This window comes from Alligator sinensis, unplaced genomic scaffold (assembly GCF_000455745.1).
Source record: "Alligator sinensis unplaced genomic scaffold, ASM45574v1 scaffold360_3, whole genome shotgun sequence".
NCBI lineage: Eukaryota > Metazoa > Chordata > Crocodylia > Alligatoridae > Alligator > Alligator sinensis.
Window position 1 is genome coordinate 2,800,045 of NW_005841977.1, and position 72,089 is coordinate 2,872,133.

The following is a 72,089-nucleotide window of genomic DNA, read 5'->3' on the forward strand; positions in this document are numbered from 1 at the left end:
GTGTTTAAAATACAATTTCAAATGACCAAGTTAAAAATTGCAACAACATCCTTTAAGAAAAGTAAGTGTGAAGGAGGTTGCTTTCAGGCCATGGCCATCAAATGGCACATGATGTTGGAACAAGCTTCCTTATATAGGCCTATGCAGTCAGCTTAAAAGAAGAGCCATGCAGGTTTGAGGTAGTCTGAATTGTTGCAAGTTATGCAGAACAGGTCAAGATAACACTTGAAGGAAATGTACCAGACCTATAGGCATCTAGTACCTGACACAACATTGGGTATGTGCAGGCTCCAGGTTGGACTCTTTTTATACTGTATTTAAAGACTCCATATAAGGGACTGAAGGTATGGGTATCAAAGAGCCTTGGACCCTTGTCAGATCTCCCAGCAGAAGGGGAGGCTTCTTGCCTAACACCTAGGCCTCTTACTACTGAGCACCTAGCCTAGGAGTTAGCCAAGTCCAGGAATGCATTGCTGGCTATGTACAAATGGGGCCTGCTACCTCTTCCAGGTGAGGCCAAGTTTGTGGGATCCCCATCAATCAGGGCCTCTCTGCACATCCCCACCTATTGCATCTGCCATGCCTTGCTGTTCCCCCAGTGGTCATGTAGCTGCGAGGTGCGGTGCCTCCACTGGCCAGGCTCTGAGGGGCTATTTGCATATGCAGTCTCCTGCCATCCCATCGCCTCTGATCTGTCATGGGGCCCCCTAGGCCCTGGCCCTCTCCCAGGCTCGCTCAGTCCTAGCTGGGTTACTTTGAGCACAGGCTTTTCCTTAGGACTGCTCACAGTCCTGTGCCCTTTTGTCTCCCTCCACACTCCAGATTGTCTTCACTGCCCTTCTCTCTCCTCTGCTGTCTCCTCCTTTCATATCCCTGCCAGAACGGGGCCTCTCCCATCTCAGCTGTCCCTCTTAAATGGGTCCTTCCCCTTTTCCCTTTCTGCTTCATACTGAGGGAATGGGGAGCACTATTACACATTCAATCAAAGGTTGGATATGAGCTCTGTCCTTCATAATGTTTTATTCAAGATGCTAAAAGTCATGTTGATGATAATGTGTCACTGGTGCTGCCTAGGCTGAACCATCTTGTCATCTAGCTGGGTTTTGCAGAGTTATAAAGAATCACTCCCATGCAGAATCAAGAGAGAGAAACGATGCATTTAGTACTAGGCAAAATCAGGCTCTTCATGTATCTAGTGCTCTGCTTTTATTGATTAGGTTGTTTATATGTCCATGGCTTACAATATTTACCTCAAATAAAATATTAATAGTTCTGAATCTTATGAGGGACATACAGAGAGAGAGTTACTGAACTATGGAATGTGTTTTAGACATAGAACTGCACAGCTGCCAGAAGACTTTAGGTTAGATTCAAGGCAGTGGTTAGTCTACAAGGTCCTAAATGGCTTGGAGCTCTTAAATCCCAGGGTTTAGCATCCTTTTCCTTCCTTCTGTACAACGGCACACATCACTGGAACACTTAGGCCAACTGTCTCAATGGTGTGGTTCAAAGGAGCCCAGGACATGGGGGCAGGTCATTCAAAGGTGACAGCTCTCCTTTTTGGCATTTTCTTCCACTGGAAATTGCATAATCCTGAGTCAGGTCATTACAGTTCCAAACCCTTGTCCATGTTTTTTATTAATGGTCAGCTCTGTTTCTCCCATTAGAAAAGTATTTCTTCTCTGTCTTCTTAAACTGTTAGTGCTAAAAGTGTTTGTGATGCACCCTTCCTGCACATGGAAATGTTTTTGTATTAATTTATGCACAATAAATAATTTTAAATTATGCACAATAAATCTAGACACTATATTGGTGGGCCATGTCCAGACGTGCACGGCTGTGTGGCATGTGGTGCTGCAAACACATCTGCAGCGCCACATACCACACATTTAGATGTTCTCCATGCTGCAAGGGTGGACTGCCTGTGCATGCTCTGCTCCATTTTTTTCCCCACAAGTTTTTTAAGCCCTGGATATCCAGGGGTCAAAAAAAATTGAATCAGTGCATACACAGGCAGCACGCATCACTCAAAAGCGGAGCCAGGCCACCTGGAGCCGTGCTGCGGCTGCTGCACTGCAGAATTGCTGTTGCTACAGTCCTGGGATGTCCCCAGTACCCCAAGGAAGGTGTGCCACTGCTACTTGTCCCTGGGAAGCCAAATGTCCACACTGATCTGGACACACCAATAGATGTCATCTATATGAATGCAAAAGTAAAAAAACAATTATGTGTGTTAATTAATAACTAGTAAAGAGTACCTTAGGTTCTTGTGAAAATATTTAAGTGAGTTTAGAGAGAACTCAAAAAATGTTCATAACCTGGAAAAAAGTTCTCAATATCTAATCATTAAAATTCCTTTGTAATACATTGGAATCATGGAAATTCTGTGGCTTGAACCCAAATTTGTGCAATGATTCATCCTCATGAAATCCTGTTTCATTCTCATTTTTCCTAATTTTCACTGTCCTACTCCTAATTTTCCCAATATAATCCCAATCCTAATTTTCACTGCCACAGTCTGTGTGGATAAGTATCAGTCATAGATGGCACACCATTCTGTTAATTTATAAGACAAATTTCATGTAAGACAAAGCAATATGCAAGCAGAAGAAATCATTCCCATTGTGTTCCTCAGCTTAGACTAAAGTTGTATGTCCCAAATCCCACATTATTGTAGAATTTCCACACACCTTCACCTGTATATTTAACAGCTACTCTGCTTATGTTAAGAATTAAGATAAAGCCCAATGGCATTCACATGAATAGGTTTGACAGAAAAAGAAGGTATTTTTATCTTTGACCTGATTTTTTCTACAGAAATAAAAATTACTCAGTGATTATTTTACAGCCCTTCATTAGAAAAAAAGTATTTAGAGAAAGTAGCAAATTCTATGAATAGTAGCATTCATGTCACAAAACAGCCACATATATTATAAAGGGAAAATATAAAATAAACCCTGACATCAGTTGCATTATTTTCTTTGAATCTCTTATAGACCTAATTCTGAGATTCTTCTAAGAGAATATAGATTAGTTCCTGGAGAAGGAGGACTGTTTGACTCTGCCAATGGCTTACAGGGTGCATGCAATTAAGGAAAAGCAATAAACTCCGGCACAGTTTGCACCTGGGACTTCAGCACTTTGAGCCTGGATGGAGCAGCCCTGGGCTGGCAGGTAGTCTAGTGGGGTCAGACTCAGGCTCCGGGTGGCAGCATCGGGTGGCAGAAGGGCTGGCTGGGGAACAAGTGCAGGGTCAGGCAGCAGGCAGACCCTGCACTTTAGCATCCTCATGAACCAGCCAGCCCCTCCATCTACACATGTGTTTCAGTGCACATAAGTACTCCACCATAAGATAGTACTGTCCCTACTATGTGTCCCTGCCCATTCACGCTCATCTGGACACATCCGCTGTGTACCAGGGGCAGATCCAGGGTGGATGGGGTGGTGCAGTTGCACTCCCTTCACTGCTGAGAGCTCCAGTCTTGGCCACATGCACACACATACTTTGAGTTCACTGTGTGTGTGCAGTAGCTTTCTACCAGCAATATACCTCCCCTTTTTGTCATGCTGTATACTTTAGCAAGTGACTTAATCTATCTATCTACCTATTTATCCAATATATGTATGCAAGAGATTCTTATTATAACTGAAAACAATTTCAGCATATCACTTCTTAAAACAATTTCAATATCTGAATCACAACCTGAGTCTTTAGAAGGAAATTATACCAAGGTGAGTGAGTGAAATAGTATATGAGGATCTGTAACTGTTCAAAAAGTTAGAGAGGCAATGAGTATGTGTTAAACCACTGGCTCTACAGTTTTCAGTAAATTGTAGAATTTGTTGCCATCCCCGAATGAAGAAAAGTAATGCTTTATTTTGTCTGACTTATTTTTCTGGCTAGGGCTAAATGCTAATTTTGAAGTTAGACAAAAGATTGAACATAGTGGTTCTGCAGATTTGAAGGAATTTTAGTATTATTTTTGTTGCTGTTGTCATGTTTCCCAAAGACTCATCTCTGCTGTAAGTCATCCGTACAATACAAAGAAGCCTGCTGCATTCTGCTGATTCTTATTCCTTACTGTTTCCTAATAAGTCATCTTATTACATTGACTGACAGTGCATACAGCATTGCAAATGGGTTCTCTCTCACCTGTCACTTGACAGTGCCAGGATAATTTTCTCTGCCTTGCATCTGACACATTCATTTACGCATCCCACGTTTTGGGTGTGTTTCATGTTAAACACTGAGCCAATAGGTTTAGAGTTTAATCCTTTGACCTTGATGGGAGCCTTCTGTCACCTTGGTTTTTGGCCTGTGCCTCATTATTTCCTTAATTTTCTCAGCGCTGAATTGCACAACCTCTTTATTGGCTTGTGATCCTGATCCAAGTCATTTTGCCATGTATCATTACCCTTTTCCACTTACTGACAATTTCTTAGTAGTGTTGATTGCACAGCACATGGAAACATATATATCATATGATTCTCTTCATATCATATAGAAGAGAAACACATTTCAAACTCCTCCAGATTTCCTACCTAGACCAGAGAACCAAATACAAACAAACAAACAAACAAAAAACCCTGTTAATTCTCTGAGATTAGGGATCTGCATTAATTTAACACAATTGGAGTCAGTTTCTGATTCTTACAGGGATTTTCACCAAGGCAAAACTTTTAGGGCATCTATCCACTTGTTCCGGGGTGGGGGATAGGGGCGCTTTAATTAGAGTGGCTCTGAGAGCTGTTCTAATTAAATTGCTCACAGTGTCATGTGTATTCAGCATCCCATGCTTCAAAATGGCAGCAAAGGTGCTTTAACTAAAGCTTGTTCAACGAGCTTTCTTGAAAGTGCCCCTGCCACCATTCTGAAATGCAGGGACACTGAATATACGTGATGTGGAGGCTTCTGGAGCATGCTAATTAGCACACTCCAGCAGCCCTTCAGCAGACTCAATTAATCGAGTCTGCTCCAACGCGTGCTAATTAGCACGCATCAAAGCAGAGCTCCAACGCGTGCTAATTAGCACGCATCAAAGCAGAGCTCCAACATGTGTATAGGTGCCCTTAGTGGCCAGCATGTGAGCATGACAAATTACAACAGTAATGCGTCATCATGTCATCGGCGGTAATTACTTGTACACCAAAGATCTGATCTTTGAATATGATATGTGAACCTGATGATGCCTAGATGCACATGAGATGGTTTACATATAGTGCCTGGAAAGTAATGAGATGGCAGAAGCAGTAAGAACTAGTAAGGAAAACCACAAAGTCTATTTTTAAAGTTTACAGTATTGGCAGATCTAGATTTCAAACACCTCAATTTTACGATGGTTTGGTCCATTATAAGCAATAAACATCATTTGCAAAGTTCAGATATTAATTAAAAAATATATAGGATTAGCTATAGCAGAGCTGAGCAGTATTGTATCAGATCGGAAATAATAGTTTTCAATAGTTCCTATGAGCCAGACTGTTAAAGGTGTTTATGTGCCTAAAGATAAACCCTTACTTGATGAAACTGAGAGAACCAGTCAACCCTCAAATATTATCAATCCATACACATACTTACCAAAGATGAACAATCTGTCCTCTCTAAAGGCCTTAATTTCTGTCTGGACAAATACCCTAATAATATACTACAATGTGGAGAACTAGAAGAATTTTTCTGATGCCTCCATTTCAAGGATTATTTCCACAACTGAAATGAATCCACTTCTAACAACACTTCATCCTATGACAACATCAAAGAAAAGATAAACAACAACAAAAAATAACAAAACATCAGATTGGACAGCTTGCAGTAGATGAAATTCAAACCTTGACCACTATATTGACTGCTTCAGAGAAAGAATGACCAGTTAAATAATCAACAACAAATGCCAATATGTAAAATGTAGGTCAATATGTAGGTCAACAACAAACGCCACCATAACAACAACTCTCTCTCAGAAAAAAAGATCCATCGAGTCTCTAAGATCCAACCTCCAAATAGTAATAAGACCAGCAGATAAAGGACAGCCTATAGTTATTCTTGACAGTGAATACTACATAAAAGAAGCCAACAGACAACTCTCAGACACCACCTACTATGAAAAACTAAAGTAAGATCCTACTCCCTTATTCACTTTAAAACTCAAAACTACCATCAAATAATTTCCATATGAACTACAAGAAAAATTACATATGAATTTCATCCCCCCACTACCCAAATCAGGGTCTTTTTACATGCTCTCTAAAAGCCACAAACAAGGGAACCCAGGCAAACCTATAATATCCAACCATGGAACCCTAACTGAGAAAATACCAGGTTTCCTCAAATCCATCCTAAAACATCTTGTCACCCAAAGAGCGAGTTTTGTCTAAGAAACAACACATTTCTATGAAAACTTTAAAACATAGGCCACCTTCCCAGCAAAACCCTCCTAGCCCTATGGATGTTACCAGCTTACATACCAACCAGGATGTACATATCCCACACCAGGATAGCATCCAAGCCTGCCTTACATATCTACAAGAGCAAGACTACAACTCAGAATATGGACCTAAAGATATTACTGAACTTATACACTTCATCTTCACACATAGCAACTTCACTTTCAATAACCAACACTTCCTCCAGACCATGGTTTCAGCTATGGGCACCAAAATGGCCCCACAATATGCCAACTTTTTTATGGGCTACCTGGAAGAATTCCTCAAGAACTGCACCATCAAACCAATGCTATACTTAAGCTATATAGATGACATCTTCATCATTTGGCCCTAAAACCTGGAATTTTTTATTGATTTCCATCAAAAATATCATCACCCCTCCATCAGACTATCTCTGGCATGTTCCAGCATCAACATTTCCTTTTTAGATACTATGGTCAATATCCAGAATGGTGAAATACAAACCACCACATACAAGAAACCTACGGACCAACCTACATATCTACACAGAACCAGCAATCACCCTAAACACATCAAGAAAGCTGTATTATGCAGTCAAGCCCTCCAATACCACCAAATTTGCACGAGCAGAACACCCCTGATCATCAGCTCACAAATCTCACTAGGGTTTTTACTCAACAAGGACACTCCTCCATAGTGATAGATCACACTTATGAAAGAGCCACCCGGATACCACATGAAGAATTGCTCCAGTACAAAAGGAAAATCCCCCCAAATCATACACCATTAGTTATGACATACCATCATCCCTGAAACCTATATGGAAAATCCTCAAATTGAAACCCATACTAGAATAAGACCCAATTCTTAAAGAGATCTTTCCAGAACCATCCATCCTAAATTTTAAATGGGCACTGAACCTTGCCAACCTCATCACCAGAAGTAAACTTCCTATGGCCCAAAGCACACTGAACGGATCCAGACCATGACAGGACAAGACATGTAAAACCTGCCACCTTCATCACTCCCACAAAAGATACACCCCATAACAGAACCATCATCATTCCTGGATCTTATACCAGCTCCTCCAGAAATGTAATATATCTCATCCAGTACACTGAATGCTCTGACGGAAACTACGTAGGAGAAACCAACAACAACTGCGTACCAAAATGAACACACACCGGAAATCTATCAGACAAAAATACCCAATTGCCTCTGGGTACACATTTCTCACAAGACAACCACTCTTTCTCCAGTCTCTTGATTCTAATCCTCAAAGGGAATTTACAAAACACCTTTCGTAGACAAACCTACAAAGGTTACTTCATAAATCTACTGGATACAAAAAATCATGGACTAAATATAGACTTCGGATTTATGGCACATTATAACCTGCCTGTCATCCAAGAAACCCAGGTAACCACTCTACATTTTACCAGCTACATTTTAACACTGGTTGAAATCCCCTTCTTTTGTTTCCCCTCCCCTCCCCCCGTCTCACACACATTACCTCCTATCCCCTCTAATTTTCCCTGCCACACATTTACATTTTCACAGACCTGCATTTTACATATTGGCTTAAGCTTCTATTCAACCCTAGAGAGTAGACAAACACCAGCAGACTCTCTCTCTAAGCCTGAAGAAGTGTGCTTATGCCCAAAAGCTTGTAAATAAAAATTTTTCCAACTATTCAGTTGGTCTAATAAAAGATATCACATTTACCTACATAACCTTGTCTGCCTTAGTGGTGTTTACAAATACACCTAGGCAGTTATCACCCATCTCACATTCAGTGGAAAATGGCATCTAACTCACTTGTAAAATCTCACTGAACACCTACATGCATCATCTAAGCAAATTTTAAAAATCTGCTCCTTAAGTACTTTTGAAAAATTTAACCTGGGTCCAATATTCACATTCTGACAGTAACCGTTTCTCACTGCCGAACAATAAGGTAGAATAAAGCAAATAGTAAATAATCATAAAATAACTCACAAGGAGGGACTCTTTTTTCCTAAGAACCCTTTTAGTTGCAGGTTTATACTCTAAAGCATGGAGATTTGTATCCCTATCATCCTGTGTAATGTAACTGTGGTTCTTTTCATTAGCCATATAAATGGTTAATTTTTTTCTGAATCTTACTGAACTTTTGGCTACATATTTTAAGACAATGAATAATACTAGTATTCTGTGTGATTTAAAAAAAAAACACCTTATTTCCTTCTCTCAGCTTTTAATTTGTTGCATTTCAAAGTCATGTTAAAGTTACAAATGAAGAGTACTTATTTCATTAAAAAGATACACTAAGCAAAATGCTTGTTTTTAAGGAGAAGAACCTGACTACCACAGCTCTATGATATAGAACAAAAACCAAAGCCCAGGGTCAATTTTTTTGTAATTATGCTCTAAAATATTCAAATTATGAGACAGTTTAAAATTGCATAGAACGATGTCTTCACATTTTTCCCCCATTTAAATAGCCTATCAAGGTAATTCTGGGAGGTACTGAACTTTTTCCTCTGTCTGTGGAATATCATTTGTAGGGGAAAGGACTCACAACCATACAGGACTGGGTACAATTAAAAATATAAAAAAAGATTTTTTTTAAAGAGAATACATGGAAACTGAGCTGCAACTTTCTAAAGAAAGCTATCCTTGCACTTAACCTATATAACACTGATGCACTGTTCAGCTGCCAGGTTTTTAAATCTTCAAGCAAGATAACTGTTTCTCAATAAAACCAATACAGTAGTATTTTGGCAACCCTGTATCAGTCACAAAACTTTAGGTAATTTAAAGCAGTCATTGCACAGGAGATTAGAAGGTTCTTATTCATTTTAATCATAACATTCATTTAGGTCAGGGGTCCTCACTGGAACAGACTTGTTCTAATCAGAAGGCTCCAGCATGCTGCAGCATCTCATGTATTCAGTGTCCCCGCATTTCATGTAAAGTACATTGAACAAGTTAAAGCGCCCCCACCACCATTTTGAAACACAGGACACTGAATACATGAGACGCTGAGGTGTTTTAATTAGAGAGGTTCATGAGAGCTGCTCTAATTAAAACACCCCCTGCCCCACCCCGGAGTACATGTAAACACACCCATTGAACTGAGCTAGGACAGTGGCTTTCTATTTAGGAACCAAATGTTATGTAAAGCCAACAGTATTTTTAAAACTTTTATGAGCACACTGTCCCAAATGTGCTGCTTTTATAGGTGCAAAAGTAGCATTTGCCTTGGGGATATGGATGTATTCCATATATGAAGTAACACATTAGGTCATACAGCACTGCTGCTGTTAGTCCATCTCATTTGGTCTCTGATGTGTGCTCCTTGGTCTTTAGAAAACTGAACAGACTGTCAAGGGCCCCACAAATTAGTAGTAGTAGTAGTAGTAGTACTGAGTATATATAATTGTTATACAGTATATTCAAAATATTCATAATTATATGTATATATATGTATTTATATATATGTATATATGAATATGGATTAGTTCCTGGAGAAGTTCCACAGTCCTTCTTCTCCAGCAACTAATCAATACATATAAACAGATATTTTAGTAAAAACCAATAAAGGCCAAAATCACTGCTCAAAATTCAGCACTTTCCATAATTTTAGATACAATACTTTTTGTCCTGTTATAGAAAGAAGACTTATTCCTTTTCATACAGATTCTCTTTTTTCTTTAGTACTTGACTTTCCAATTTTTAACATTTTAAACATAATTTTGGGGGATGTAGTTATGTGCTATTTACCTCAGTAGCATGGTCATTGTTATTGAGGTACATAGACTGATACATTTCTTAAAAGACCTGGACACGAATTTGACTGATATCGTACCTGGAATGACACTACTGTAACCCTTCTGCCAGGCACCGGTGGGCAGTAGGGCCGGGCGAGGCTTCCAACAGAGCTTCGGATCCGGAGAAGCTTCGGACGCTTCGGGGTCGGAAGCAGCACGTCCGGGTGGAAGCGCTGCCTCGTGCGGCTTCCCGGAGCGGTTCGGAGCTTCCGAAGAGCCTCGGAGCCGCCTCGGCGATCCGGCCATAGGGTATAATGGGGAAACAATAACACATCTATAACTTTGTTATTTTTTGTCTGATTCAGATGAAATTTTAACGGATAGTAGATTCTGCAGAGAGAATGAATCCTGCCAAGTTTCAAGAAGATCAATGCAGGGGTTTGGGGGAAACAGCTCCCCAAATTCTTGAAAGCAAAACTCATGTTACACCTAGGCATTACAACATAGCGGGGTGAAAACTGCAGGGCTGGTAGCTCTTGCTGAGGCCACGAAGCCTGCCAAATTTCGAGAAGATCGGTGCAGGGGTTTGGGGGGGACTGCACCTCAAGCTGCTGACAAGCAAAACTCGTGCCATGGGTGCTTGTGGGACAGACTGTCTCTGGCTTGGGGTGGGGAGGGGAGACACTGCTGCAGGCCTGGCCGCTAAGCTGGTGTTACCAGTTACCAAACAATCAATCATGATTAACTCAGGGACCAGCTCAATACACAGGAGCTAGCTACTACATAACGACTTGACGAGCATCAATTAGTACCTACAAAACCAGGCTAAGGAGAGGAAAGAATCAATACAATCAACTGCTCTAAGACAAGAGATAGTCTTGGCATGAGTTTTGCTTGTCAGCAGCTAGAGATGCAGGGCCCCAGAACCCCCCTGCACCGATCTCCTCCACAGCTGGTAGGTGTCGTGGCCTCAGCAGAGGCCACCATCCCTGCAGCTGTCACCCCACTGTGCCTTAACACACGCAGTGTCACCCATGGCACGAGCTTTGCTTGTCTGCAGCTTGAGGTGCAGTTCCCCCCAAGCCCCTGCACCGATCTCCTTGAAACTTGGCAGGCTTTGTGGCCTCAGTAAGAGTTACCACCCCTGCAGTTTTCACCCCCCTGTGGTGTGACACACAGCCATGACATGAGTTTGGCTTTCATGAATTTGGAGTTCAGTTTCCCCCAAGCCCCTGCACCAATATTCTTAAAACTTGGCAGGTGTTATTCTCTCAGCATAGGCTACCATCCCTGAAAGTTTCATCCAAATTGGACCTGAAACAACAAAGTTATAGCTATTTCATTGATTCCCCATTATACCCTATGACCGGATCTCCGAGGGTGGCCATCATAGAGGACATTCTGGTTTCCTGCTACTCTGGCGTCTATTGATACAAAAGCCAGTGCCTTTATGTCCTCTATTTTTCTCTCGAAGAGAGAAATAGAGAGCATAAAGGCATCAGGTTTTGTATCATTAGAGGACAGAGAACAACCGGACTGTCTTCTATGATGGCCACCCTAATTATACCCGCACCCAGAAATCTGGGAATACTAAATTTGCTGGGGTGTCCCACATAAACATAAAACCTCCCTCCACACAAGCAGTGTAAACACAACCCCCCAAATTTATTACAGAGAATAAAACAAAACAAAAGAAAACATGAAATATAATTTTAAAACACTATTAACTACAAAGTAAAGTCTATAAGTGGCACTCTCTTCAGGCGGTTTCATCCCTTCCCAAGCAGTCTGGGACGTGGGGCTCCCAGAGTAGTTCTGGGGGCCTGCACCCCTTTACCTGCCCTTCAGCAATGGGCTGGAGAGAGGAGCTTACACCGGAGTCCTAAGAACTGCTTCTTGGGTTCACTGTGCTGCGGGGAGCTACTAGAGAATGTGGGTCTTTCTGCATTGAAAGGGTCCCTTCTGCATTGCAAGGGACTCTGTTGCTCCTGGAGATGTGGTAGAGTGCCGATCTTTGCTCCCACGGAAAGGCTGTGTGTGGGGGGAGTGACTGCAGCTCCAGCCAACATGCACGCACCCCAAAACTTCTGGGTTGGATTACATGGCCTGCTGAAACGAAACTGCAGGACAAACTCCAAAGGGAGCCAGGTTGATTAATGGCTACAGCTGGCCCAACCACACAACTTGACTAGAGCGAAAGACCACCAAAAGAAATAAAGGGGAAAATCCAGGCCTACCCTCTAGACCAGGGCTACAAGTAGTTTGGGTCCACAGCTCCACCTTGAGCAGAAAGTTGCAAACCTCAACCCTGGCCCAAAGTTGGCAGGATCAGGAAATCTCAAGTTTCAACCCTGTTTAAAATTTCCAGGCCTAATTCCTGGCCAGCCAACCCAAGGAACCACTACTCTCTTCCCCAGTATGAAACCTCAAAAACAAAAAAACCTCAAAAACAAAACAAAAAAAAGAAGGTGGGGGGAGCAAAGGAGAAGAGAGAAGTTCCCAGACACTGGGACAATTCTCCCTCTCTCTCTCCTCTACCTGAGTTTCCCTTTCCATTATCTGCAAATTCCTTCTCCCTTGGAAGAGACTTCACTCTTCAGCAACCCCTCACAACTTCTCCTCCTGCCTAAACCGGCCTGGCTCTCCTTATATCCCTCTGCAGGACATCGCCCTGGCCTTGTCCACAAGTGCCACGCTCCAGTCTTTCTCCCAGTCAATCTGCCCATATACGGGCCCCAGCTTGCCATGTGCTGAGCATATGAGCAAAACAACAGTGGCCATCTTGCCCACATAAAAACACACAAAACATAATACACAACCCAAGTATATGTGTGTGTGTTACACTAGCTAAGATAAAATCACAAAAGTTTCTCAAGACTAATCTTTTAGCTGTCCCAGGAACACATCCTTGCTGCAGTTTAGCTGTAGCACATTGGGGTTGAGTGAAGGATTGATACTTTCCTTTAAATAATCTTACATGGGCTACTGTAAACAACAGGGTACCAATCAGACTAGACTGGCCATTGCTCTTTTCTAGAGGGACAATACTATTTTCCTATTTTCTCACCAAAACAAAACTATAATGCTCACCAAAACAAAAACATGCATTTCTTAATAATTTCATTAAAGAAAACTTTTTACTAGTCTCATTTTTTTGCTTAAACTGCTATTCCCTGTAATGGCTTAAGCCTTTTAGCCATTCGTTATAAATTCAGCCTCATTGCATCTGTAACGATCCCACTACTTAACTTGCAGTTAGATTTCCTGGAAATAGGTGTTTTCTCCTGGCAATCTTCAACTTGAATAATGCAGGAATTTGTATTACATGCATGTACCTCTGGAAATCAATCTCACTCTCATCCCCAAATCCACAGGGATGGCTTGGTTTATAAAAGCACCTAAACAGATTTGAAGAGGCTGCAGGCAGGGTTATCTGATTTTATCATAAAAAAAGAGTTGAAAAGTGAGAAGGAGATGGGAAAGAGGCAGGACTGAAATGGACTCACTTGGCCTAATCAATGTACCAGCGATTAGCTATGTTGTAGTAGTACTGTCACTGTGATGGTCCAGGGATTATGTTAGAAGCAAGATATTTTAGGTAATATCTTCTATTGGACTGCAACGTTGGGACAGGTGTTAGAGAAGCTTTCAGATACAAAATGCCGTGCCTATGGTTCAGTTTGTTCTTACTTTGGAAATCATACCAGCAATCCATCCATCTTGTCTGTCAATCTTCCCCAGAAACTGTCGTGTATCTGAGTCACAACTGCTTAACTCACATGCACAGACTGTCTCTGTACACAGGGTTCTCATTGCAGATGAAGATAAACAAGCTTTGCTCTAATGCCCAGGGCTGAGGTTGTGATTACTTTGTTGCTGAAAATCAGAAACCACAAGAATCATAAGATTATCTCAGTAGTTAGGGAAGGGTAAGCATGGGCCCCAAGCTCCTTGCCAGTGTCTTGTGAAACAGAAGGGAATCCCCATGTATTACACAGACCTTCTTTCTGACCTTTTGATTTTAAATCATGGTAAATATGGATTGTGGTGACCTACTTTGATTTCCTTTGTATTCCTTCCAAAAGATCCACATTTCAAGAAATGAATAAAACAATACAACTCTGCAATTGTTTCCTGATATATTTTTAAATTTATTTCTCAGCTGAGCTTCTGTTGCATTAGGTCATGTCACAGTGTACTATGGTTTATAAAATTAACCACATGGCCAAATTTCCACACGTCAAGAATGGTAAATCAGTATAAGTACCAACCATCCTACACATACATGTTGAACATCTGACCCTCAGCTTTAATTTTCTGAAGTAAAATATCCCACAACTCTAAATTAGCAATTTACTATAAAACATTTTTAACACATTATCATTATTCTTTGTCCGAACATACAGTCAGAAAAAAATATTTTAAAACAACTCCATGATCCCTCTATTGAACATAACAACAGAGTCATAACTGCAATACACCTTTTGCCTTGATAATACCAATTTTGAAATGGGCAGGACACTGGCAGGGAATCTGGTGTGCTGCCTCAGAGTATGGGGAGAGAGAACCTTTAGACTTGTCCTGTGAAGACTGTCTCCACCTGAAAGTGCTTAGGAATTAGGGCGGTGCAAAACAGCACCATTTAATTTCAACTTTTGCTTCTCCGTTTCGAAGGGACTGTGTTCTGTTGCATCGTTTTGTTTGGTTTTGAAGCGCCATTCTGTTTCATTTCGTCAAAACTTTCGCTAAATCGACGTGTTTCAACATTTCGCCCATAGGCTATAATGGGGAATCATGAAAATGCCTATAACTTTGTCATTTCTTGCCTGATTCTGATGAAAATTGCAGGGATGGTAGCCCCTTCTGAGGGCATGAAGCCTGCCAAGTTTCGAGGAGATAAGTGCAGGGGGGTTTGTCAAACCACACCTCAAAAAGTTGAACACAAAACTCATATCACTTGCTGGCAGCAGCATCCGGCTGTCATTCCCCACGCAGATCCAGGGGCCTGCACTCCTGGGTGGAGTCCAGCACAGCCCCACAGCCCTCCCAGGGGTGTGGGCCCCCAGCTCTATGCTGGGCACAGCCTACGCCCAGAGCCAGGAAGACTGCTGCTTCCGCTGGCCCCAGGCAGCAGCGGCAGCAGCCTCCTGTCATCCTGTGTGCAGATCTGGGGATCCACACCCCCAGGAGGGCTGTGGGACGATGCCAGACCCCTCCCAGGGGTGCGGGCCCCCAGATCTGCATGTGGGATAACAGAAAGCTGCTGCTGCAGCCTGGGGCCAAGCTGGTTGCAGGTTGCACCCAGCACTGGTCCCAGATGGCAGCAGCAGCCTCCTGTCATCCCTCATGCAGATCCGGGGGGCCATACCCCCAGGAGGAGTCTGGCACAGCTCCACAGCCCTCCTGGGGGCACAGGTCCCTAGATCTGCATGCGGGATGACAGGAGGATGCTGCTGCTGCCTGGGGCCAGCAGCAGCAGCAGTCTTCCTGGTGCTGGGTACGGGCTGCACCCAGTACCAGTCCCAGGCAGCAGAAGCAGCAGCAGCCTTCTGTCATCCCACATGGAGATCCAGGCCCTGCACCCTTGGGGGGGCTGTGGGGCTGGGCTGGACTCCTCCCAGTGGTGTGGGCCCCCAGATCTGTGTGTGGGATGACAGGAGGCTGCTGCTGCCACCTGGCCGGAGGTGCTGGGGGGGCCAGCGCCCGCATCATGCAGTCCCACAACTCTCCACTGCCAGACAGCCCTCACGACCAATCAGTGGCAAGGGATGAGGGCAGGAGCCATCCTGACATGCTGGCAGTCCTCCTCCCTTCCTACCCCCACCCGGTGGGCTTCACAGCCAGGCTGCAGTGGCTACAAGGAGTGCTCTTTACGGGGAGCCAGCATTTTATTGTCGGTAAGTATTTTTTCCACCAGTCCCACGGAGCTGAGCCTGGCAACAGGAGTGTGGGAGAGCCACTGGCTTGGGCTGCACTCGAATCCAGGGCTGTGCTCAGAGCAGGTCTGCCACTGGCTCTCCCGCTGCATCCCATCACCAAGCTGAGCTCCGTGGGGCTGGCAGAGCACAGCCCTGCCTTTCCCCCACCTCCTGCCACTGGGATGCTTTGAAACTCAAAACATTTCAAAACTTTCTAAACATTTCAAGTGCCCTCATTTCTTTTCAAAGTTGTTTCAAAGCCTTTTGTTTCATTTCGATTTCACTGTTTCAAGCTCGAAACACCTTTGAAATGAAACACCCATCGAAATTTCACGCAGCCCTGTTAGGAATCCCTGACAGTACTGCTGTCATCGGAGTGAAGCTTTCCATTTCTTTCCTTTCCTTTCCTTTCTTTTCCTTTCCTTTTTTAATTTGCTATGTTCCTTTTGGTCCAGAACTTGGACTCAACTCAGGCACTTGCTGAAAGAGAAGTAATGTTTTTTTTAAAAAGTATATAGCTATCAAAAAGTATACTCATCAGAACTCTGACAGGCTGACAACCACACACAGATACTTGACAAGTTTCTGTCTTGATTGATTTGAGAGTCTGATTCCAATTTTCTACAGAAATAATTCTGATAAATTACAGAGTTCATTAAAAGAGAAATCTTAATCCATGTAACAGTTTGTGTTTTCTTTTGAAATCTCTGTGTGTGTAGGTATTGTTGTACACACCGACTCATAGAATCATAGGACTGGAAGGGACCTGCAAGATCATCAAGTCTGGTCCCCTGCCATGGGCAGGAATTTATTGGGCTCAACAAAGTGCTTGTCCAGTCTCATTCTGAACACCTCCAAGGGTGGTAACTGTTCCACCACTGTTGGAAGTGTCCTCCAGATTCTGGTGACCCTTTCAGAGAAAAAGTTTTTTTCTTACGTCGAGCCTGAATTTACCTTCTATTAACTTATGCCCATCAGTCCTCGTCTTCCCTCGAGGTGCCTTCCTGAAGAGTTGCTCCACTACATCTTGATGCTCACCCCTGACATACTTGTAGGTGGCTACCAAGTCACCTCTCAATTTTCTCTTACTCAGACTAAACAGGCCCAGTTCTCAGAGTCTTTTCTCATAAGGTCTATCCTCCATGCCTCTAATCATGCAGGTGGCCCTTCTTTGTACCCTCTCCAGCTTATCCACATCCTTATTGAAGTGCGGTGCCCAGAACTGAACACAGTACTCCAACTGTGGCCTCATCAAAGCTGAAGATAGAGGGAGGAGCACCTCCCTGGATTATTGGCCACACATCGGCAGACGCACACCGAAGTTCTATTTGCCCTTCTGGCAACACCATCGCACTGTGGGTTGATGTTCATCTTCTGGTCTATCATGACCCGCAGATCTCATTCAGATGCTGTGCCAGCCAGCGGACCACCACTCATTGTGTAGTTATGGTGAAGGGTCTTCCTACCCAGATGAAGGACTCTGCACTTCTCCCTGTTAAACCTCATCTGATTCCATTCAGCCCATAAATCCAGTCGGTCAAAATCATCCTAGATCTTTGCCCTATCCTCTGGAGTGCTTGCATTTTCCCACAGCTCGGTATCATCCACCAACTTAATCACTGAGCTTTCCACCCCCTCATCCAAGTCATTAATAAATATGTTAAAGAGCTTGGGTCCAAGCACCAATCCCTGGGGGACACCACTGGAGATGGCCCTCAAGGATGAGGCCATCCATTCAATTACAACTCTCTGGGATCAGTCTCTAAGCCAGTTGTCCACACATCCCACTGTAGACTGGTCCAGCGCAGTACACCCCACTTTGGTTGAGAGAATCCCATAAGAAACAAAATCAAAGACTTTACTGAAGTCTAGGTAAATGACATCAACCTTGTGTCCTTCATCCAGATGTTTAGTTACCTGGTTGTAGAAGGACACCAGGTTTGTCTCATATGATCTACCCTTGACAAAGCCATGCTGGTTGCTTCTTAACACCCCATCAGTTACCAGCTTGTAATTGATGGCCCCCTTAACAATTTTTAAAAAAATGTTACCCAGGACTGAAGTCAGACTGGCTGGTCTGTAGTTTGCAGGGTTATCTCTCTTCCCTTTCTTGAAGATGGGCACCACATTGGTCCTCTTCCAGTCGTCAGGGACCTCTCCCAAGTTCCACAACTCTTCAAACCACTTTGGCAGTAGCACTGCTATAAGCTCAGTCAGTTCTTTCAGGACTCTCGGATGCAGGTCAAGTGTTGTAGGAGATCCCTCACCTGTTTGGAACTGATTTCATGTAGCCTATTGTTTCCCCCATATTCCCTGAGCCTCTGGTCAGGTGAACAGCCCTCATTTGATTTCAGGAATACTGATGTGAAGTTGGTAGTTAGGAGTACATGTATATATATTTGCACATACAGTGAGTTCTACCTTACCATCATATTTTTTATTTAATAAAGTTGCTGGATGAAGTTAGACATGACTGATAATAGCATCATATTAGCCTGCCAGTTTTCACAGAACTTTCAAAAATAATACAAATAGACATGCAGTCTCATTCTTGTTTGTGAAGAACTAGGCAGTGCTTTTTCCCTTTATTTTTAAAGAACCACTGCCACATTTAGGCAACCTTCCAAACACAGATTTTACTAAAACCTCATTGTAGAGTCCCATATCTTGGGCTAACAAAGAACAACATTAAAGTCACCTACATGCAGCCAGTGCCTGTATCAGTGCCCTCTGCTGTCTGTGGGATCTAGACACAACAACAAGGGAGGGGAAAATGTTAAAATGAAACAAAACAAAACAAAATAGGAAAAGTGAGTGCAAATCTTAAGTTGGGAGAAGATTTAAAAACTTATAACTATGCTGAATAACTTAATTTTTTTTAATTGACAAGATGACTTTGACTATATCCCTTTAACTGCTGTCCCCCAGAAATTACTGGGATGGCATAAGCACTGGATCTTGGCATTACAGAAGAAAGCAAACAGTTCATAAGAGCAAACAATTTTGCAAATTACTGAGGGGGTGGCAAGCTGGGAAAATAGTGTTTTAATTATAACAGTTCATGAAACCTTTATTCATGCTGAGAGAAAACTTGAGAGAGCACAGGTGCTAACACATCACCATTCTGAACCAGCCTTTGCTCAAAAAAAACACTAAATGTTACCTACTTTAAATGTTATTTTCTCCACTCATCTTGAAAATAGACCTTTTCCCAAGATCTCTTCAGAGATTTTTTCAATCCAGTGTGAAATATGAAAAAAAAAATCAAATGCTAGGAGTTTTGAGTTTAATTGTAGAGTTTTTTGCACAACCCTAGCTAGGTCCAGAAGATTTTTCTCTGCACAATGACTTGTGAAATTGGTAATGATGAGAATGAAATAAATGAATTTTAATGACATAAGTCTGCAGTATATAACAAAGTTTTGCCAGCACAGCCACATCAGCTAAAGGTCATACCCAATATAATTATGCTAGTAAAACCCCTAGTGTGAATGTAACTATGCTAACAGAAGAGGGATTTTGTCAGCTTAGCTTCTGTTGTTTGGGAAGGTGGTGTAGGTAAGCCAACAGAAAAAGCCCTTCTGCCAATATACTCTGAGGTGCGACTGGACGCTACAGCACCCTGGGTGACAGCTGCGCACAGGAAGTATCAGCGGCTGCGCTGTTGTGAGCAGTGATGGCTGAGTCACCAAAGCAGCTTGCTGCTAATTTTGTGTCTCCTTGTTAGGGTCAGTGCCCCAGTCTGCTGCTCTGGTCACCCTACACCACCTTCATTATGTTACTGTGTACACTGTCTTTGCTGTGGTCTGCTGAAATAGCTATGCCAATTAGTTATAGAAGAAAAGTTTCCATAATCTAGGCAAGCTCATACTGTTGCTGCAATTTAAATGTTTGATTAAACATTGGGGTGGGGGATGGGGTTCATAGAAAGTAAAATGACCTCATAAATACTGTATTTTAAGCACTGCCTGCAATTAATAAAGCAAGTAATAAAAACAGTCTTTAATGACAGCTTTGATGATAAATGCTGTATAGTCATTTTCTACATAAATTATGTTTTCAATTTAAAGTACACAGGGAAAAAGTTACAGACTTTCTCCTTAAGGAAACCTTTTTTACACAGCAAAATCAAATATACAAGAAACACCAGTATCTCTCTAATTCTTACTTAGCCACATACCTGACACATCTTATGAAAACAGGAACGTTATCCCAACTACATTGTTGGTCCAATAAAAGATATCACCCTAAGAAGTCCTTGCCTCTCACATAATTCCTGGACCATCATGGCTACAGAATCCCTCTTATACTACTGAAAACAGGAATGTCATTCCACCTCTCAGACAGGTTTAATGGCAAAGCTAGGGCTGCAGAGAAGTCTGATGTGACAAGGACTTCATGTGGATCCATCTGTTGTCTTTTGCTTCATACCTCGATTGCAAGGTCTTTGAGCAAGGCCTGTCTTTTGTTTTGTGTCCATAACAATAACTTTTATCAAATCTACGACATACATGAATAAGTCCAATATTACTGATGATGTAGTATCCCTGATTTTTTTTAGGCAGATTTGTTTCTTTACTGTTGCCAGCCTGTTTTACTAGGGCTGTTTTACTAGCACTGAAACGCTATCCATATAAGAAATTCTGCAAAAAACTATGCACATGTTTAGCTTTATACATTTTTCAAATCCCCTTGAACTTCATGTGTACATGAAGTTAAACATATGCATATTTATTGGATCAGGCTTAAATTTGTGGCTATTGACTATTGTGTATTACTTCTGTGCATTAAAAAACAATACTTTCTTTTACTGGGCTCATGGTCTGAAATCTTTCATCAGTACCAAGTGATCAAAATAATGCTATATACTTCTTTAAAATGTGATTTTTTTTTAAAGGATCATAATTTTCCTATGCTGTATCTTGATGATGTGAATATTTTGCATCGGTTTGAAGATATGGTCTTTTTTTTTAAGTTCAGCACATTTTAAGTTTCAAACTTGAGTGAATAAAGATTTACTCTTTGGTTCTACAAATATATGATCTCTCTTCACTCTGCTGTTGCTTTATCAATTTGACCTCAGCAGACTTACTTTGAAAGGCTAAACTGAACAGAAATTGGTCTTACAGTAAAATGTTATTGAAACAGCGTTCACTGGAACCTGCAAAACCCTAAAAACTCTTTCCTCCCAGTTGTATCTATTAAAAAAGCAAACAGCATACTGGGTTGTATTAAAAGAGTGTCACTTGCAGATCGAAGGAATTGATTTGTCCACTTTATTCAGCGCTGGTGAGGCCTCACCTACATTACTGTGTCCAGTTTTGGACCCCACGCTTCAAGAAGGATGTGGACAGCTTGAAAAAAGTCCAGCTCAGAGAAATGGAAATGATTAGGGGCCTAGGAGACATGACTTATGAAAAAAGGCTGAAAGAGCTATGGTTATTTAATCTGGAGAAGAGAAGACTGAGGGAGGATTTGATAACAGTCTTCAAATACCGGAAAAGCAACTACAGAGAGGGAGGAGATGGGCTTTTCTCTGTGCCTGTAAGGGAAGGGACTAGGAGCAATGGCCTCAGCAGGGGAAATTTAGGTTGATTAAAAGAAACTTTCTTGAGAGTGGTCAAACACTGGAACCAGTTACCTATGTCTCTAGTGGGTTATGGAATAGAGAAAATCCCACACAACTTACTGATTTGTTTGATGCACTGGCTGGGGGAGTAGTTAGCTGATTGCACGATTTCACAATGATTACACACTTAATTCATACAACACAATTTTATTTTTAAATTCTTTGCTACACATATAACACTGCTTAGCTTTAAGAAATACCACAAACATTAAGAACACAATAACTACATATATCAGAAACAATGCTCCAAATGTACTTCCTTAAAACAATTACAATTACAACTCAAAGTTAAATTTGAATCAAAACTATTATTTTTCATAATATACTTACAATCCTAGAATTCTGAGAAGCCAAACACCTAAATATGCTTTCATTAGTAGTACAATGAATGGATTAGTAGTAGCTTTCATTAGTAGTACAATGAATCAGTAGTACAATTTAATGGGTTGGCCTCAGTAGTACAGTTCAATGGGCTGGCCTCAATACTGATAGGACTAAGTCCCCTTCCTTCAGTCCCTTTCGGGTGCTCCGCGGCTTCAGCGTGAACTAAGAGATTCGTGTTCATGGAGAGGGTGGTTCAGGTGATCAGTCTGATCCGGCCTACACTTGTGATTCTTCCTTCGTTGTTCTGCAAGTGAGTTTACCTCCAAATTGGGACAGTAGGTTACAGTTTTTATTGAGTGAGTTGCCGTCTTGGGCCCCTCCTACCCAAACCTGTCACTACTCCCAAATTTGGGCTCAGATCTTACTCAACAGATTCTGCTGGGTTCAGTTTCTTTTGTTGATCATTTTAATTACTTTGAGGAATTTCCTTTCTTTCCAATCTTTTAAAGGGCTCCTAGGTTTGATTTCTCGGAATGTGGGATGTTTGCTTAAGGGTCATTTTTAGGTTAACTTTGTTAAAGGCCTCTAAAGATAAAATTCAAGAGTGAAGACTTTGAGCAAAGTCAGGACCTTCTGCACGTAGGCCAAAACAATGGCCTAGATAAGAAGATGAATCTTGTCTTCTTCCTGAACTGGCTAATGGGCAACTATTACAAACATTCAAATATTACATTCAATATGACAACCTAGAGAAACTGTGCAATCTCCATCCGTGAAAGTTTTAAAGAGCAGTTTGGACAGACCCTTGCCTAGGATGATTTAAAAAGGGATGATCCTGTCTTGAGCAGGGGACTAGACTAGATTACCTGGTGAGGTCCCTTCCAGCTCTTTTTCCTATGACTTTTGATGTAAATTACTGAGTAAAAGCAACCCTGCAACAGACAAGCTCTGTATTTCTTGCAGCACATGCCCTTAGGTGAAGTAACTTAGAATACTGCCATACATGCAGTAGAAAAAGAAGCCTGTTTCTCAGCTAACTATTCTCCTTACCCTCAAATGGATAATAAATAGTTAATGCTCATATCCACATCTGCACACACTCTCTACTAATGCTTTATTAAGCATCTGTTATTGGGGATCTCTAAGCAAGTTGCAAACATTAATCAGCTAAGTGTCTTCACTGCAAAGTCAGTGTTATTACATAGATGAGAAAATTGAGATTTAGAACCACTGCAGACTACACACAGCAAGTTCGTGGCAAAACAGAGTAAAATAGTTTTCTACTGTGCTCATTCCCTCAACAGCATTTTTATTTGACCTCTGCTTATTTTACACCATTTTTTACAGTTTACATGCAAACAGTGAACCCGAGAATGTTTAGTTATTCCTACTTCTGAATAAGAAATCAAGACTGGTGCCACATCCTGCTAGGTGCTGTTATACCCATAGGCTATATCTACCCTGCAATCTGAGTGATTGCTGCATATGGAGACCAAACTAAGCTCAGTCTATTTAGCTTGAGCAGCATAGGAATAAATACACATTGCCATGGGCTTCCCTATGGGTTTTGCCAGTCTGCTGGAGACCCTGGGCACTGAAGCAGGCAAGTCAGTGGGTTTCCTGAGCTTAGCGGCCCATTAGGTTAGCAGGATAAAGACATGATCGTTTCTGTAGCCAATGGCACAAAAGGGAATGATGTGGCTACTGGCTAGCATCACATCCATCCAGCTTTGATTTCTCCATCCCTAATGACCAGGTATCCAATTTTCAATTTACTAGGGGTAGGATTTGGCACAAGTTCAGCATGAGACTCGGCTCACACTTCTGGATCATAGCAAAACATCTTAACCACTCTGCTACCACACCACAGTCAGATAGTCCATGCCGAATTTTGTACCTTCATATCTTCTCTGCTACCCAAACTAGCTAAATTAAAGCTAGCTCAGGGGCGCCTGTATATACTGATGTCAAATCTCCTGATTGCTATTTAGATTTCCAATAGGAAGAAACTGTCCCTACAGAAATTACTATCTAAATAGACAAGACAGACAGGACAAAGGGTGGGAAACAGAATCAGAAACCACAGAACTAAGAGAAATTATCCAGGGTTCCAATGAAGTAGGGTAAATGTGAGAAATAAATGTTCAGCAGCCAAGGCAAAAAAAATCCTGCTTTTAAAGCATTTGTGACTTCCTGTGTCAGTGAAGGGGCAAGGTGACTGATGCTAAGTGATTTCAATCTAATCAGGGAAAAGGAAGTTCATAAAATAATTGAATGGGCTTTTTCTCACTCCAATAATCTCTTGACATGTTTTCACTGCATTTTTGTAGGTGCTTTAAAGAAATTCTTTGCACCACCAGTGCTTCCTTATTGTCAATTGCTGTTATTAAGTGGCATGCAAACATCTGTCATGCACTTTCTGAAATAAAGTTAACCAGAGCTTTTGTTTACAAAATGTGTCCTTCAAAACAGGGTCCCAGCAGTAATTCGTATTCACTGCAGTCTTATTAAAAATAACCCTTTTATTTTAAACACAGTACATTTTGTAACAGAAAAGCCAATATACCGTAACCCATGGTACTGCAGACAACAGCTGTAGGATATAATTTAATGGTGAAAAGCAGAGAATGGTGTTTGGGCAGTTTCATGCCTAGCTAATCTTTCATTTTTCATTTTTAATCATAATAGTCTGTAAAGCTTCAGGACTTTTCTATACCTGCTGACCCAAAGCTACACAAAACAGGAGAGCACAATTTTCCATGTTAAAGGTCACAAAGCTAGACGTAAATGCTGATACAACAGCAAAGCACAAATCACTTGTTATTCAAACTGTTTATAGAGTACCATCAAAATATATACCACAACAATATGCAAGCGAACAGCAAGACCTTGCAGGGAAGACCCCACAGGCTAAGACATGGATGAAATAAAACAGTATTTCTGCATCTTGAGTGCCTTTTAAGGAGTACTGAGAATGCCTTCAGTCCCCATTAACTTCAGCTGGAGTTGAGGACACTCAGTGCATATCAAGACTATGAAGCCATTGATGTGTCTAGTGCAATACAATATAGAGCACGCTTATAGAATTTACCACAGGGTTTGATTTTTATTGTTTGATACTTCCCCCCCTCCCAGATTTACAGGAGAAAACTTGGCACCAGAAGGGAACTAGCTTATGCACAGTGCTATTTCATGTTTTAATACTACGTCTGTCTATCAACAGGGAATTTTCGAAATTCACATATTCAGCCCCACAAAGTAGGAGATCATTAGTTCTGTAAAATAGCATGTGATTCATTTTGATTACAAAATAAACTACAAGACATTTATTTAGTGAGTGAAAGTCCTAGGATGCTAGATCATTTTGTACTGCAATTGCTTTTTCTCCACATCCCACTGAGTCTATTTTTCTCAGATAATGAAAGTGTTTTCTTCAAAGGTTTCCAATCCAGATTTCTATGTGGCAAATGCTTTAATTAAGATTGATATATTCCATTTGTTTAGCTTTGAAGCTTGAATTTGGAAGTTTTAACTTAAACTGCATTGCCCTCTAGTGCTGCTATGTGTCAGGGCTCCTGTGATGTCATTAGAACAGCCAGTGTAAGCAAAGACAGCCACTCCATGCAGAGCTGCCTAAATGCTTGCAAACCTTCTTGGAGACGCGTGTCATAGCAGCTAGGCTGGGGCATCTTTCCAACAGAGCCACAAATGCACAAGGGAGGATAGTAACCTGTCTTTTGTTTCAGAGACCTCATGATCAAAACAGCTGCTCTGAGGCTCAGTCCAAGAGGTCGTTCTGCTAAGTTCTGTTAAAATGAATTGATATGGAAAATTAACCAAATTTGTACAGCCTATTATTTCTGCCAGGCTTCAGAGGATTTCACGCTGTGTAAGCTCTGCATGCTGGTGACTTATAGTTTACTATGGAGATGAGTTCTCAAACTGAAACTGGACTTTGCCTTGAAGCAAGTTCTTGGGTGGAGAGATAACTTTCACCTAAGCTTAAGCACTTCTGTGTATTGTGCCGGGAATCCAATTACAACTGGCTATGGAGGAAGATTTTTAAGATGAATCCCTACCTTGATGACAAATACAATTCATCAATACCTGGATATTTGGAAGAGTCTGTGCTAAATAATGGAAGTCTCTCTGCAAACAACACAAATCAGACAGCAAGCAATCTGAATTTACCTGCTTTGGATATCACTAGGGCTATAACTGTGGGGCTTATCCTAGGTGCCTTCATACTCTTTGCTATAGTAGGTAATATCTTGGTAATTCTCTCTGTAGCTTGCAATAGGCATTTAAGAATCCCTACGAATTATTTTATAGTTAATCTTGCAATAGCAGACTTGTTGCTGAGTTTTACTGTCCTCCCATTTTCTGCTACACTAGACATCCTTGGCTATTGGGCTTTCGGGAGGATATTTTGTGACATCTGGGCAGCAGTTGATGTGCTGTGCTGTACCGCTTCTATCTTAAGCCTATGCGCAATTTCTATCGATAGATATATAGGGGTGCGTTATTCCCTTCAATATCCAACTTTGGTAACTAGAAGAAAAGCAATTCTGGCCCTCCTAAGTGTCTGGGTCCTCTCCATGATAATCTCTATTGGACCCCTTCTGGGTTGGAAGGAACCAGCACCCAAGGATGATAAAGTGTGCTGCATCACTGAAGAACCTTTCTATGCCTTGTTTTCTTCCTTGGGATCCTTTTACATTCCTTTGATTGTCATCCTGGTGATGTACTGTAGAGTCTACATAGTAGCCAAAAGAACAACTAAAAACTTGGAAGCTGGAGTCATGAAAGAAATGTCTGATTCCAAGGAGCTGACTTTAAGGATTCACTACAAGAACATTCACGAGGACACACTAAATAGCACCAAGTCCAAGAGTCACAATCCCAGGAACTCCATAGCTTTCAAACTCTTTAAATTCTCTAGAGAAAAGAAGGCAGCCAAGACCTTGGGAATTGTAGTCGGCATGTTTATCTTGTGCTGGTTACCTTTCTTCATAGCTCTCCCACTAGGTAAGTTGGGGATTGGGGGGGGTGGTCTTTTTTATTATAACAGCATCAGGTAAAAATCAGTTGAATACTAACTAAATACTAAGGGATGTGTTAGCTAGACAGACAGATAATCATAATTTCTCCCTGACTGTTCTTGCTAAACAATCATATAACAACTTTCCAAATTGTGCAGCCTGCAAAAACACCTTAGCTATATTCTGTGATGCCTCATGTATAAAACGTGCATCCAATTTTTCTTAAGAATGTTAAGTTCCATGTATATGTGTTGTTATTAAATGAGCTTTAGAGATAGTTTTGTGTTATGCTCTACAACAAAACTTATGTATTAAGCTTGCAAGGAATTTTCATATTCAAATGTTACATGATGCTTTTTCTTACTGTCAGCTGTTAAGAACATGGTACAGAGCATTTTGTAACATTTTAATTAAAACTTTTGTATAGAAATGAAGCTGATACACAAACTCTGGATCAGAACAGCTCATAACTTTAAGGTGTTTAAAATTTATATCAAAAGCCACATGCTGTGACATAATTGCATTCTTGCCTTAGGGGGTCTGCTCCAAAGCCCATTGAAGTTCTCAGAAATTGCCCCATTGATTTCAATGGCTCTTTAAGAGATTGCGCTGGGATCCTTTAGCATCCACTCCTTTCATTTTAAATAATTAAGACAATGTAAAGTATTACCCAAGCATCCTACCTAATCTTTATGCAAGGGTAATTTCTCTCTCTTACTTAGACTGCTTTCTGTGCATCCTTTCACAGAATCTGATGAAGCGAACTTTGGTTCACAAAAAGCTTGTACTTAAGCTTTGTACTCTATATATGTTTTGTTTAGTTACTCTATAAAGGTGTGTATCAACCCTGCCTTTTGTCCCCGAAATTCATGTGAAGTTTTTTTTCCTTTTCTCCTTACTGTTATGCAACATCTTGCATCATTGTCATAATACAGAATTGTTAAAACTTATTCTCTGTTCAAAGTTAGCCAGTATGGGAGGTAATTGATTTGGTAAGCTAAATATGAAAAGGGGTGCAAAACAGCTGGTTGCTGAATTTCATGTTTACTTAGATAGTGTAGAAAAGTATTTCTAGCCCAGAGATAAGCTAAAGAATTTGTTAAGAACTGTCAAAGAATTTTCACCCACAGTTCTCTGCTGCAAATCCTGTTTCTAAATTGCCTCAAAAATGCACAGACCCTGGTGAAAGAGTTTTAACATTATAATTTTACTGGAGTGAACTAAAAAGTTGCATTACTATTTGGGCTAGATTCTGTGCTGGCATAAATTTGGTAAGTCTGGGATCTAGCTCGTTGTCTCAAAAAATTAATTGTATGCATTAAAAAAAAATCCTTGTATAATAATAATGTTAAGGATGAGACAAGCCCGCAAGGGAAGGCAAATTCTGAGTTAAGTTTTCATTGGCAATAGGAACTCAGCCCCTTTTGCCAAACATAATCCTCTATCAAAGAAAGTTCACAACACTAGACAAAATGATGTGTCATGTGGGAAATACATATTTTGCCAGTAAAAGTCTTTGGATAAATATAAAGATGCTTAGTATAGTGTAATGAATGATCCAGCTTAAAGTAGGGTTAAAATCAGGAAGTAGTGTTCAGTGGTTCAAGACCCTTTGATCTAGTAAACTGATTTGGCCCCTCTGGGCTTAGAATGCTAGAGACGCTAATAGTACAAAACCTACTGTCATACCCTGACAGACTTAAACCCAGTGGAGCCACATCCCTGCAGAAATCTATGTTGTCTTTGAAACCAATGCCTTCCCCAGCCAATTTGCATCAACTAAAAATAATAGCTACAAAGAGCGGTGTAAATATAGAATCAATAACTTATTGGAAAAGATCCAGTTCTGAGATGTCTCCACTTTTCTCTGGCATAAACACCTCTGCACACCTCCCAAAATACCAACAGATCGTTAATGAACCATTGCATAACATTGAGCAAGGAATTTAACTGCTTGCCAAAACATCAGTTTAGGTTTTCTCTCCATCATGAGCCCCAGATGCTGTTAGGGGGGTGACTAAGTAAATTCTCAACAGGGAGCACTGTTGGAAGCAGTGTTTGAAGAGGATGTTTTCAGGTTATAATTCTGAAAATTCTTCCGCTCATATCAGTTATGGTTGCTTTTGCCATCAATATTCATGCCTTTTTTTAGAGAGTACATTAGAATAGGAATGTAGCCTCCTATGTCTGCTGTCTTCAGAAGAACCACTCCTCTATTTTTTCCAATTGTTGCTGATCATCAGAAACAAAAACTGTATCTGTACCTAATTATCTTACTTCTCTTAATTTGTTCAGTGATTCCACCATCCAGTATCTGTTACAATAAGGATTTGTATGGAGAGTCATATTATAGGGTCACCATGGAATCAATGAATGAATTATATGAAAAAAGAGCAGGATGATTATAAAGAAGAACATACTAGTATTCCATAAATGCTCAAAAGAGAGGAGAGAGAGAAAAATATCACTTAATATAACTTTGTACAGTTTGCTTGTGGGGGGTATTCAATCATAGCTCTGTCGTATTATGTCTTGACTTGACTATATTAATTTTATCCTAATATGTTAATAGTTGATATCTAAGTTCCTTTGTAGCATTCTAAAAGTTAGTTAACTGCAAGAATATAGATGTTGTAGCCTCCATGAATTACGTATTTTTCATACGACGTTCTGTAAATGATAATGGTTATGTACTTTGATGTCTCAAGATGCCAAACATCCATCTTACCCATCTAAAGTTTTCACTGTGACAATATTCAGTGCAATTTGTATTTTGCTTATTGTCAAACACTTGGAATGGAATGGGAAGCACATTTTCAAAATAATGTCTAGGAGTTTTGGAGTGGAATTTCCCTAAGTTTTAGTGACATAACAAGGAATTGCTTTGAAAACCCATAAAACCCAGAGGTAGAAAGACCATGGCATCCAGGGCATGTCCTCATCAATGCAGAATTAATTATATAAAATTTTCTGCTCTTGGTCCAACGTAGCTTTTTAAAGCAGCTCCCTCTACTTCCCTGAGTTTTTCTTCGTGTTCATCCTGACTCTCTTACTTAAATCCATCTAATTAATCTGAATCATACCTTCATGCACGCTATTTTACTATTGCTCAGCTTTTCCCATCTGCTTCATTCCATGAGGCCATAACTCTAAAGTAAGTATGAATATGTAATGGGGCAATTTTGGATTTGAAATGATGTAACAGAAATCAGAATTTAGCCTAATATGTCCTGCAAGAGAGGCACTTTACTACTGTCAGGTTTACTACTGACACTGGGACACTGAAAAACAGGCCTAAAAATTATTCTTCTTGTATTTAAATAAGAACTTTACATCTCACAGAAGTTCCTCAGCTCCTGCTGCTTGTTTCCTAGCTGAAGTGCTAATCCTTTGATTGTTGCATTGCAATAAATTCCACAACTACCTGTTGTGATCTGCCAAACAAAGGATTACGGCATCAAGTGGGGAATACACAGCAGGAACAAATGAACTCTTGAAAAAATAAAGATTTTGTTCTAATAAGTATTTCTATAGGTCTTTGTATAAATGAACAAGAAAAGAAAAATAATATTTAGCACCTACCTTGCATATTCTAACCAAGAATCTCAAAGCACTATGCAAGGCACACACTCTGCAAACAGGACAATTTAAGCAGAGTGGCTGGGATTTGTTAAGCATTGTACAATCAGTCATTATCAAGAATAGAACCTTGATCTCACAAATCCCAGACCTGGTTCTAACCACTGTAGATAATGCTTCCTGCAGCACTAAATATATGATGATGCAGCAAAACTGTTTCTGAACAGAATAATATGCAATGATTTCTATTCAGCTATCAGCCACTATTTCACTGTGTAGAGGCATATTATATCCCTATTGCACATGTTTATAAACACTCATTGACTATATAAACAGAGACGCTGCTTTTCAAAATTATTTATGACATGGCATCATGAATTAAATAAAGGCATATATACTGTTGGGGCAACTGGAGTGGGGTAATTTGATTTTAAAATGTAAACATTTTGGCCAGTTTAAAAGAGGCACCAGAAACATATTAAACACTCACTGTTGAAAAATGTCAAATAAAAATAGACAACCTTTAGCTAGAGGCTAGAGCCTTGCAAAAAGAAACAAGTGACCAATTGTAATTTATTCTGTGATATAGATTATCCAATTTAAAAAAGGTAGAACCAACATTATGCCATTACCTGTATGAAAAAATGCTTCTAGGATGAAACAGCTATATATGGTACACCAAGACTACTAAGTTACAGTTCAATATAATTGCTCTCAGTTAAGGTAGCAGGCTGGAAAATCCCAGCTACAAAGTATACACACACACACATACACGCACATGCACACACACACACATGCACACACACACACACAGAGTATATAACATACAAGGCAAGGAACACATCACTGCTTGCAACACAATATTTATTAACCCCTGCAGGACCAATCCAGCAATTCGACTTCAGTGGGTCAACATAGATGCAAGGGTTTCAACCTCAATATACTTTGACCCTGTAATCACTTTGATGTCAAATGCACAGTTCTCATAGACTTGGCTCCAAAAGTATAATAGTGATCACCTCTTCTTATGTTTAACATGTCTTTTTATCAGGTTTTTGAAATGACAATAAAATATATAACAATGTTATGGAGTGTAGGCTCAGGTCTTATCTCTTCTATGGAAATCATGTTTTATCAAGAATTTTCAGTTTAGTTCCAGTCATATATATATAAGCCCTCATTTTGTCAAAGATTTTAGGCCCATTTCTTCTTATACCACCAGAACTCAGTTGATTCTACATTCCCTCTTCAAGCTGCCTATTCAAGGCTGATGCCCTCAAATTTCCAATTAAGTATTATTCAGAATTGGGCATATTAAAAAGGTATATATAATGAGCTGGTAGTTGCAGCCCAGCTCTTTGGTACAATGGTCAATAGCACAACTGGCAAGAAGAAATTGTTCTTTCTATTCTTTGTTCAATGCATGTCACAGCTAACTGAAGGGAAGTTACTATACCAACCCAGTACATATAGAGCTCTCACTGTTCTCAAAATTATTCATTCCAGTACATATCCTATGCACCACTTAATAATCTCACATGAACCCTATTGTGAGTCTTCTACACAGGGCTGACTTGTATCCAAAGTGATTAGTTCCTAGCTCGCAGTGATTTACTTCTCAAAGCAAAGCCTTTTTACCAAAACCCCCTAACTGTGCTAACATCAGTGGGCTGCGTGCTTCTTTTATATATTTTTTATTTGGAAGTTAGAAGGCAAATACCAAAACACATAATCACATAGGAGTAAATAGGCAAGAGAAGCACCCAGGCAAGGTAGAGACATTATATTTTTACTGGTATCAGTAATCAGAAACCAGTCTATACTGGTAACAGAAGTTTGGCCTACACAACTGGTCTATACCCTTAACAGAACTGAATTTTGGCACACACAGACTGGTTTAAAAATGGCAGTACTGGATCTAGATTTGCCCCCCTCCCTCCCCCCACCAAAGGGTGAATGTGGGTTCTGTTTGTAAAAGGTTTGAATAAAGAAAATGGTTTAAAGCAACTATGTACCTAGAGATAAGAGTTGTAACTAAACACTGCATATTCTTAAAAGAGATTAGAAGGCAGAGACACTGGTTTCTGCACATGCAAATTGTACTCAGGAAAAAAGGCTAATTGAATCCAAATGGGTAAATAATATGGAAATTTTATTTTCTAGGGCAGGGTTTCAACAGAATTCATATTGCTAGGAAGTCCCACGCTTTACTGAACCAGAAGTTTAAAAGAATATAGGGATTAGGCTACTGGGCAGCGATACAATGTCTCACAGCTATCCAAAAAATAAAAATAAAAAAGAGGAGAGAATTGATTTTTCTAGTGGGGAACATTGCTGTCAGCACCCAGCAGGGCAAAGGGCACATCCTTATTCTGCAAGCACTTACAAACATGTGTAACTTTACTCATATCTCATTACAATCAGTAAGACTACTACTGTTAAGTTAAACACATGCACAGTTTCTAAATAACAAAGGCCAGTATAGATGATATGGAATAGCTGTTGTTTTTAATGCAACCGTTTATATATCCTTTAAATGAAGATAAGCAGAAGGGTAAAAGAGTTTAATAGCCTTTGCCCAAAGAACCTAATCCAATCTATCTGGGACCTCTTATGCATATGTTGACAACATTTTATAGAAGCAAGCTATCAGCTGTCATGGTTCCCCTGCTTTACCTGTGGCAGGCTAGGGTGCTCGGTCTATGTTGTATCAGGGTTAAGGGTAGTTTTATTTAGAGTTTAGATTATGGTTGTATGGGGTAGTTTGGATAGAGATCATCCTGGTTCAGGCAGAGGGTTGGACTATGACTCTATAACAATGGCCACTGAAATAATTTCATCTATTTCAAGGGGTTTTGTTGAGCCATAAAAGCCTGTGCTTTGAATATTATGCAGTATTTCATTAAAAAGCCATGGTCATCAACTCTTTAATTTAAATCTATAATAGAAGCCAAGATAGCCTCTCTATAGCTCTGCTACTAGAATTATCCTCTATTCAAGGTATCCAAGAAAGAATGTTTAGACCATAAATCAAGAGAAAGAAGTTAACAAAAACAATATTTATAAAGCATTCCCAGTATTTGAAAATGAACAAGTGTAATAAATGAAATGTCAGCAGGCTTAGATTAGCTTTTCTATACTCCCAAATCAGATAATCCTTTGCAAAACAAGCACACATTTTGACCATATTCTTTCTAGCTGGTGAGCTGCAAAATTCTGTAATTGTCCTGGCCAAAAAATAAGCTCTCATTCCTGTCCCCATTTAACTCAATGACAAAACACCTAGGCTAGGGACAGAAATTACACATAAACTGGTATAAACGATCAGAAACCAGTTCAAATGTGTAACACAACAGAATTTCAGTGCAAATAAACTGCTTTCAAAATGGCTGAAATCAATTTAAGATAAACCAGGATGGATGTAGTATCAGACTTAACTGATATAGGTTAAATTGATTTATTGACCTTCTGTCCCAGGTCCCCTCAGATTCAAGTTAACTCACAATCCCCCAGCATACCAAGATGCTTTGCAACTCCCTTGCAAACCCCACCTTGCAGGGTGGGCAGACTAGCTTTGACCCAAGCCCTCTGCTTCAGCTGAACAGGGAGGTGTGCTCCAGCACCCCCTAGCTTCTGGCCTGGGCCACTGCAGGCATGTGGCTACATTTCCAGCATGCAAGAGAATGTCTGTTCACTTGCTTATCAGTTCAATCTATGCATCTTAGACTAACCTGAGAAGATTGAATCGATTCAGCCTCAGGTTTTTTGACTGTCTGTACTTAGCCCTAATGGTTTTAATGGCAACAAAACTGAGCCCCAAAAGCTTTATATTAAAAAAGAAAAACAACATGACTTTAAGTCTTAATAATGGCAAAGGAAGACATTTTAAATACAATGGGCCAGATTCCCAGCTAAGACAAATCACCACTAGATATGGTGGAAGTATGCTGGTTTATCTGTTGAGATATGTCTTTGTTTTTAGGAATTTCACCATATGCTTTTTTAAAGAACTGTTTTGGCAGTGTGTCAATAAAAGGGAGAAATGAATTGAAAGAATTCCTGCTATTGAAAAAATGTCCTATGTTTTTGCTGATAATTACAAATCTTCTAGAAGGGCCACAAAGAATTCTAAAGGGATTATTTTTTTGTAACGGGGGTCAGCAGCCTTTAGCCTATGAGCCTGATCCAGCCCATAGAACCACAGGAATTGGCCTGGAGCCATGGACTTTGGAAGAATTCAGTGGTGCAGGGTCTTTAGCTGTAGGTGCTGCTGCAGAAACAAGTGGCAACCAGGTCCTAGCACACATACTTCTCTGACCTGGGGTGAGTCATTCTGACCTGCAGCAGGAAAAGGTTGCCTACCCCTGTTTTAGAATAAAAGTTTCCTGTTTCTTTCTCTGTCCTGCATCAAAAGAGGATGGTCCCATTTATCCTTCCTAATGTCAAGCTTCAGTGCCAATTTTCAAGCAGGCATCTTACAAGATAACGTTCTTAAATCTAGATTTCATACTTAAATGCTGTTTTCCATCACAGGATCGTTCATCAGAAGACCTACAGAGTATCAGGCATCAAAGAATACCAGGATTGCAGGGCAAGGCCTGACTGTTGCTCCCTCTCCAACCAATAACAATTTTGTCATGTCAATTACTGTAGAGTTACCATTAGACAATCCAAAAACTCAGGAAGTGAGTGACAAGACACAGCCCATCCAAGATATAGATACACATACTCTCCCTTGCCTCTTCCTGAAGTATAAGGCATTTATAGAAACCATTTCTAGCACCATTGAAAAATGAAGACAAGGTTCTACTCTAAGCAGGGTTAGACATTACTAGGGCTGTGTATCTAAACCATCAATAAAGTTCAGTCAATTGACCAGTCAAATATCAGTCAAAAATTGTAAAAAATTGCCAATAGTTCCAAATAATATATGGAAGAAGCGCAAATTTTCCATTAAGAAATATGTCAAAAAACAATAAAAGATTATATTTCTGTTATGAAAGCTCCAGAAAAATGTAGATTTTTTTGTAAAATGTCTATAATCTTTGACCAATCAAAAATATACAGTTAATTTACAGGCTTACCAACCCTAGACAATATAGTGTTAAAGGGTGCCTGTACACAAGCCAGGAGGCTGCTCTGACATGCTGTAATTACAGAGCGTTGAAGCAGACATATTTAATCAAGTCTGCTGGAGCATGTTAATTAGTGTGCTGCAGTTAGCCTCTGCATCTTGTATATCAGTGTCCCCACACTTCCAAATGGCAGCAGGGGCACTTTAACTCAAGCTTGTTCAACAAGCTTTAGATAAAGCAGCGCCCAACCACTATTTTGAAGTGGAGGAATGCTGATACTTGAGAAGGTCTGGGCACTTTAATTAGAGTGGCTTGTGGAACTGCTCTAATTAAAGCGCCCGTCCCCCACACATATAAAAATGCCCCAAAAGACTTGAAACCTATCTACACTAAAGCTTCATAGAAGGCGAATTATGGAATCCACTATGGCCAGTGTAGACTGGCCCATGGAGCTTGACCTTTTAAACCAAGGGTGGCCAATACAGGTGGAAGGAGAAAAAATTTGGTGCGGACACTGAGTGTGTGTGCACATACGTGCACATAGCCCCCCTGCCCTCTGGCAGGAAAGTCTGCAGGACAAGTGGAATACCAACAAATCCACCTCCCAGCCCTGCACTGCCCGGGAGGGCAAGAGCAGGGCCAGCCTTGGCTGCACCACTGGGCCAGAGAGGATGTAGCCCCCAGGACCTCCGCATGTACCCTGCCCCAAGTCATCATTGTTTTGTTGCTGCTGCCGCTGGGGCAGGCCCTGAACAGCTGGGGCAGGGTGGGATGTGGGATGAACCTGTGACTTGTCCAGGGGGTGCAGCTCCTGGTACTGTGTGCACCCCAGGAAGCATAGGGGGGCATGTGTGCCCCCAGATCTGCATGGGGCAGGGTGGGCTGCCACTGCAGGCTGGGGCTGTGCTGGGCTGTTCCTGGTGGCGGGGGCAGGGCTGCACTTAGGTCGGGCCAAGTCAATGGGCAATCGGAGCCCAGTGGCTCATCCAGGGGTGTGGGTGGGTGGCTTCTGCTGCTGCACACAATTCAGGGGAGCCAAAGGGGGGGGCACACTTGGGGCTCCCCCAGAGGTGTGGTGCTGGGGAGCTGGGTGGGTGGGGGCACATGGCCCCCTGATCTTTGCATGGGGCAAGGGCGGGCTGCAGCTGCAAGCTGGGCTCTGCCTACTCCCTGCCTCCACACCTTGCTGCTGCTGCTTTGAAAGCAGTGCAGCATGGTGCCACATGCCTTGCTGCCTGGCCTGCCCAGCGATGAGACACACATGGCGCCACACAAGCTTCTACGTATAAGAAGACATCGTATCTTCCCTCAATCTCCATTGGTCTATAGAAAACAAATCCAGTTCTTTCAACCTGTCTTCATATAACATGTTATCCAAAACTCTTATAATTCTCTCTACTCTCTTCTTTTTCTCTATTTTTATACATCTTTCTTAGTCTGCAGTACCCAAAATTGGACACAGTACTTTAGATGAGACCTCCCCAGAATTGAATGGAATTCATCTCTCTTGTCTTACAATACTGCTTGAGATTTGCCTTTTGGAACAGCATTACATTTATCCATCTTCTGTTCATTGTACACAAGAACTCCCAAGCACTGGTCTGCAGTATTGCTCCTAGAAAGGTAGTCCCCATTTTGTATTTGTGCAACTGATTTTTCCTCCAGCAAGCATTGTTTTGCATTTGTCTATTACATTTCATTTTGTTGATTTTTAGACCATTTTTAACCTAATCTTGTTCTCCAAAGTGCTTGCAACCACTCCCAGCGTGGTCATCCACAAATTTTATATTCTATTTCATCCTACAATGTTTGTATAACATTGGTTTTTTCCTATTTTAAATTAGGTTAGAGGAATGTAAACAAACAATGACTGTTGGAAGCACAAAATCAGAAGCTTTAGGAATCCAATTAGCTTTAAAACCTTGGCATGCTGACTTGGCTAAGTACATTCTAACAAGGACAGCAGTAAACTAACATAAAAGTCCAATGTAGACTTCCTGCATTCACTACATTTGGTGCTTACAATAGTTCTGGCAATAGCCAGTGTCTAGGCTTATCACTTCTGTAACAAGAACCTCATTAACCACACACATGCAGCATCTGCACTTCACCCCTAAACAGCTGCCATATTGATTTTATTTCTTATTTCTACATTGATTAATACTTTTTCACAGGTATGAAACTGACTTTCAAACCCCAGAAAGCCAAGGTATTAGCTGTGCTAAAAATGGCATTATGACAACAGTGTTATAAGCTATTAGCTAGCCCACAGGATGGGAGCAGTATAAGTCAGTAAGTAGAGAAGATAAATGTAAAAGATACTAGGATTCTAGTCTGAGCTTTCACTCAGCTTTGACACAGAACACGTCTGCCCACTAGATCTGGGCAGAAAAACTCTCATGGATCCATTTTGAATTGGAGAATCAAGTTCCATGAAAATCAAAACTCTTCATAAAATTGAGATTTTACCAACTTTGTTTCAGGGGGAAAAGGTTCTGATAATGTTAAAAGTTCCTGTTTTGACATTTTCAGAATGAAATGGTTTGGGTTTTTTTAAATGGCTCTTCATTTTTTATTCATTTTATTTTGGATGCTATACATATGTTATTCATTTTGACTGTTACAAAATGTAAAATTTGTTGGAATTTTCTTTCAGAGAGAGTTTTCAACATGTTCATGTTCATCCTAATTCAGAATGCTGCCAAATTCTGAATTTTGGTCTTGTTTCCTTTCCTTCTGTTTCTGTCATTTTTCTGCCTACAGGGTGAGACGTTTTTCCTCAAATTAAGATGTCCCTTCTCTCACAAGGCATCACCATGTAGCCCTGTCCCAGGCTAGTTCTTCTCAATTTGTAGTGTCAATGCCGCACTCAGTGCTTTGAGGGTGTTCTTGAGGCCTTTCCTCTGGCCCCTCCATGCCTTTTGTCCTTGGTTCAGTTGGGAGTATAGCAGTTGCTTTGGTAAACATACATCAGATGTGCACACACAGTGCCCTGTCCACTGCAGGTGATGTTGAATAATCAATACTTCTATGCTGGTGGTGTTAGTATCAGTGAGGACATGGGCATTTGTACAACAATCCTTCCACTTTATGCCAAGGATCTGCCAGAGAGAGCACTGGTGAAGGGGTTCCAGGTTATTCAGTTGGTCCCTGTAGGTCACCCAAGCTTCACAGCTATAGAGAAGAGTTGGGGTTACCACAGCTTTATATAATAGCTTTGTTCAAGTCCTGATGTTGTGAACATTGAACACATGCCATCAGATCCTATACCGCATCTCCTGGTAGATGTTGGCCTTCTTTAAGAGATGGCTGCCGAGGTGTGCAAAGTGTTCAACATTGCCCAGCTCCTGTCTGTCAGTGAGGATCTTTGCTGGGGGAGTTGATTTGCCCAGAGTAGGTTGGTGAAGCACCTTTGTTTTTCCAATGTTAAAGGTCAGTCCCAGGCACTGATATGCTTGAGAGAAGCAGTTAAGGACCGTGACACTGATGGCATCTAACATTCACACTCAGAGCAAGTAGTATATCAATCCTCAATTGGTCTGAGGTCTGTGACAGGCATATACCCACTTAGTGTTTTAAACTTCTGACACTTCATCATTCATTCTGCTAAAACTAAGCATAGCCTGCAATTCCTTCTAACTCAGTTACTAAATATTATTGTGTAATTGTATTTAATTTAAAAAAAAATCAAAGTATGAAAAACTAACCAGTTAGATCTGTTCATGTTGCATTTCATCTTATATAGTTCATTATCATCAGAGTGGCAATTGCCATGTGGCAAGCAATTGAAACAAATCCAGATGATCACCCTCCTTTAGTACAAACACATGTCCTATTTGTTCCTGGAAATGGAAAAAATCAGGCCTTCCTCTCACTTGATTCCAATATGTGTGGAACCAAATTAAGATAAGTTTCTAGTCACTTTCTTTAACTTTAAAAAAGGATGGCTCAGGGGAATCTAAAATTCTAAAATTCATCCACTGAAACACTACTTCTGTTTGGGCACAGAGCTGCTAAAATGGCAAATGATTGGCCTTGAATGCTGGGTCTCAAATATTTCTTCAGTGGGACACACCAGATGCTTCCACTAGACGAGTAGTTCTCAAACTTATTGGACTCAAGGCACCTCAATCCAGGACTATTTGGACCTGAAGCACCCCTCCCTAACTTTTATCAGTTCAGTGGTACCCACTTTCAAAACCTAATTTATATATTACAGGGCTTACCTCCTTGCAGAGGGGCTGGGCAGTGGAGATGGGGGATTGTTCAGGGAGGGACAAGCATGAGTCTGCACTTATCTGCTTAGCTTATTTGCTTACCTCCTCACACCTAGAGACATCCTCCAAAGGATCTAGCAGAACCCCAGTGTGCCCTGGCTCCCTGTTTGAGAACAATGGGTAATTAGCTTATGTGTTTAATATAATTTAAATGTGTAATTAAATTGGATGCTTAGTTAATGGAAAATCATAACACTGTGAAATGGGAAGGGTGATTAGAAAAGTGAAGACAAGGAAGATGAAGAGACAAATTCTATGAGATGGAGGAAGGAGAGATAAGAAATAAATGATAAAAAGGAAAGAGGAAAAAAACAATAGTATAAAGTTGACAAAAAATATAAGAAGAAAGAAAAATCATGGGATGGTGAAGAGAGTGATGAAAGGAAAAGACGAAAACTTGGATAATTAGAGATATAACAGTTTACCATTTCCTCTGATTGGTCAGAGGAAAATGAAAAATATATGGACTTTTCCTGGAAACCTGTATTCAGAGATCATCCATAGAGACTGCCCGCACACACATTATACCCAACTGTAACACTATTAAAATGTGTACATCAGTTGCCTGGTTCCCAGTCCCATCACAGCAGAAACAAAATATATTTCTTGCACAAAGGCCAGATGAAAGGAAATGTAACCCCCACAATCAGAGCTCAGTGACAGATCCCAAATGACTGACTGGGAGATGCTGGTCATTTATTCATAGTTATTTATTTCCGTCTGTATGAATGGAAACAGATTAAGCTGGCAACTGTCTTAACAAAGCCAACTTAAAAAGCTTTTCCTTAGCATGCATCTTGTCCAGAGCCATCCTTGGAGGGCAGGGAGGCAAATCGGGATGACTGCCCCAGGCCCATGCTTCGCGGGGTCCCACGGACAGTGCCATACAGGACCCGGTGGCTACAGCGGCAGCACACGCTGGCTCCTCGCTCCGGCTGCTTGCTACCCCCGCCACACAGCCTGATATGGCCTGGGCCCCATACAACCCTAGGTCAGCTCTGATCTTATCTTACATTTCATCTGAACAATTCAAACTATTGCCATCCACCCAGAAGCTAAGCACCTTTCATGTAAAATCTATAATAGTTCCTCATGGGTTTCATGAATTCTCTGGCTCTTCTCTTCTCTGCACCCCGCCTTTGCTTTTTTTTTTTTTTTTTTTATTCCTTCTTAAGGTAGGGCTTTTTATTTGGTTTGGCTGGCCTCATATTTTATGCTCAGTTTATTTCTCACAAAAATAAGAACAGGAACCACAAACATACCAATTAGACTTAAAGAATCACAACTATTACAGATTCTTTGTACTTAGATAAAGTGTCTTAGTGATGCTGTCTTTCTGGGGTTGAAGTAGAAGAATATCAAAACCATATAAGCTGCTGTAAATTGATCTAATACTTGGAGCAAATATGTCACTCAAAGACATTCTCCTAATAGAAATTTACTGGTTAAACTTACAGCAGACACACAAATAATTTTAACTGTTTCCCTGGAATGATCACTGACTTTGGAAATACCCCCAAATTATTATGTGGCATACATAGCAACAGGAGTAATGTTATACACCTAGCATTTCCTACAATAGCCCAAGCTATCAATGAGTCTGAACAGCAATGACTGTGCACCAGTAGCTTTAAAGTTGACCAGTATTGTTGCTATATCTGCAAAGAGATTTGGACATTTTGAAAATGGATTGCTTTTATTTTAGGTTAAAGGAAAGTAAAAAAGAACAAAATTAAAACAATATGGAAGAGCACAGTATGTGCGCCTCCTTTGTAGAGGTCGGCATGTGATAAACTTCCTCCAGTGAAGAGTTCTATATAAGACGAATTGGCCAATCTAAAGAATCTGTCCACTGTATACCTTGATACTTTAAAGCTAGACCCAGAGCCCACTGACGTCAGTGAAACGCTTTCTCAAGACATACAAGGACTCCCAAATATTCTATAGACTCTGGATTAGGTTTCTGTAGTAGTCTTCAACCCAAAAGTGTTTCAAAGTGCTCAGATTCAGGAGTTTAGAGTGATGCAACTGGCCACAAATTTTGTGCAAACTTTCCAAATTTTGGAGGATGTTTTTCTTCCAAAGTTTTAGTCTACATCTAAAATGCTGAGAAATTTATTGTGTGACCTGAATTATTTTGTGTGCTTTATTTTTCCATCAAAGAAGGGAAAAAACACCTATCAGATAATAAAACAAGAAAAAAAGACAAAGAGGTATATTTTGGATGTCATAGCTAGTCCTGCAGTCCTTACTCAGGCAAAATCCCACTTATACTAATAAAATCATTGATGTGTATTAATGGGAAGACTGGACCCATTATCAGAAGCTGAGCTTGCTGCTGTAGAAGTTGTTGAGCATAACAAAGTAATTTAGGGCTTGATCTTATGAGGTTTTCAGTACTTTTCAGTATTCCCAGGATCAGGCCCAGACTAGGTAGTAATTGCTCTAGTGCTAGTAAAATGTTAATTTCAATAACCCCATGATGCACTTGGCTGATATGCTACAAAATACGTAATGATGGGCTAATACCGTAAATTGTTTCCCATAATCTTCTCTAATAGCATTGGGGAGACTTATATAGGTTTAATGTAATAAAGACTTCATTAACACTGCTTTAAACACTAATCAGACCCTAGATTAAATTATCTTGCAGTAGACAAAATACTTTTTAATTCCTTATTATGTTAGTCACTGTCGCTCGATCTAGCTGCAAACCAAATAGCTCTGTCATGTCTGGTATACACAGTTGAGTAGATTCATGATCAAAAGACCATCAAGTCTGAGCAGGCTGACTGGATTTCTGGAATATTTCATGCTCTGCACTTCTACTAAAAATGAGATTTGCAAAAAGGGTAAAGCAACACAAAGGTGTCAAAACTGCAGAAAGAGGTAAACAGCTGGCAATGCTCTATTTAGTGAATAACAATGCAAATCATTGAGAGACACACACAAAAAAGAAAAAACATGCTTTCCCTGGCTGGGAAGTTATTGAGCATGAAGCACCAGGAAACAAATAGTTTAGAGTGAGGGAGTCATTCTGAGTTCCCCCATCGCAAATAAATCACAGACAAGATAATTACAGGCAGCATTTTTCAGCTATTTGGGAAGACAATCTAAATCTTCCACACACGGAAACATTTAATCTGTTTATCAGACTGCGATGGGAAAATAGCTAGAGATTGGAAGAGGAAATATTCATTTGATGTTCAGGGACTGTACTTGGTAGGATTTGTTTTATTATTTTATCAGTGTACCAAATTACTCACTATTGCTTTCGTCTAGCAGGTTAATTGTGAGTTAAAGCATTTGCACACAATTGTAGTTAGTTCCAAGAAGAGGGAGAGGAAAAGGGGTGATCTTAAAAATCTACAGGTTAACCATATTTTTCATATCTTTATTGTAGGCTGAGTGGCAATGGAGCTGTATACAATAGTGGGTAAACTGTGCCCAGATCATAGCATTAAGGACATTGTATGCAGTCAGAACTAGCCTTAGGGGTGGGCGGCATAGGCAACTGCCCAGGGTGCCCTGGCCAAGGGAGCTCTGGTTGCATAGTGCAGCTCTGCAAGCAGAGGCAGGGGCAAAGTGGCAGGTGCACTTCTGGTATTGCTATTCAGGCAGTTAAGGGAGATGATTGTTAACACCTGTAAATAAAGAACAATGGGTCATTAATGGGCCATTAACTCCCTTAGATGTCTGAATAGTAATACATACCAGAGCTGTACCATGCAGGGTGACTTGGTGATCTGCTCAGGTCCCTTCCAACCTTACCTATTATGAAACTATGAAACCACCTGGAGGAGGGAGGCAGCTATTTGGGGCCAACAGTGGCCACAGGAGCAGGGCCAACACAGGGACACTTCATTTTCACCAGCTATGACCTATGCAAGCATGTGCAAGTGTGTGCAAGGATGTTCAGGCATGTGCAAGCATGTGCCAGGGTGTGTGCGCAAAGGTGTGCAAGTGAGTGCAAGCATATGCAAGGGTATGCCAGGACTCATATTTTAATGTTTAATTTGGAGGGAGACAAAATGTCACAAATACCTAGAAAGAGGATATCTGGGGTGCAGAAAAGAAAACAAAAAGCTCACTTAATTACCAAAGTGAAAAAAGATGCAGACATGATGAAAAAAGACTTGAAAACAGTTAAAGGCAACCCATGCAGTACTAACGAGACAGTCACATCAGATGAAAAATGCATAGATGATCCACAACTCAACTTCGAAGAATCATCACAAGAGAAACAAAGAGACCCAAATGAAATGTAAAGTCTTAATTCAGACCAGAATAATGATGATGCCACAAGTAATAGAGATGAAATGATTCCCATTATACATGTTAGCAATGCCATTTCTTGCTTTATGGCCCAATCTAATGCCCAAAATTCAAGATCTGCTGGAGATCAATGGTCTACATGGTTTTTGGTTTTTTTCTGGAAGAGCAGAACCATCATTTTTCTATGATGGTTTTATACAGAAATCTGGAAAATGGTGAAGTTCTGAAGCGGCACTGGCTGCTTTATTCAAAGTTCACTGACAAGGTTTTCTGCTTCTGCTGCATGCTCTTCAACTTGAATCCAAAATCATCCCTAGCATTTGAGAGGTTGAATGACTGGAAACACATCTCTCAGATTCTCTTGCATCATGAAAAGTCAACTAGTCATTTAAATTTCAGCTGAACATGGGTCAAAGCAAAGCAAAGGGTAAAACAGGATAATTGTGTAACCTTGATGTTGATCTAGTGATTAAACCAGCCCCACGCGTTCGTCGTAAAAAACGTCAATTCAGCTTTGAATGTGAAGATGAAATATTTAACAATCCAAAACCCAAGTTCAAATTTGAGTTTTTCAGCCAGCTTATAGACACAGTGAGAGTATCCATGGAAGAGCAATTTAAGCAAATAAATCAACATGTCAACCTTTGGAACTTTCTATATAACATGACATGACTCCCTGACAAAGAAACTTTGAAGAAGCACTGTAAGGGCCTTTATTGTGTATTGACATATAAAGAGAGCTCTGACTTTAACATCATCAACCTCTACAAAGAACGTGGCTATCTCCAAAGTCTCCTTCCAATGGACTGTAGTGCTCCTCAAGAAGTTCTGCAATTTATTTACAACAATGAGCTCCATAACAGCCTCCCAGACACATGGATAGTACTCAGAATCCTCTTAATCATGCCTGTGTGGGTGGCGAGAAGCAAGTGGAACTTCCTGAAGTGCTCATAAAAACATATTTACGATCAAGCCATGGGATATAACTGGCCATCTTTGGTGGCCACTAGCCATCCTATCTGTTGAGAATGCTGTGGCTCAAAATATAGACCTGTTACAAGCAGTATCAGAGTTTGCAGAAACAAACACATGCAGAGTTATCTTCTGAGTCTTGGAATCTTAGTGAACAAAGCTTCTTATACATCATTATTTATTAGTTTAGTGTTTGATTTAAAGGTTGACATTTGAAATCTTATTTTTATGACATTTATTATTTAGATAAAATTGAATTGTACTTAATTTTGTGGCATTTCCTCTTTTGCATTTTTTGAGTAAATTAAAAAAAATGTTTGAGACTACAGCTTTATTTCTGAAATTGGAGGAGTGGCGTTGAGGGAAGGGGGGGCCAGGGCAAAATTCAAGTTTGCCCAGAGCACCGTTTTCCCTAAGGCCAGCTGTGCAGAGTGGTATCTATCAAGCTAATCTTCCTAATAACACAAAAACAGACTTTACTTTCTCTCTTTGAAGAAAATTGCTTTTCTTAGGGATTCCGTACGTCAAAGAGGCATAGAAATGTGCAACCTTAGAAACTTTAAAAAAAGCCCTGATTGGAACAAAAGATACACAGAGCAGTGGTTCTCAACTAGGTGCTGGGCACCTTGGGGTGTCACAAAATCCTTTGCAGAATGCTACTGATGTGTGAGGAAATAACACAGGTGTAAGGATATAAGCAGATAAGCTCAGGCTCAGGCTTGTCCCTGCTTGGCCATTCCCTTGCCCTCCACTGCCCAGCCCCTCTGCAAAGAGGTATGCACTGTAATAAATAAATTAGGTTTTAGAAATGGACTCAATTCAGAAAAGTTATGGAGGGTGCTTTGAGTCTAATGAGGGGTGTTGTGAGTCTAAATAGGTTGAGAACCACTGGCATAGAGAAATAATTGCATAATAGATTCCAGGTTTGTTTCAACAGCTAGTCCTCAGCCTAAATAAAGGGTAGGTTAAATGAAAGACAGATTATCAGTGGGCCTGCAATATTGCAACTGTAAAACTTGCTAGGTTGCAATAAATTAAGTCATAAAATATCTCCAGTGCAACAAAATGGCTTGATGATGGAAACCGTGTTAGGCAGTTAGTCAGGGGGCAGAAAAAAGTTTCACCATAAAAGATAGTCTGATTATGAAGTGATCAGTTTCTGTTAATTTCAGGAAATAACCTGAACTCTGTTTTGTGGAATTCAGACCTATGTCATGTATTTTTGTAAGCCTTATGTATTGCACAATGTGATATAAGGCACAAGACATTGGCTTTAGGGCCAACTCCACATGTTATGGGTATTGTGCAATCAACTGAAACCAGCTACCCATGAATGCCATGTGCCCCTGGAGTTTGGGGGGGCACGGCAACCGCTTGCAGATGGCAGTGGTGTCGGCAGTGGGGGCATGGCGGCCGTGAGCAGGGAGCTCCCGCAGGCAGCTGCAGCAGTGTCAGCGATGGGAGCTGGCAGAGCGGGGAGCTCTCTCAGGCGGCCACGGTGGTGTCGGCAGTGGGTGGCAAGCACTGACTGGTGGTCAGCGACCACCTGCAGACACCATTGGCAGCATTGGTGGCAGCCAGTGATGATTGGGGACTGCCTGCAGATGCTGCCAGTGGTGTTGGCGGCAAGGGCGGGGGGGTTGTGAGTGACGACCGTCCGCAGTTGGCACTGGCAGCATTGACAATGCTTTTTGTAGGGGATGCACTACCAATCTCAGGGGGTGCACGTGCCCCCACATGCACCCCCCACGCATAGCCAATGCAGCTACATGTGCAAAGTACCTATCACGCAATAAAAAGGTCCAACGAACTATAAAGTTAGACCTCAAAAATGTGTACTAACTTTATAGCTGGTTGCTATCCAGCTTAATTTAAATGTATAGCAGAGTCTCTCTCCTGTAGCTGGGAGCACTGTCAGCTGAGGGGACGCTCAGCTTTGGCAGCACCTGATAGCTGCGGACTCTGTGTCCCAGCAGCATCTCGTGTGTGCCAGGACTCAGTGTCACACAGCTGCAGATGCTGGTCCTGGCAGCACCCCACAGTGCTGGGATCCATGGCAACACCCTGCTGCTGCCAGGACCCATTGTCTGCAGCTGTGGGACTCTTGGTCCTGGCAGCTGCGATTTCCCAGGCACAGGGATGCATGGTATGCCCTGTGCAACTGGGAGATCACAGCAGCTGTGATCTCCCAGTCCCAGGGGTGTCCACAGACCTCCAAGGCTGGGAGATCACAGCTGAAGTGATCTCCCAGCCACGGAGGTGCTCCTTGGCTGGGAGATCTCAGCAGCTGCATCTCCCAGCCACAGGGATGCCAGCATGGCTGGGAGCTCCTCAGCTGAGAGAGTTCCTAGACACGGGAGCTTGCTTCTTGCTGATGGAGGGGGAGCCTGGGATCAGGCTCTCCCTGCACTGGCAATAAGGCATGGTGAGGTCTAGTGCACAATCTCACAATCATACCTCCTGCCATGCATGTATGGCAGGAGGCACAATTGTGCGGATCACGCATTAGGTCCCATTGCACCTTTACCTGCACATGTAGAGAACCCCTAGGAAACATAACTAGTGTTCTGTTCCTGATTCTGTTGCTGGCCTGCTGTACATCCTTGAACAAGTTATTTGACCTCTCTGTGATTATCCACTGGGAAAAAGTGGATGATGATACACTTTGAGATGACCAACAGAGGAAAGAGAGCAAAGAGATTATGCTTCTTCATTAATTCTCCTTCAGTGTAATAACTTCTCTCTTTGCTAATTATCCTAGCATCTAATATGTTCTTAAAACTATGAGGCAATACTGCAGCAACCACAGAGTGAAATTCAGTAGCATTTAAAATTCATATATATGAGGCTTGTGTTGCTGAGAGAATAATTCATAATCTTAATAAAAACAAGCACAAAGTTCCGTAATTCAGTAACTCAAAGGAGGTTCCTTTGTTGAATGAACCACCACTTCATCCTCAGAAAGCCAGAGAAATAGGTATCAGCATAGCTGCATACATTATTTTTAAGTCCAAACCCCAGTTTTCCAAATGGATGTTTTGGGATCTTCACTATCAAGCATTCACTTGTGGGTAGGCTGGTAGTTGTTTTGGAGGTTTTTTAACTAATTGATCTGATCAAGACTCAGTGACATTCAAGAATCAGGACTGAACATATGGTACCTCGCTCAGTCTGGGATGTTGTGAAGTAATGCCATGCTCTTTTGCAAAGTTGCCCTTTTACATAAGAGAAATGGAGTGCTGGAAATTTTCAGCTGTAAACATTTGAAAACTACATCATTCTAAAAGAAAGAGACAGGACGTAAGCCTATTACCTTCCTTTCTTGATTATATACAACGTACATTTCTGGGGGCTGCTTACAAAGATTACTCATCTTTTCAGGTTTCTACTTGTCAAGTGTATTTGACCTTCATGCAGCAGCATGCATTCATATGCAAGGCAACATACAAAAACACATCCCATTTACCTTTCCCTTGTACATTAACTATTCATTTCTTCTGTGGAATTTACCTTGCTTTTTTCATCCATAGGCAGGTCCAGAACAATCTTTCAACAGACTTCCATTCTTAATTCTTTTTTATTATTATTACTGAAAAGGATGCTGTCAAATGGATTATGTCCAAATTGTGCCCTGCCCAAAAGCATTAAAATCTGATGGAGAAATATGCTCTAGATTCTGAATTTTTACAACATGACAAATAGCCAATCTCTTATCAGAACTGGAAAAGAATAGCCAATATTTATACAGAACCTACTAGAAAAATATAGTATGTACTCTTCACCCCTTTCATTGGTATTACAAATTATCATAGGATCATCTGTATTATGAAATAATTGTAGAAAACAAAAGGGATTTATGAGTATGAGCTCCAATATGATTCTTCCATTTAATCAGCTTTTGTATTTGCACTTACTCAGTCAAATCACAAGGCATTTTTCTCCAAATCCAAAGGAAAATATTTCTAATTATTACTTAAAAAAGGAATCCTTAAAACGTTTGCAACTGAGCATGTGGGAGGACTTGAAGGACATTGTTCATACTGGCTCATATTATAAGTTTGGATCAACTTCCACTAAAATTTATAAGAAGTTGACACCCTTTTAATAGTTTATTCCCTAGAAGCACATGAATGTTTGTTGAATTTTTCATTAAAAAGTACTTAACAGTAAGCAGGCAGAGTTTAAGTGTTTGCAGTACTTTGGCATGTCTGCTGGAAAACTATCAGACATATTTCACAGCTTTCCCATTATTAGACTCTGTTGCACTCCTCTCTTTCTGCAGTACCAAATCAGGACAAGATTCAGGAGCTTTATCAGGTGGAATGAATAGGCATCTGTGGACACCTGCAGATGATTAGGGGTAGCAAAGTTGTTATAGACTATCGGTGCACCTACACAAGACGCTATGGTGCAGTGGTTACTGCACATTTATTTAGTATTTGTATAAGCAAGCACTAAATAAATGCTCAGTAACCAGAGTTGCTGCGCAATAGCACCAGTGAACATCTTTTAAGTGATGCAACTGCACAGTAGACTAATACTACCTTCAGTAGCATATTAGTTCTGTTAGTGCTGTGATGCACTACAGTTCTGTGCAGTAATATTCAGCTACTGTCCAGTCAGCATCTTGTGTAGATGCTCCCTGTTTTGTAAAGCCTATACGATGCCTAGTACTGCCAAGTGGTTGAAATCCAGCTCAGGGCAAAAGGTACGAACAAAATGCTGTGTACATTTTAAACTTTGCTTACGTTCACAAGGCTAGATTGTCACTTTACTTCTAGGCAACAGAAGAATATAGCATGTTACTGCATCTTCCAGTTAGCAGTCTTGGAAAGGAACTATGGCTACCTGCAGACATGCAGGATGCCTGCTCCAACACGCTGTAATTACAGTGCATCAGTGCAGACTCGATTAATTGAGTCTGCAGGAGTGTGCTAATTAGCATGCTCCAGCAGCCTCAGCGTCTAGTGTATTTGGTATCCCTGAACTTCAAAATGAGCATGGGGGTGCTTTAACTACAGTTCATCAAATGAGCTTTAGGTAAAGTGCTCCTGCCGTCATTTCAAAGAGTAGGGATGCTGAATACACGAGATGCTGTGAGCTCCTGAAAGCCGCTCTAATTAAAGTGCCCTCCTTCACCCCTGGAGCACATGTAAAGATGCCTTATGATTCCAGAGATGTGCTTTCTTTACTGGCTTCCCATTGCTCCAAGGAGAGAAAGGAAGTAACTTTCAGTTGGCCAATAATAGCACATCGTTTCCTCTTCTGTACCAGGCTGACCATGCTATCTGGTACACTGAGGAGGACAGGATGAAGCATGAGGTGTTGCATATGCTTACCTCCCTATGTCCTTTGTAGTTAGCTTCAGGTCTTCTGTTCTGTTCTGGAAAAGCAACAGTTATGTTTATCAATCTGTTAGAGCTCTTTTCCTAACTTTATAACATGGATATGAGTCCACTGACCAGGTTTTGCGTGATTGTGTGGCCCAGACCACGGTCTCTGCATTGCTGTGATAGATGGGAAATATGCCTAGGCTAGAATCAACTTTTGCCCCAATAAGGCATTCTGATAGCTTTTACTGACTCAGCAGCTTTCATTGCTGAAACCACTCCAGCATGCATGGCCACTGTTCTCAGAGACTTAACACTCAGGTTAATATACTTCCTTCCATTTTTTAAAAATATCCTACAGTTTAATTCTAGTTCCTGAACTGAAGCTCCCACACTGAAGCTCCCTTCTTAGGTTGCCCCAGCTAGAAATGTCAGTTGGATAATTGCACGTAAGGTGCATGTTACTATAACTAGAGAATTTATTTCAGAATGCTCAATGTTGCTAAATTAAGCTGCTACATTTAATTTTTTACAGCTAAAAGGACATTAAATTTTTGTCTACTATTAATTCCCTGTGTAAGCAGCTGTTGTTGTCGTTGCAGGGAAATTATGTGATTATAAATGGGGAGGAAAGTTTTCATGAACTGTTGAGAGCCACTGGTCTGTATGGTCGGTAGTTGATTTCAGGCTTAAGCAGATTTTGTGTGTTTTACTAATTGTGACCCTAATAACCTATACAAAATGGCCATTTTCTGGGCAGAATAGGATCTCCATCTTAGAGGCTGCCAGAGAAAGTATGTGGAAATGCCAAATTCTGACTGAACATGAATATCTGCCTCTCTCATGAGAGGTGCAAGAGCAGCTTTTTAGTATAGAAAGGTCTTTCCCAATTAAAAATGACCTACCAAAGCATTTCCCAATAGGGATAATCTCTTTGTTATATACATATATAGCTCCTAGTTCAGTTGAACTCTGATTGGAGGCCATCAGCACTACACTGAAATTTTAATAACAAAACAAAGTCTTTTCTTTTTAAATTGAGTTTGTTCTCTTGTTTCCTTATGATGGATAAAAAAAACCCTAGTCTTTTATTTATAGAGCCCTCCTCCCTCCTTAGAAATGTCAAGAATACCCACTTTAAACTCTCTTGATTTGCTGGAGGATTTAACTGTAGCAGCAAGCAATATGTATCTTTAGCAAAGATATCCTGGTGGGAACCTCCAAGAATGTCATTAATTAATTTTCCTCTATTTTATTAAAAGCAGGCAGGAACAGTTATCTCAGATATTGTCTCTTCTTTTTTCTCCCCCCAGGGTCTATGTTTTCTGTACTCAAGCCTCCTGAAACGCTCTTCAAGGTAATATTTTGGCTTGGCTACTTCAACAGCTGCTTGAATCCAATTATTTACCCCTGCTCAAGCAAGGAGTTCAAGAGGGCTTTCATCCGAATCCTGAAGTGCCAGTGTCACCAGCGGAAGCGGCTAGGCTGGTGGACCTACAACTACAGGACCTGGAACCGAGGCTCCTTTGAACACTCTCGCAAGGACTCACTGGAAGATGCTGGGAGCTTCCTAAGTGGAAGTCAGAGGACGTTATCCTCAGCCACGCCAAGCCCAGGCTACCTGAGCAAAGTCACCTGCCCACACACGGAAATGTGCACTTTCCAGGAGTGGAAGAGCTCCAGCTCTTTCCTGAACCCCCTCGAGGAAGGCAGCAGGCAAAAGGACTCATGTCATCTCTTCACCTTCAAGCTCCTAACAGAGCATAACGGACACACCGCTGCTGGCAGCCAGGCCTCCAGCAATGGGGGCTGTGAGACCATTTGTGACACACTGAACGGCAAAGCTGACTGCAGAACAAGCGTGACCGTTGGAATGAGCAAATTCTAAACTTGTCTGGATACAGAAGAGCACGGACTCTGCACTTGTCTTCATTCATTAACTTGTTTAGCATTTGGTCTGGTTTCAGAAATGAACCCACAGTCAATCTAGACATGGTGAAGGCAGTGCTAGCAGACTAGCAAGTTCAGGGAGAAAACCAGTAACAGGTAGCCCAGTGTCAAGCAAAGTGCAGTCACTGTAGAGGCTGTTTGTGTTTAAGCCAGAGATGCTGTAGAAATATATGAATAAAACAGGGGAGGGACCCCATAAAGCCTGGGGATTAAAATGCTGCAGAGCAGTCAAACATGTACGTATATAGACAGCATGTGTAAATATAGAGTGTGTGTGTATTAGCAATGTGTTTGGATATATTTGAGTGTCACAAAGAAAGTGGACAACTTTGTTGTGTGGTTATTTGTACTTATCCAGAGTACCAGCTGCCTCTGTTTTCGCCTGTAAAATTCTTACTTGTTGTGCACTTCGCTGAACATTAGCACTTTAGAAATTGAAAACAATGTCAAACATTAAAGTAATTTCCCCTACCTCTAACATTTTTGCTGATTGATATACAACAGGGGGTGGGCAATGTTTTTGGGCAGAGTGATAAAAACACCTGCAACTTCAACTTGAAGATGTTAGCATGCCAGGGGTAGACAGCCGGGGAGCCATGAGGGCCCAATCCTTGCTGTGGCAGTGCAGCCCGAGCCCCTTCCCCACTGTCCGCCCTTAGGCATGCATGCTAAGCAAAATGCCTTCTCATGCCACGCTCTGGCACCGGTGCCAGGGGTTGCCTACCCCTGATATACAACCAGAATTCCAGCTTGTCCTTTTTCCCATTTTGATGCAAACATACACGCTTTCTCCTCACATCTACCCCGACACTGAAACAATGTATGCCACTGGAGGCCCTGATACCCTTTCAGCCAGCTCTGTGGATTGACTCATATAGCCAATCTGCCCCCTGTTCTTTTTTGAAAGCTTGGAAATGGCAGCAGAGTTAATTGTCCTCTGAGTGCACAAGCGACCAAAGGGTCTGATCTGCAAAGCAACACTCATAAATTGTTCCAAGTCTCTCATAAACATCATTGTGGACATAGCACAAAAGAGCACTGACTGCTGGAGGCCAAAAATCTAGCCTGGGAGCAAAAATGCTGGGTGTTAATAAAATGTGCTTGGTTCGTCTGGCACCATTTGGTGGGGATACTGTACTCTTAGTGACTTTTGCTTTGTTACTGAAATCAGAACCAGGTAAATCAAGATGCACTTATATGTGAGTTCCTCTTTCTTTTGCATTTTCCAGCTCAATAACACAGAATTGTAACTTAGGGAATCTTTGTGGACATCTTCTAGTATATTTTAAGCCATGTTTGGAAGTTGTTTTCATCTTTTCCAATTGTGTGTGAATCATGAAACTAATGACTGTGAATTTTTACATAAAGTGGTACAAACCATGACAATTGGTATTTACTCCTTCCTCCAACTGAGGCTTCCCTTATTAGGAATTGTAGTGACATGTTCGTGAAGACTGAAACAGAGACTGAACCATAAACAGATGTGCTGAAAACATTTACAGCTGTTTTAACAATGCTGACTCCCATGAGAAAGTCACTTCCCTTTGTTTCATTTCATGTATATTCTCTCATTAAGATGATTGCTTGGATGTAACCTGCGGTCAGGCCAAATGTCCCCAAAGTTAATGAACAATAATAGGCAATTTCTGTATCAAGGTCACCATATGCATATATTACAATGATGAGAACCATATAAGTACATTGATAGATTTAATGTATTATATTTTGGGTTTAATTCTAATCCCATAGAAGTTATGGCAAATCTCTAATTTAAATGGCCCAATTGTGCTCCCATGTGGTTGCAATTTCCTCCTGAAGGGACACTGCTCATAAAAAAATATTGAAAGGATTTAAAAAACTAATTTGCTTCCTATTTTTTCTTCTTCTTCACTGTTTACATTTTATTTAGCTTGGACAATTTTCCTTCTAGTTGCAATGAACTAGCATAGTGCTATTTTCCTTTGATTTCCAAGAGTGTAGAAAGCTACACGCACACACACACATCATAGGCTTTCATTTTCATTTTTGGAAGGAGTCAGGGAGGGAATATCATCAAACATTTAAGGGGTTTTGTAAGGCCTTTTTAAAAAATATATTTTTGACTGCAGGTCAGAATTTTAAGTCTACCTACTTGATAGTGTCTTTTTACAACTATCTGAATCATAGTTTTCACAGGATTTGCAGAACATAAAACAAAAAAACCCAAAATATTGTTAACTATTTTAAGATGTGTTCAGAAATGCTGATAAAAGCCAGCATTTCTTTGCACTAGTGTTTAACACTGCAGCTTCAAGAGATTGATATTTCTTTTAATCAATTTCTATTCCTAACGAAAGTTGTCTGATCTCTAATTATCATGTATACTCCTTCTATAATTGTACAGTGTTTGAACAAGGTTTCTCTAGTCACTGCTGACAAGCTTTGAAATCAGACAGTGCCACCATCTGCAGGATTGACCCACAAGCACTTGGTACAAATTTTCCAGAAAAACTATTGATGCTTACAATCCACAGTTTCTCAGCCATTTTAGCACAGCAAAAACAGCTTTCAGCAAGTAACAGAAATTATTATCAAGGAGACGCGATTCAGACTGACAAGACAAGCTAGTCAGACAAGCTAGTACCATTTGTATATTTACCTCCTCAATACCCAGGTAATCCATCCTGCAAGTACATTTGCCACATCCAACACAACTTTTATGTAAAATGGCCAGACACTTTCACCTTGCCAAGCAGAACAGGAAACCAGGAGATCCCTGCTACTTGGGAGGGGGGTGGTGCAGAACAGGAGGAAAAGGTTAAGTTTTACTGCAAGGCAATACAAATTGCGGTCATTACATGAGTGAACGTGAATATGAGCGAACACTGCAGTTTCTAAGAAAGATACTTCCTCCAGAGCCCACTGTTCCTGAATCACATTCCAAAGTAATTCAAAAGCTTTACCTGTGACTGTCTGGGCATCAAATGCATTAAGGAGTTAAAGATCACACCATTCAGCAGAGCTTTTTAATCCAGTGAAATTTAAAGCTAGACCTTTAGTACCTTATGGGCATGTCTACAGGTGCAATTCATGCACCTGAATTTTCTGTGCAGAAAATTCAAAGCTCGTTAAAGCATTCCCCTGTGCACTTCTACATGTGTGACCCCACTGAAAGCAATTTACCCTGCTCTGCCCCCCTGCAACTTCCAGGAGAAGCTCCAGGCTCCCCTGGGTGCCAGCCCCAAGTCTGGCAGGAAGCCATATCCCCAAGCTCTGGATGGCGGTGGGGGGGGAAGAGAGAGCAGTTCTGGCTTGGTGAGCTCAGCAGGCTGGACCATCCCAGCCAGGGGCAGATCAGACTGGGCCTGAGGATGTGGGGGTAGCTGTCCTGGGAGCAATTGCTTCCAATCAGCATCTACACGTGTGGTATGGGACATTAGTTAATGCACTGTTTTCTAGTACCTGTAGATAGAGGTAGATACTGAATCTACAGGTACTAGAAAATGGTGCATTACACTAATCTACTGCACAGACTAATATACTAATATACCCCATATGACAGATTAGTCTAATGTGCAGTAAAGCATCTTGTGTAGACATACGCTGTAAGTCCCAAAAGAGGTGGGGAGGATTCTTCACATCTCTCTCTCAATCCATATCTCATCTTGGTTTTTACCCAGTCAGTCACCCATATTTTGAAGGACTCTGAACATGAAATAGTATTAAGAGCATACCCTGTTACATATATGAGAAAGGAGATACTTTCTATAAGAAAATTATACCCTAGTCACTACGTGCCAGAGGCTGATCTAAATGCATGTTCTGGAGCTCTGTGTTCTCCTGTTACAGATCCACATCCCAAGGCCAATTGGTTCCTCCACAGGAAATATACTCTAATCTCTGTTACCAGTTGAATCTTTCCAAGTCTGCATCCATCCAAGGTCAGCCCACATTGATGTCATGCAAATCATCCCTCTTGCCTCCCAGAAGACCTCTCTGTATTGCAACTTTTTCCTTTGAAGGGAAAACTAGTGCAGACGGAGTATCATCACTACGCTTTATGGAACCAGTCTACTTTGGCCTATTGTTTAAGCTATCCAAAATAATTTACAATCATGAGATCCACAGTTTATCAAGAACTGGTAATTGGTGCACTATAGTGGCCTGGAGGAAATAATTATATTTTATCATGTAATTATTTCTGCATTACTGGCAACCTCTGTAATGAACTAAATAGATGGCCAAATGGAGTTGGCCTCCCCAAAGGAGTTTGGCAGTTTAACATAGATGTTCATAAACATTGTATGTTTCTCCAGAAGAAGCTAATGTATAAAGCCTAATCACTAACTAGGAGATTGTATAAAGCCATTCAACTGAGAGGCACAGCTGTACTTGCTTATAGAGTATTGTCATAGCCTAGCTGCACAAAAATTTAAACGATTAGGTTTCAATCTATTCATCCACTGCAAAAGTACTTATTTCAGAAATGGGTTATAATAAAATCAATTCAAATGAACAAGATTGAAACTCTAGACCAGGGTGCTCAATCTCTGGCCCATGGGACAAATGCAACCCACAGAGCCATGCTGTCTGGTCCATGGGGCTCCCTCATAGATCAGGAAATTAAGCAGTGCAGGACCAGTTGCCATTAATACAGCCACACTCCCCACTGCCAAATTCCCAAACCCCAAGTCCCACACAGCCAGTCGCAGCTGGGCTGTGCCTCCCTCCCCCTGTGGGGCTGGGGCATGCCACAACCTGCCATGTCTGGATCGGGAGCAGGCCAAGCTCCTTCCCCCCAGAGGGTTGGCTTAGGGCCCAGCCACAAGGCCTTCCCCTCATGGGGTCAGGCCATGCCTCTTTCCCCCCTTCACAGGGCTAGGCCACTTTTTCTTCCCCAAATGGGCCTGGGTTAGGGTCAAACCATGTCTCTTTCCTCCCTGCTATGGGGCTGGGTCAAACACCCTTCCCCTGTGGGGCTGGGTTGTGGCCAGGCCACTCCTACCCCCTTCCACATTGCCAGATGGTGCCCACTGCACCTACCTTGGGTGCTGGATCAGAACCACTGGCCAGATCTGGCCCACAGATGGACAGTCCACTGCCCATTCATCCCACCAGAGAAAAGGTTGAGTGGCACTGTCTTAGACCATGCTGCATTCTTTACTCTGAGATACAGCCTTTTCTGATCTTTCCAAATGCAATAGGAAGGTATAACAGGGAACACTTAGCCTGTTACGGAAAAGCAGAATGGCCCCTTTAAGGAAAGCGGTTTTGTGAACCAGATAAAGGGAGTCACAAGTCTGAGGTTAATAAACAGCCCTGCAGGCAGGTCAGCTCATAGGCGACACGTAGGGAGGGCACCGGGGAGCATGTGCCCCTCCCCACCGACAGGGCCACTGCCAATGCCAGTGGCGGTGCATGGGGGAGCTCACCAGCTCAGCTCCTGCCGCCGATAGCAGTGCCTGCAGGAGCTCACCAGCTCCAGCCCCAACACCAACAGCAGTGCCTGCAGGAGCTTGCCAGCTCTGGCCCTGACACGAACGGTGGCGCCTGTAGGAGCTTGCCAGCTCCAGTCCCGCTGCCAATGCCAGCAGCTGATAGGGCACCTGGCCAAAGGTGGGCAGGGCTTGAGGGGCATATAAACTAAGCCAAGGAGTCTAGCCCTGCAAACCAGGGGATGAGGAGCTCCCGGCCAGGAAGAATGCAGGGGGATGCTGGACTGACTTCAGAGCTGCTCTAAGGCCTGCCAGCAAAATATTGGTCCCTTATGAAGGAATACAAGCCTGGTTAAGGGAGGCCTTGATGCAAGACTGTGGGCTATTGTGCCCATTTGCTATGCCTAGAGCAAGTTAAGTTTACGTTACAGCCAGAGTGCTTTTTCCCTTTGAGTTCAACTGGTGGTTAGTGGAAGGGACTGAGGGGTGGTTTGGAGGTCCCATTAGTGCCTAAGAGGCAAATTACCACCTTGAGTCCTGCCAAAGGCCAGGCTCAAGACACAGCCACAGGCCTGGGAGCAAGGCCAGAGCCTGGGAGTAGGATGTAAGCTGGAGCCCAGAAGCCAGGTCCAGCACAGTGGGCCTGAGATAAATGGCCCAGCAAGAACAAAAAGGTGGAGGCTGAGAAGGTCAAGACTCCTACAAAGAAGACTGATTGGATTAATCGGACGATAAAATTTACGAGGCATGGGTGTAGTGTAAGGGACGGGTGGACCCACATAAGTCCCTAAGGCAATGGGTGCCTTGAGGCATGTATGGGCCGGGAGGGCCCAACTACAGACAGGCTGGGTTTTGGCTAGTGGGTTCCAGGAAGGGATCTGCTGGCAAAGGAAGGATGATTCTAGGTTCTGGTTCTAGGACTTCTCTTTCATAATTTAACAATTATATCAAAGGGTGGCAGGCGAGAGCAGAAGGGAAAGTACCTAGAATCAGATTGAAACAGTGGCTATTTGGCCACCAAAGGCCCCCACTGCTGGCCCTGGTCCTGCTCCATAAAGGGGTTATATCAATATTGAGAATTGTGGCTCCTTTTTGACAAATATCCAGCTGAAAACAGAAACCTCTACTAAATGGAAACTTCTGTAGTCATTCATAGTCACTGATCATCCCTGGTATAAAATTACACGGTACTAAATGTGATGATTTACTCTGAGGTACTAAGAGTATGGTGCACTTAGCAGTGACAAGTCTTCATTCCTGTTTGTGGCTCAGAATCATCCAACCCAGCCGTGAGAGAGAGATGGATTATATCAGGGGTCAGCAACCCCCGGCACATGTGCCGAGTATGGCACATGAGGCCATTTTGCTCAGCACACCACTACCAGCCTGGCTTCTAGGCAGCTGAAGCCAGCCACGAAGCCCAGGCTGCTCCCAGCAGGCAGCTGGACTGTTGCAAGCCCTGCTGCAAGCAGAGCAGGCTCCATGGTTGGCAGCAGCTACCCAGAGCCTGGGCCAGTTGCAGCCAGAAGGCTGCAAACATCTGCTCTGGGCTCCGGCATTAGCTCCATACTGGTGGGGGCACGCGCGCCTCAGAGTGGATGGTGGGGGAGCGGCCTGAGGCAGCGCAACCCCAGCTTCTCCCCCACTGTCGGCACAGAGCTGATGACTGGGCTCTGGAGCCCAGCGTAGCTGTCTGTAGCCAGCCTGGGCTCTGGGCAGCTGCAGCAGGCAGTGGGCAGGCTGCAAACAGCTGTGCTGGGCTCCACAGCCCCGGTACCAGCTCCAGGCTGGCGGCAACTGCACGTGCACCTCAGAGCAGACAGCAGGAGGGCTGTGCTGCCTCAGGCCCTATTCCCACCATCCGCTCTGAGGCGCGCATACACCCACCAGTTTGGAGCTGATGCCAAAGCCTGGAGCAGCTGTTTGCAGCCTCCCGACTGCAGCCAGTCCAGGCCCTGGTAGCTGCTGCCAACCACAGAGCCCAGGCTGCTTCTAGCAGGGCTTGCAACTGAGCCCGCCTGACTACCAACTGCTCCAAGCCCAGCACCAGCCCAGCCCCCCACCAGGATAAGGCTTGCACTGCCCCTTGCCAGGAACACCGCACCTTTTGCAGGCTTAGCTGTGTGGGGTGGGTGGGTGGTTGGGCTGATGGGCAGGCTCTGGGCCAGGGCCTTGGCCAGTTGCGCTGCATCCTGGGGACTGGCTCCCCAGGGAAGCACAAGGGCTCTGGCAGGATCAGGGCATTGTTGGGTTGGACTTTGTCCAGTGGCCCAGGAGCCGGGCTCCATGCACCTGCGCATCTGGTTCTGTGTGTTTGTCTGCCTCTGTCTGGTTCTGTGTATCTGTGTGTGCACACGTGTCTGGTTCTGGATGTGTGTGTGCATGTGTCTGTTCTGGATGTGTTCTGGTTCTCTGTGTTTGTGCACGTGGTTTTCTGCGTGAATGTGTGCGTGTCTGGTTCGCTCTCTGCTCTCCTTTTTCTTTCTCTCTCTCTCTCTCTCTCTCCTCTTTCTCTTATTTGTCTCTTTTTTCTCTCTCTCTCATTGCAACATGCTCAACAAAAAAGGAATACACAACAACAAAGGCAACATTTATGATTATTAAATATACTAATATGCAGTGCATCCTGCCATGTACCTGCTTTTTTAATATGTTGTTCTGGGAACTAATTTTGCACGTCATCTTTTCTACATGGGCTTTACAAATGCATGAGGTTTAGTGTCACTTCCAAATAGATAGGATTTGGGCAGTGGGTGAGAACTATTCCCTTCCAGGTTAGACTGAGCTGCTTACTAGTATCTCGGTTCCAAAGAAGGAAAAGACTAACCTGTGTTTTATTTGGGTTGGTGCACAGTTGATTTTTCATGTAATAGTCTGGCAACCCATTGAGTGCTGATGCCAATGTGGCCTTGACCTAGGCAAAGTTCATAGCTTGTGGGTGGTACACAAATTGTCTGCATAAAATAAAACTTCTCATGCCTGGGTAAATTGGTTGATCATTGGTATAGATGCTAAATAGTAAGGTACAAGTATGCTCCATTCTGGTGGGCCATACCTTTGTTTTCGCCATCAGCATTTGACAGAATCATTGATTTTCTAGCAAGGATAGTATCATTCATAGTAGTTGGTAATCTTTTATCATATCATCTTTTTGCAAGAAATTTCTGGTGTTTTAATGTCAAATCTACAAATACAGCACTAGAGACCATTCTTTTTTTTCATCTAACTGTTAGACTCTGGCTGTATCTTGAAACAGTGGACTCTGTTAATTTGTTCAAAGAATGATAGTGGATCTCCCATGTGGATGGAGATGTTTTCCTTTAAGCCTTGAATGAGATGTCTAAGTCGCAGAAAGAGTCATTTCTCAGCTATACCTCTGAACTCAGTGGTCCCCTCCTCACCTTACTGGCTGTGTTGGATGTCTTTCTGAGGTGCCTGTTTTGTGAACCAAAGGAGAAAAGATGCTGAACTCTGCCACAAAATCAGTGCTTTCTATCCTTCCTTATTTATCCAGGCATGTTTTTTAATTTGGTTAAATAACGTATTTTATGCTTGCTTCACAGCAGGAAAATATGTGAATGGACACAAAAGAGCACTCATAAACATGTTAAGAATAGGAGAAAATGTCCAAAGGTTCACATGAGAAAGCAGTACATTAAGGCTTGATTTGCATCTAGGTATATAGATCACAGCAGCCATCTCCTCAGATATATCAGATTAGACGGACAGATTTGGTTCTTTTCATGTATATTCTGAAGCCTTGAATCTTTCTCTAGACATTTATTTACTTTCTTAAGTTTACATATAAATACAACTCTAAAAATATAGTTGTAGTCTCTAGGGGTATGTCATTACCGGTCCAACTCTGAAACAGAAAAACAATTTCCCCCTCTAACTGCAGCAATCTGAAAAAGAATAATAATCATGACGTTTATATTGTCCATGAGAGTAGAAATCCACCTTTTTCCTTGGGGGCATGAATGATATTAAAAGGTACCTATCAATGTGATGTCTGGGAGATGATATTATTTAATATTTTATGGGCCTAGAGAACTATTTCTAAAAAAAGCAAGGTGTGATTTTGCTAGTTCTGAGCAAGTTCTGAGACACATTCTGGACAAGGCTGCTCCCTGCCTCAGTTTCACAACTGGAAATCTGAGACAGGAAAATTTCTCTTGCATCACTATTGTGAGGAAGAATTCATCATTTTTTGTAAATGCTTTAAAGATTCAGGCACCAATCATGCCAAGATTTACATCATGCTTCACTTTACATACTATTCAAGTGCACAGCACTTAGTTTTCAGAACCAATGTCTGTAAGGACAGAGAATGAGTTATGTAGAGCATCCAACCTCAGTTTTCTGTTTAAATCTTTTTTGAGGGAAGAATTGTTATGGTATTAATTGCCTCTAACTTTTCTCTGTATGAATCAAGTTTTTATTAACCTGACCAGATACTTTGAACAGGTCTGGGAAAAATTTACAATTCCCTGGGTTAGGTGCATCGTTATACTTTGTTTGTTTGACTGATTTATATCTGAAATGCTGAGCTCCGAAATAACCACACTGTCTCTTTGTGGCTAGGAGCAAGGACACTATGTCAATTTATGAGGCCGTGTGTTTGTAAATGTGCCCACATTTTTTATGCTCTCTCTCCTTTGCTGTAGGAGCACAAAGTCGGATTCTGTTTACAGTCACTTGTAATACACGGTTCGACTTTTGCTTGAAAAGCAACCTCAGGAGCTGCCTGTTCTATTTGAGTATGCAGTTTTATTAAAATTTTTGCCTAAAAGAAAATGTGACTAAGGGTTTTTTTCACCTTTCCATAATAGATTACTTACTTTTGATCATAACAAAATATTGGTCTCATGTTAGTTACATTTCTACTTTAATCACGTAACTTAGTAGGTCTATAGAAATTATTAACATTTCTGAGCCACTTAGCTGTCCCAGTTACTACGCTACAGATGCAGGCCTGAAATCCACGTAAAAAGTAAGCAAAATCTCTAGCATGCCTGAGATAAAAGTTTGTCTCTACAAGATGAAAATGCTATTTGATTAACACAAATTGAATTAATTGAAATGTGTAATATTATTGTGGCCAATTTTAAAAATAGATATTTTATGACCACTAATAATCTTTGCAGCACAAAACCTAAATAATAGGTATAAACACAGCTCATGCTTATGGGATTAAGCTGTTGCCTGCTCAGGACACCAAAACATTTCCCCCCATATATAACATTGCAAGAATCACCTAGATCAGAAATATTCAAGTTTACCAGGATGTGGAGAACATCTGAATAAAAAGAATGTTTAAATGCCTCCCCTTCTAACTGACATTGTACAGACCGGTTCTTTCCCAAGCATGACTATGATCACAGAAATTCATCACATGGAAAAAATCCTAGTAAAACGCTAGTATGTTCTAGCAACCTATAATGCAGTGAGTGTTTTTTTCCGTTTAGGAGATAGGCTGTCACATTCTGTTCTTTTGCTCCCTCTCACATCTGTTCCATTTCTTTCAGTAATAACTCCATGTGACCAGCTAGTTTTCTACAGACCACCTGCAAGGTCTATAGATTTCAGTTCAGGAACTTCTGGATTAAATTCATTAGGCTTCTGTATTTGTTTGTGGAGGCTGGCTGACTGCTAATGCAAGCTTTTGCACTTGATGGATCAATCCTAAGTGACCCAGTCACAGTAGTCCAGATATTGTCCTGGTATGCATCAGCATATTTCTTTTGAACTCAGCAGAACTAAGTTAATTTATACCAGCTGAGGACTTGCTTCATGTTTGCAGCAGAAGGCGGTGAAATACAACAAGGGCAAGAAAGAACCTGATTCACTCCAGCTCTGACAGGACTGATTTTTTTTTCATACCCTCTAAACTTCATCCAAAACCCAATGAAAACAAGGGGGAACTTCAACAGATATTGGATCAGAACCCTACAGAATGCAGAAGAATGGCACGGAAGGAGTAGCAGAGGAAATTTGGTTCCATTAATGGAAAATTTGTGTGTCAAAACATTAGCCTGGACCATAAAGACCATGTCTCCAGCCTCCTAATTTCCCGACTCTTTTTATAAAACCCTGATGAAAAGTTAGGAAGAAAGAAAAGAAATGGATGTTAGAAAATAATAAAATTAAATTTAAAAAAACCCCATTTCTTTCAGCAATCAGAACAGGAATGTGAATACAGTGAAACTTATTTTATTATGTTAATTAAAAAGTCTTTAATTTAATCTTTCAGAATTTGCTTTAAAATATCTTTTGGGGAAAAAAATAATTTGATTAAACTGAAAACCATGTGCAAATGCTTTACTTCACCTAACAATCTAAACTTAATATGACCTCTAGAAAGTGGTAATTATTTTTCTCTTTGCCTGATTTGCTGAGCCTTTGATTCTGCCCTGTGAAAATCAAATAAGGAAAAAAAATGACTGTGCTGAGCTTAGCATAAGACCCAGAGGCTTAGGTAGTCATGCTACAACTCAGTCCTTTTCTTTTAGCTGGCTGAGAGCCTGATCCTGCCCTGTTGTAATCAGCCTGTCACTGACTTCAGAGGCTGGATCAGCCCCTGTAAAAGAGGACTGGTATTTGAGATCCAATGGTGCCACCTGCTGGAGCCGTATTTCATCCACAATCGGAAATTTATTGCAGATAATTGAATTCTCCTGAGGAATTTTACACAATACTTTGAGCCTAGATGTAGGTTCTTTATTAGTGAGTTAGGATGAAATTTTAAAGGTGCTTAAGGATTCAAACAACCAAATTCCATTAAAATGAGCTTCTCAGAAATTAGTTTCTAATATCAGGTCTACTGAGAAGTAATCAAAGTGTCTGTCTTGTTATCTGCACCTAGCTGACCCACCTATATAAATGGTAGCTGGCCATTCAAGCTGTGAAGTCTAAAGCAGCAGATGCGATGTCAGATGCATCACTCATGTGTATGGCTGGGGTTTTTAAAATCTAAATCTGAAAATGGATCCAAATTTTCCCAATGGCCCCAACAAAATGTAGCAGGCTCACCTCTTTTGCCCAGCAAGCCTGACTTGGAGAAGGACAGTGGAACATTTCCACCAATCAGGTAACAGCTGGGAGGGGCTTGCCCTGCCCCTGCTGGAGGGCCGGGGGGGGCGAGGAGCCCCAGGACCTGATTGAAGACCGCGCTTTGCAGGTCCAGCAGACTTCAGGGGCGGGGTCTCCAGTGTAAATAAAAGCCCAGTGTGCTCAGCATGCTGGGTAGAGGCAGCGAGGGACGTTGGAGAGGGAAGAGCCTCCGCCAGGATCCCTTCTTTGCTCCAGCAGTGTGCAGATTGGCACATGGGGCTCAGGCTCTGGGAGCCACGCTGAGGCAGTTTGAGCCTGCATCCACAGCAGAGGGCTGGATGGAGCGGTGTGCAGACCGGCACATGGAGATCTGGCCCTGGGAGCAGTTCGAGGCTGCTTGGGCCCCACATGGTGTGCAGACTGGCACGTGGAGAGCTGGCCCTGGGAGCAGCTTCAGGCTGCTCAGGTTAGCCCCAGTGTAAGCCAGATAGCCGGAGTCCCACAGTGTGGCCCGACCAAAGAGCTAAAAGAGGCCTGGAGCCTAAAGCGGGGCCCAAGAAAGGGAAGGCCCAGGCATAAGGCTGGGTAAAATTCAGCCAGCAGCAGCTGGATCCCTGCCCCCACCCCGAGAACTGGAAGAACCCTCGGTGTCCAAAGCAGGGCACAAGGGCAGGAGAGGAAGTTTCGGCATGAAGCAGATGGTGCCGGGGCTAGCCTGACTGAATGGAAGACCCTGAGGCCCCTGTCGATGGCTCCTTGGAGAGAACTGTGAGCTGCTGGCGGAGTTGGGTCCCGCAGGGGAGGTGTTCCTGAAATAAGGCCCACCTCTCCCCTCCACGCCGAGGGAAGTCCTGGGTGAAAGGTTTCCTTCCAGCTAGACCCATAGAAGGGAAGGCACCCTTGCTAGCTGGAGTCCAGGGGTAGATGCGCCTATTATTGTGTAAAGCTGTGCCTTATATTTTGTAAGATTGTGATCATAATTATGGCTATGTTGTACAATATGTGATGGGATTGGTTTAGTTTTGTATAATTGGTTCCTCATCAGTGCACTGCCTGTTCATACCATTCCCCCGCCTTTCCTTTTCTACCTGGTTGTACTCTGTCAATGGTCCCTCTGGGTTCCCTGCAAACTACCCATTGACCCCAACTTACCTGGCTCATCCATATGGGTATCCACCCCTCCTCCTCGCACAGGCATCCTGAGGACTCACCAGTTGCACCAGGCCTCTGTCGGGCACAGGGTTAAGAAAACCATCCCCAAGGAGGGTTGCTCGCTGGGACAAACAGTCCCAGGAGGTGGTTCCTGGCTTACCGCATTGTAAATATTTATCTGTATATACTTGGTGTTGTTGAATGATATCGTTAGAGATACTTATGGGAAGTTTTTCTTTGATACTTATTGAAATATATATATATATATATATATATATATATATGTAGGTTAGGAATAATATGTATATTATAATTTAATAAACTGTAAATAATTAAGATTATTGGTGAGGAGCTGACTCTGTAGAGGAAAGAAGAACCCAAGCTCAAATCACTGGTGTCCCTCTCAGCACTGTCGCCTGCCTCATCTATCGCTTCCAGTTGAGGACGGGCACACCCTTGGGTGTTCCTGGGTTACAAATAGACTGAATCAAAGACCTGAATGGCAAGAGCCATGACCTTTGATTCACATTTGAATTTTGCAACTCAAAACTCTCTGTAATACAAATATTTCTTGCAGAGCTACCAATTCAGAAGGCAGAGAATGCCATTAAGCCAAAAAAATAAATATGAACCTTGCAGATGATGCAGAGGTTGTGGGTATTGCCAATTCCCACAGAAATTCTAAATATTGCTGGGAAAGCACTGCAGGGATGGGACTGGTGGCACTTCTAAGCACTGCATGCTCCAAAAGTTCCCTTCATACTCCATGTGGGACTTCCTGTGGTTTTCCTACCCAGCTCCTTAAGAAATTTGTTCTAGTTGTAAAATGTTTGGGCTCCTATACACGTGCAGAGCCTGCTCCAACATGCTGGAAATCCAGCATTGCCACACATCTCCACACTGAAAAAATGGCAGCAGTGAGCTTTGAAATAAAATGTATTCAATGAGCTATAGTTCAAAGCACCCCACTGCCATTTTTTCAGTGTGGGGACATGCAGCAACGGTGATACATGCGATGCCTGGGCACTTTTAATTAGCACAGCTTGCTAATTAAAGGGCCAGTGTCTCCTACAGCACGTGTAAAATGCCATTCCATTTGATTGATTTGATTATTTGATTCTGTTAAGCACTTACTCATAGGTATCCCCTCACTGAATGCAATGAGTACATACTCACTGATATGAAGGTTTTTTACCCAAACATGTCCACTCACTCAGGATCTTATGTTCCTAATTTCTTTACCAGGTGTTCTGTTAAGTAAACATCACAGATCTGAATAAGCCTTTAACAGTGAAGAAGTTAAGCAAACTCCACTCAGATCCTATTTTTGAATATAAATAAGTTTCAGCTTTTCATACATTTCCACTTAGAGCAATTAAACAAAGAGTTCTGAAAGGTTTATTAAAACAGAAACATGTGCTACATTTGGAATGGATGAGATTCAAGTGGTGAAAGCTGCCAGGAGTTGTCCTATAATCCCAGGGATAAGGATGTCCTATTAAGAATCTGGTGTTTGAAAATAATACCTAGTATATATATATACATTTTCTCAGTACTGTCCAAATATTAAATGATTGATCTTCACAGCATGCCTATGAGGTGGGTAGGTATTGATGTAAGGTTGAGAAAGTGAGACGCAGAGGTTAAAGCCAACACTTTTGAGACTTAGGGGGCCACTAAATAGGCACAAAAGGAAAGTGCGAGAGTTGGCCAGTTGAGAAGTAGGTCCCCTCTTATGATAAGGTGAGTGTTTGAGATCCCATTTTGACTCTGAGGCAGCCATTTCTCACTTGATGGTTAGTGACCTTTTGTGAGGGGTCAAGGCCATTTGCCAAGAAAGAGGAAGGTAAGGAAAAATGGGATTCCCCTACATAGTGGGTGCGTCTACACATGCATTTGATCCAAGACCAGTTTACTTATGAGTAAACTACTCATGAGTAAATGCTCCCGGGCAGTCGTCTACACATGCAGGGACACAAGGGCAGATTTGCTGCTCCAAGCTGCAAACCGCTCCCACTTCCTGCAGCCCTGCAATGGGCCCCTGCTGCCACCAGGGGGGAGCTCAGGGCTCCCCCTGGGTTCTAGCTTACGGTCTGGTCAGGGCTGGGACATTGCTCCCTGCTCTCAGGGGGCTGCCTGCTCCAGGTCAGGCATCTATATGAGCACTACTGCGCCATGACTACTTGTGGATAAGTTTGCTACTTGCATTTGCAGGTAGCAAATTTACTCGCGATCAGTGAGGCTTACTGCACAGTTAGCATGTGCACATGTAGACATAAAGCATCTTGTGTAGACGCACCCATTGAGAAGGGGAATGGATCTCTGGGCTCTGTTTCATCCATCTACAGTTCAAGTTGCTGGTCGCACCAGGAAGGAGAGGGACAGGCACTGCTAGACTCACTTGTAATAGCTTAGCTTCAGCTTCTGTTGTCTTCCTTCTCCTCTTGCTGGAGTTGGCCAGAGAGCATGTGGGAGTGTCTGTCTGGAACATTCAGCTTGAATTCCTCGTGACATTCCCATGGGAGAGGCAATGTAGCCATAGCAGTGAACAAGTGGGCAGTAGGTAGAAATGAGGAATACACTGCCACTACCTTCAGGATGAGCTGGGAATGTTAAACAGCAGACTTGGCTTTACCACTGCTGGGGGAAAAAAAATTGTTGCCACTTCCAGTGAAAGACTGATTCCTGTCTGCCATTATTTCAGTAACTGTCTGGCCTCAGAACTTGCGACAGGGCTAGTGAGATAACTTCTAGGACACCACCCAAACTGCTGACTCATTTTACATTCAAATGAATGTGCAGTGCAGCAGTTATTTGAACTCTAGGGATCAGTTTATGTTTTCTAAGCTATCTTCACAAGGGAAAGGGCTAGAAACTTCCTTTCTCTTTAAATGAAAGTCAAAATTCTCCTCCCTAAGGCCCAAAGGTCAGTTCTGCTTACAAGAGGCTCCCTCCAGCTCATCAGTGGGTCCAGCAGAGTGGAGTCGTGGGAATGTGTGTCCTTCTTGCTCAATCTAGGGGAGAGATTAATGAAATAAGCTTTGCTTCCACCTCTGAGAGCAGAAAAAAGGTCTCAGCCAGGCTGTAGTTCTTTTTTCTCTCTTCCTCCTGTATTTATGGGAGGAAGAGAATCCTGGCTAAATTCCACATGCAATGTGCTCCTGGCTCTGGGCAGTTGCTGGCAGCAGTAACTAGCTATGCAAATCCTTTCGTAGCATCTCACCAACATTCGTGTCATAAAACAACATTTAGTATTTCTCTCCTGCTGGAAAGTGTCAATAAAATGACAATTCCCACCAAAGTCCAGGCACCCCACCCACACTTACGTAGATAAAAATGGTGCCAGGTTTTCCAAAACCTCATTTGAAATGTACTTTGTAAATACAGATTAAACTATTCATCAGATTACTCTGATTGTTGCAATTTCCCCTTCAGATTGAATCTTCTTATCTATCACAGACCCCAGTATTCCTTGTCTACCAGTGACAGTTCTAGCAAGTCCAGTTCAAACTTGTGGGGCTTTGTTTTATACCAGGCTTGCAATTTTGTTTTCTCTACAAATGATGTGCTATTCAAAAGGACAGTGCAAGGGTTTTGAAATACTTTCTGTACGTCAAAATAAATTACATGGTCATAACAGAAGAATGGCAGAAAGACACATTTTTGTGGGCTAAGTCATCGTAGCTGGGATGATACAGAGCATTGAATCTACTTTTTTATCCAAAGAGGGGGAAAGAATCATCACTGGGAATCCTGTTTGCTTTCACTGTAACTAGCAATGCTCTCACCAGTTTACTTCATTGTATTTAGATTCTTGTTAATACCCACCTCTATCACTGGCACAGACTCCTATGTTAGGATTTTAGTTGTTTGTTTTGACTTTAAAATCGCCAGTCTCATGCAAATCTCAATTTAAAACATGTTGTTTAGAAACCATTGTCAAAGAGGTTGCAAGAGGGACAAAAGTGGCTCCTAAATCCTCATTTTAGGTATGAAACTGCAGGTCTGAGCACCAGTAGAAGATGCTCACAGGAATGAGTTGTTCCTTCCTTGATTCAAAGTCGGTTGAAGTCAATGAGATTTCCAGAAGGTATTCTGCCTCTCTCATAATAAAGTCCAAATGAGAAACTTGGGCCCAGATTTACCTCCATTAGTAAGAATGGAAGCTGAGAGCACATACCCCATTCACTGAAATCAGTAGAGTTTTAAGTACAGATGATTATGCTTGAGTCTGTTTTAATACTAGAGGCTGGTTGCCTCTGAAAACAAGCAGGCAAACCAGACATTCCTCTTCTCAAATGGCATATACAGTAATCAGTGTACAGTCCAAAGGGAAAAATTCCCCTTAGAAAATGCTGCTGATGTTTTTCTCTCATCTGCTTTTAACAGTACTGTTTAAAAGCTCCCCTGCTCCCCCTTTACCTTCCCAATAAAAACAGGTTCTGCCTGGCCAGTTGCTCTGAACCCACCTGTCTTTTTTAACTAAACCTGTGCAAAATATTCACAGCAAAGCTTGAAATTTGCCTGAATGTGGCTTTCATCAGAATTTGCTGGCAAATTACTTAGAAATCCTTTTAAGTGGCCATGGATCCATTGAGTGTGTTTCTCATCTGATGCATGAGTTTGCATAAAAATGAAACTTTGCACAACTTTGACTTAAATGATGGGCTGGTAGAAGGAAATCAAAATGTTTATCTTTTCTATCAGACTTTTATTTTGTTCTGACAAAGGCATGGTGGCCTATCCCTAGTATTGTCACCTGGTTCCTCTCCCTAGGATCTACAAAATGTAGGCTTCAGGAAATTTTGTACTGTATAACTTTAATTCTGAACAGTTAACAATGAATCACCGCCAAATTCTGAAAAAGCATTTTTATCATGTTATAGTTGTTTAATTTATGAAACAAATGAGAAGGAAACCACCTGGCTTGGACGTATTTAATGTGAGAGCAAACAGAATACATAACTCTACTAAGTTATGGGGTGGGCATTGCTCAACAACTCAGGAGAGCTGTTTACCGGCTTCCAGGAGAAAGCTGAACTCCTGAATGACTACTTCCCCTTGGTCTTTCACTGGACCAAGGAAAAACCCACACCAAGTAGACTAGAGGATGAGTACGGTAGGAATAATCGCCTTCCTACTATTGCCATAAAATTGGTGTATGACCAACTAATAAAATGAGACGTATAAAAATCAGCGGGAGTAGATGATCTTCATCCGAGGGTGCTGAAGAAGCTGGCCGAAGTCATTGTGGAACCCCTGATGAAACTCTTCCCCACCTCATGGTGCTCTGGAGAAGTCCCTGAGGACTGGAAGAGTGTTGTGCCCATCCACAAGAAGTGCAGGAGGGAGGACCCGGGTAACTATAGGCCAATCAGCCTAACTTCCATCCTAGGGAAAATCCTAAAAACGTTCATCAAGGAGTCTATCTGCGATAAGCTTGCAGAAGGTAAGAATCTGAATGACGACCAGCATGGCTTCATTGCAGGCAGGTCTTGCCTTACCAACCTCATCTCCTTCTATGACCAGGTAACTTGCCACCTGGACATAAGAAAGCAGGTTGACATGGTATACCTTGACTTCCAAGAGGCCTTTGATCTAGTATCTCACAATGTTCTCACAAGAAAATTGGAGGATTGTGGGCTTAACTCCAAGACTGTCAGGTGGGTGAGAAACTAGCTGCAGGATAAGACCCAGAGAGTCATAGTGAACGGATCTGTGTCATCCTGGTGAGAAGTGGGCAGCAGTGTCCCGCAGGGGTCAGTGCTCAGTCCAGTACTTTTCAACACCTTTATTAATGATTTGGATGTGGGGGTGAAGAGCTCACTGGCCAAGTTCACGGACAATGCCAAGTTATGGGGAAGCATGGTCACGCTTGAAGATGGGCTACAGTTACAGGTGGACCTAGACAGGCTAGCAAGTTGGGCAAATCGAAATCTGATGAA

At 41.9% G+C, this 72,089-nt stretch overlaps 1 protein-coding gene across 1 annotated transcript; it reads left to right on the top strand.

The window, feature by feature from the left end:
• Nucleotides 1-25,658: 25,658 nt before the first annotated feature.
• Nucleotides 25,659-54,323, top strand: ADRA1B (adrenoceptor alpha 1B). Its single transcript, XM_006021072.3, has 2 exons — nt 25,659-27,053; nt 51,889-54,323. Exons 1-2 carry the CDS (start codon nt 26,093-26,095, stop codon nt 52,461-52,463), a joined length of 1,536 nt encoding a protein of 511 aa, XP_006021134.1. The 5' UTR covers nt 25,659-26,092; the 3' UTR covers nt 52,464-54,323.
• Nucleotides 54,324-72,089: the final 17,766 nt, after the last annotated feature.

Bases quoted from the DNA above. Each gene is read 5' to 3' on its own strand.
- ADRA1B (XM_006021072.3), top strand. From the start codon at position 26,093: ATGAATCCCTACCTTGATGACAAATACAATTCATCAATACCTGGATAT. The intron at 27,054-51,888 runs GTAAGTTGGGGA...TTCTCCCCCCAG, and splicing joins CTTCATAGCTCTCCCACTAG to GGTCTATGTTTTCTGTACTC.